At 46.5% G+C, this 71910-nt stretch overlaps 2 protein-coding genes across 2 annotated transcripts; one reads left to right on the top strand and one right to left on the bottom strand.

Annotated features, from left to right (window-relative positions):
* Positions 1-17173: 17173 nt before the first annotated feature.
* LOC125542903 (protein NDL1-like) lies at positions 17174-20273 on the top strand. Its single transcript, XM_048706130.2, has 11 exons — positions 17174-17447; positions 18091-18190; positions 18275-18372; positions 18475-18563; positions 18655-18715; positions 18794-18880; positions 18967-19044; positions 19131-19187; positions 19292-19347; positions 19442-19577; positions 19670-20273. The coding sequence occupies exons 1-11, from the start codon at positions 17388-17390 to the stop codon at positions 19889-19891; spliced, it is 1044 nt and encodes a 347-aa protein (XP_048562087.1). The 5' UTR covers positions 17174-17387; the 3' UTR covers positions 19892-20273.
* Positions 20274-20421: 148 nt separating this feature from the next.
* On the bottom strand, positions 20422-23100 carry LOC125546669 (chaperone protein ClpB1-like). Its single transcript, XM_087546407.1, has 6 exons — positions 22458-23100; positions 22254-22357; positions 21829-22169; positions 21454-21733; positions 21177-21371; positions 20422-21071 (listed from the first exon to the last, which is right to left on the bottom strand). The coding sequence occupies exons 1-6, from the start codon at positions 23098-23100 to the stop codon at positions 20895-20897; spliced, it is 1740 nt and encodes a 579-aa protein (XP_087402533.1). The 3' UTR covers positions 20422-20894.
* Positions 23101-71910: the final 48810 nt, after the last annotated feature.

Raw genomic sequence — 71910 nt, forward strand, 5'->3', positions numbered from 1 at the left:
GGGATCCATGTATGAGAACAAAGTGTGGACTTTGGTTGACTTGCCCGTTGATCGGCAAGCCATTGAAAATAAATGGATCTTCAAGAACAAGACGGACGTTGACGGTAATGTTACTGTTTATAAAGCTCGACTTGTTGCAAAAGGTTTTCGACAAGTTCAAGGGATTGACTACGATGAGACTTTCTCACCCGTAGCGATGCTTAAGTCTGTCCGAATCATGTTAGCAATTACCGCATTTTATGATTATGAAATTTGGCAAATGGATGTCAAAACTGCATTCCTGAATGGATTTCTGGAAGAAGAGTTGTATATGATGCAACCAGAAGGTTTTGTCGATCCAAAGGGAGCTAACAAAGTGTGCAAGCTCCAGCGATCCATTTATGGACTGGTGCAAGCCTCTCGGAGTTGGAATATACGCTTTGATAAGTTGATCAAAGCACATATAGTTTTATACAGACTTGCGGTGAAGCCTGTATTTACAAGAAAGTGAGTGGGAGCACTACAACATTTCTGATAAGTATATATGAATGACATATTGTTGATCGGAAATAATGTGGAATTATTCTGCAAAGCATAAAGGAGTGTTTGAAAGGAGTTTTTCAAAGAAAGACCTCAATGAAGCTGCTTACATATTGAGCATCAAGATCTATAGAGATAGATCAAGACGCTTGATAAGTTTTTTCAATGAGTACATACCTTGACAAGATTTCGAAGTAGTTCAAAATGGAACAGTCAAAGAAAGAGTTCTTGCCTGTGTTACAAGGTGTGAAATTGAGTAAGACTCAAAGCCCGACCACGGCAGAAGATAGAAAGAGAACGAAAGTCATTCCCTATGCCTCAGCCATAGGTTCTATAAAGTATGCCATGTTGTATACCAGATCTATTATATACCCTACACTGTTTTTGGCAAGGGAGTACAATAGTGATCTAGGAGTAGATCACTGGACAGCGGTCAAAATTATCCTTAGTGGAATAAGGATATGTTTCTCGATTATGGAGGTGACAAAAGGTTTGTCATAAAGAGTTACGTCGATTCAAACTTTGACATCGATCTGGATAACTCTAAGTCTCGATCTAGATACTTATTGAAAGTGGGAGCAATTAGCTAGAGTAGCTCCGTGCAGAGCATTGTTGACATAGAAATTTGCAAAATACATACGGATCTGAATATGGCAGACCCGTAGACTAAACTTCTCTCACAAGCAAAACATGATCACACCTTAGTACTCTTTGGGTGTTAATCACATAATGATGTGAACTAGATTATTGACTCTAGTAAACCCTTTGGGTGTTAATCACATGGCGATGTGAACTATGGGTGTTAATCACATGGTGATGTGAACTATTGGTGTTATATCACATGGCGATGTGAACTAGATTATTGACTCTAGTGCAAGTGGGAGACTGGAGGAAATATGCCATAGAGGCAATAATAAATTTATTATTTATTTCCTTATTTCATGATAAATGTTTATTATTCATGCTAGAATTGTATTAACCGGAAACATAATACATGTGTCAATACATAGACAAACATAGTGTCACTAGTATGCCTCTACTTGACTAGCTCGTTAATCAAAGATGGTTAAGTTTCCTAACCATAGACATGAGTTGTCATTTGATTAATGGGATCACATCATTAGCAGAATGATGTGATTGACTTGACCCATTCCGTTAGCTTAGCACTTGATCGTTTAGTTTGTTGCTATTGCTTTCTTCATGACTTATACATGTTCCTCTGACTATGAGATTATGCAACTCTCGTTTACCGAAGGAACACTTTGTGTGCTACCAAACGTCACAACGTAACTGGGTGATTATAAATGTGCTCTACAGGTGTCTCCAAAGGTAGTTGTTGGGTTGGCGTATTTCGAGATTATGATTTGTCACTCCGATTGTCGAAGAGGTATCTCTGGGCCCACTCGGTAATGCACATCACTATAAGCCTTGAAAGCATTGTAAATAATGAGTTAGTTACGGGATGATGTATTACGGAACGAGTAAAGAGACTTGCCAGTAACGAGATTGAACTAGGTATTGAGATACCCCCGATCGAATCTCGGGCAAGTAACATACCGATGACAAAGGGAACAACGTATGTTGTTATGTGGTTTGACCGATAAAGATCTTCGTAGAATATGTAGGAGCCAATATGAGCATCCAGGTTCCACTATTGGTTATTGACCGGAGACATGTCTCGGTCATGTCTACATAGTTCTCGAACCCGTAGGGTCCGCACGCTTAAAGTTCGATGACGGTTATATTATGAGTTTATGTGTTTTGATGTACCGAAGGTAGTTCGAAGTCCCGGATGTGATCACGGACATGACGAGGAGTCTCGAAACGGTCGAGACATGAGGATTGATATATTGGACGACTATATTCGGACACCGGAATGGTTCCGGGGGTTATTGGATATATACCGGAGTACCGGGGGGTTACCGGAACCCCCCGGAGGTTAATGGGCCTCATGGGCCCAATTGGTGGAAGAGGAGAGGCGGCCAAGGGGCAGCCGCGCGCCCCTCCCCTCCCAAGTCCGAATTGGACTAGGAAGGGGGGCGGCGCCTCCCCTTTCCTTTCTCCCTCTTTCTCCTTCCCTCTCCTCTCCTACTCCAACATGGAAAGGGGGAGTCCTACTCCCGGTGGGAGTATGACTCCTCATGGGGCGCGCCAAGGGTGGTCGGCCCCCTCCCCCTCCTCTACTCCTTTATATACGGGGAGGGAGGCACCCCCTAGAGACACAACAATTGATCTCTAGGATCTTTTAGCCGTGTGCGGTGCCCCCCTCCACCATAATCCACCTCGGTCATATCGTAGCGGTGCTTAGGCGAAGCCCTGCGTCGGTGGAACATCATCATCATCACCATGCTGTCATGCTGACGGGACTCTCCCTCAAAGCTCGGCTGGATCGGAGTTCGAGGGACGTCATCGAGTTGAACGTATGCAAAACTCGGAGGTGTCGTGCGTTCGGTGCTTGATCGGTCAGATCGTGAAGACGTACGACTACATCAACCGCGTTGTGCTAACGCTTCCGCTTTCAGTCTACGAGGGTACGTAGACACACTCTCCCCTCTCGTTGCTATGCATCACCATGATCTTGCGTGTGCGTAGGAATTTTTTTTAAATTACTACGTTCCCCAACAAGGGTCTCCTTGTCCTCATGTCGGCTTGGGTGGGCGCTTGTCCGTCGAGTTGCGTGAGGTTCATGGCTTCGCTGTGGCGGCCATGGATGCGGCTTCCTCCCACCCGAGAGGGTCGTGGCTTGGGGGTGGCTGTCTTTCCCTTCCTGAAGGGCTTTGTCCTCGTTGGTGTTCTTGTGGCTCGTGCTGGAGTGCTTCTTTCGTGTGTCTCTGCTAGGCGGTGCCCAGCGGCCTCTCCGGTGGCACATAGGCGTGGTGGCGCCGTCTCGACCTTGCATGCCCTTTCGACCATGCCCCACGACACAGGTGGTGTCGCGGCGTTGTTCGGTGCCTTTTGATTGCGTCGACGATGCAGTGTCTTGGTTTGGTCTACTAGGCGATGCCCTTCGACTACGCAGGTGGTGCATAGGTGCCGTGGCGTCGTCTCGGCCTCGCGTGTCCTTTCGAATGTACCCCACGGCACAGGCGGTGTCGCGGCGTTGTGCAGTCTCAGTGCGCAGTGTCTTTCGATTGCGTCGACGGTGCTGTGCCATGGCATTGTCTCGGCTGGCCCATGCCGTTCGATTACACTGGGTGATGCTTTTGTTTTTGTTGTGTGATGTTTCCCTCTTAGTTTCTTCATGTCATGTGTGCTATTGGTGTGAGGGGTTTTTTGCTTTATTTCTTCTCCTTGTGACCCCCCTGTGTCTCTGGTTCACTTAAACCCATCTTGCAAAGGCTGCAAAGCCCTGTAGGCAACAATGAATACAATTCAGGTGGGGGAGTCCTCTCCCTCCCCGGTGAAAATTCAAAAAAAAAATTCCACTCATGAAAATGGGTTATATATCATAAATAATATGCTACTATATTCATAGATATATTCACGGCTCTATATTATTGATTACCTCATGCACTACTCGTGCAACTCCAGCATGGTCAATCAAAACAAATATCAAATGCCCGTCAGATGTGTCCACGAGCAGAAATAAGGGCCGAGGCCATCCAGCCGCATACACCAGATGTCCGCCTCTGTTCCGATTTCCTTCATTTGACATACGTATATAGACCAATACCAATTTAATTACGTGTTTAATAATTTCAAACATATGCGATCACAACCAAAAAACTTTCTAGTCTGGTGTCCATGCCAAAGATTTTCTTCTTCAGCTCTCAGTCCTCTTGTTTATGCCAAAGACCTCACTTTTTGGATGGTCCGTTCTCCTCTGTTTGGCGAGCACTTTAACAAGCCCGCATAGTAGGCTAGCAAAATCTTCACCGGAACGGAATTCAACTTTGACATATTCACAAACAACATTTTGGAGTCCTATGAAGCGGTCTTGACCTCAAGCTTTTTGTCTTGCATCTCTATGAAGATGCCAATCTCTCAACCTTCTTTCCCTCGTTCACCTTATTCCGTGTGACACATGTCTCCTCCTTCGTCATGATGACCTTGAACTTGCTCGTCATCTTAGCCGCCGCCCCTTCTCGCTTCTTCCCCTCCTCCCACTTCCTCCCCCAGTTTCTAATCATCTTCTTGGTCGAAGCAAGCCCATCACGAGCTGGAACGGTTGGTGCACCGCCTTCTTCTACATCGAGCATGGCGGTCCTGACATAATTGACAATAGCGGCGAGCCACTTACTTTGGCCATCAACTTTAACCAGCAATACATGTATATGAAGTGCATCTTCTCCATCTTTGTGTATAACGTGCACGCATGTACAAGCTAGAAAAGGAAGATAATAGGTGATCAACAAGTTGCAACAAGCTACAAAACAATGAAATGGTCAACACATAGATTGAGCAACATGTCACAAACTTACGAGCTCTTGCATTGTCGCGCCACTTGGCAATTGTAGAAGCCAAAAAACTAGTTGACGTGCTTTTGAATGGTCTAGGATCGATTGGTGAGCGACTTCGCATCGTGTTGATGGATCACTTCCTTGTGGCAGGGATCGTAGCGCTTTTGCTCGTGAAACCAAACATGCATGTGATGCCAAAACGTCGAACCCCTTTGCTCCATGTCGTGAAACGTGGCATTACATGTCAACCATGCCTCACACAACAATTCATCGTCCTGAAGAGAAATTTAGTCCCCTTTGCCTCTTCTTTGGGCCGGCACCTGATGCCCACTGCTCGTCTGGATCCATGTCTGCCTGCTAGGTGTCCGACAGCTGGGTACACGTGTGTTGGGAATTTGGTTGCGGCTATTCCTCCTGCTAGGAGTCGTCCACTTGTTTGTCTTCATAACTGCCACTATCGTGGATAATGTGCATCATCGCCTAGTTGAATGCCTCATCCCACATAAGAAGTTCTATTTCGCACAAGAAATGCACTGGAAAGGAAGCATGGGCCGCAATTAAATTGGGTTGGAACTTCCGGGCAATCGTCAATGGAATTTTACAGAAGGAAAACGGTCGGCGGGCCTTGGCCCGTACTAAGAGGAGAATAATCTGCCACCAAAAAATAATAATCTAAAATGCCTTGGTTGAGCGCGGGGCGTCGACCCGTTGGTTGGGCAGTTGGGGTAGCTGCCAGCCCACCCGAGTTTGAGCCATGTCTTGGACGCGCGGTGCTCGCGAAGTTTCTTTTATAAAAAAAATGTCAACAAGGGTTAGCCCTTGAGTTGATCTCTTTTTTTAAAACAAATGCCTTGGTTTCCCCCTCAAACCAAACACACCGCAGTACAAATCAACCCGAGGGTTCACTCTGTGAACCAGGTAGCCTTGCACAATCCCAGGTTTGTATCGACCGTACACATTGAAGAACCAACGCTGAGCATGGCCCCTGAAGATCAAAGTTTTTTTTCAAGAGTACGCAAAATGCGTACCATATTTTTATAGAAGAGAGAAACAGTTGTTTACAAGATTCGTGAGTGATGCGAACATCGTCACGAGTACACCAACTCCTGCAAGAAAGTAAAAGCTAATCTCTCACAAATCTAGCTAGACCCACAACTCCTACTCCCGCACGTTTCCAAAGCTTGATGTCGTCGAAGATTTGATGAATGAGGTTTTCCGGTGTTCTGATCTGATCTAACCGATTGAACACCCTCGCATTCCTTTGCTTCCAAAGCTGCCAAGCTGTCGCGATGATGAAGGAGTCGAGCCCTCGCTTATCCGCGCCTTGAAATGTAGCCCGAGTCCTTCCCCACCAATCCATGAAAGTTGCATCATGGCTCGGTAAGTGCAAGTTGACTTGTAGGTAATCGAAGCATCCACGCCACACTTGCCTCGCAGAGACACATTGTGCCAAAATGTGGTCTGCATTATCCTCTTCTTGATTGCACGTGTAGCATGGGGATGGAGCGTCCTGCAGGCCGTGCCTAGCTCTCCGATCAGATGTCCACAGCCTGTTTTGGGAAACTAGCCAGGCAAAGATTTTGCATTTGAGGGGTGCCCAGCTACGCCATATCCTTTGGGCAGCAACATGCCATGTTAAACCCTGGCAAAGACGGTTGTAAGTGGATTTCATGGTGTAAACTCCTGAGGCGTCGCAAGGCCAAGTGAATTGGTCCTCCGAGACATCTCTGCCAACTGTTGCGATTGCCTGTTACAGGTGGATTAACTGCATGTGCGCCATGAATGAAAGCTCGTCTCTTATGTCGTGTAGCCACTCATCTTCCGTTAGGGCCTGCTGGACTGTTCTCTTGCTTTTTGTTCTGGCGTCCACCATGCTAGCGATCAAGGGGGCTATGTCGCCGACGGCGAACCCGTGTAACCATCTATCCGTCCAGAACAGGACCCTGCTACCTTCTCCTACCTTGATTAGCACCATGCTATAAAAGACTGCACTTGCCTCCCGATCCACCATGAGTTGCAGGCCTTGCCAAGGATGAGTGAAGTCAGCCCTCCTCGGCCACTCCCATCGCACTCTCATGGTTAGTCCTTGCAATTGCAGGTTCTTGACTCCCAGTCCGCCAAAGCAGGTTGGTCTGCAAATAGTTTGCCAAGCCACCATACATTGCCCACCGTTCACAGAATCTTTCCCTGCCCAGAAAAAAGCACGCATCCATTTGTCGATCTCATCGAAAACCCATTGGGGCGCGTCCATGACAAGTAGATGATGTACTGGCCGTGCCGAAAGCACACTCTTGACAAGCACAAGTCTGTCAGGCCTCTATATCAAGCCCCTTTGCCAAGATGGAATGAACTTCGTAGCCTGATCAAGCATGGGTTGCCAATCCACTCGAGTTAGCTGATGGACACTAAGCTGAAGGCCCAGGTATTTGCATGGCCATGATTCCATCCGGCAGTTCAAGAAGTGCTGAACTCTCTGTCCATCATCTTGCTGCCCTTGTATTAGTATGGCCGAAGTTTTACTGTAGTTAACTCGCAGTCCAGAAGCACGACCAAACACCTGAAGCATTTCTCTCACACAAGAAAGGTCCTGGGCTGTGGGACGGATGAAGAGAGCCACGTCATCGGCGTACAATGACAATCTCTGATTTGCCTTAATTCTGTTGAAGGAGGAGAGCACACCCTCTGTAGATGCCTTGCAGATGAGAGCGGACAAGACATCCATGGCAATGACGAAGAGTAAAGGGGAGCTGGGGTCTACTTGGCGCAATCCTTTGGCATGGGAAAATCTGCGACATTGAGCTCCATTGACGATGATCTTGGTAGTCGCCGATTGGAGAAGAATCGCAGTCCATCTCAAGAACTTGTGTCCGAATCCTTTCGCAGCGAGGACTTCAAACAGAAACGGCCACGAGATGGAGTCAAAAGCACGCGAGATGTCGAGCTTCAGAAACAAACCTGGGGCTTTTCTTGCATGGATCTTCCTGGCAACCTGCCTCACAAGGAGGAAGTTGTCGTGAAGGTTTCTTCCTTGGATAAACGCGGATTGATTAACATTGACCAGCTCTTGCATCCTTCTTCGAACTCTAGAAGCCATCATCTTAGAGAAGAGCTTCGAGAAGCTGTGTGGCAAGCTTATAGGGCGATAGTCTCCGATTTCTTCTGCATCACCTTTCTTCGGAATAAGGACCATGAGTGCTCTGTTTAGTTTTGCAAAGCCCCTACCATCGCAGACGTACAGTTTCATGATCGCGGCCATGATGTCTTGTTTTATAGTCGGCCAAGCTCGTTGATAGAACGCACCAGTAAATCCATCCGGGCCCGGAGCTCTGTCCGGGTGAAGCTCTTTGATAACACGCCAAACCTCATCTACTGTGAAGATCTCGTCAAGCTCGTGGAGGTCAGCTGGTTGAATGCCATGGAAATCAAGGTCTAGCGTAGTGTCTCTAGCATGTTCGGTCCCCATCAGCTCTTGGTACGCAGAGGAGAAGGCTTCATCAATCATCGCCTGCTCTGTGACAATCTCCTCACCGATTTTAATCTTGGGGATGAAATTTTTGGCCCTCCTTCCATTCGCAAAAGCTTGGAACAGCTTCGTGTTTGCATCCCCCTCTTTAACCCATCTCATTCTAGATCTTTGACGCTCGATGGTGCGCTCTAGGGATGCCATCCCCAACAGAGCCAATTTCAAGGCGCGTCTCAGCCAAAGCTCCTGATCCGTAAGGATTCTGCTCTCCTGTGCCTTGTCCAGTCTAAAGATGACCAGGGTAGCCACCGCCATGAGAAGCTTGATATTGCCCGTTGTCCTCTGTCCCCATGCTTGCAATGAGGCGGCAGCATTTCGGAAGAGTGTATCAAGCCTCTTGAAAGGGTCCACAATCAGATCACTACAAGTCCAAGCCTCCCTCACCGCATCATCAAAGCCCTCAAGTTTCAGCCAATAGTTTTCGAATCTGAAGCGTTTCTTGGGGCATCCCATAGCTCCGGTGGTCAGAAGTAGGGGGGAATGGTCCGAGACTCCGGAATACAAAGCTTACAAAATACAATCAGGGTGCTCCAGCTCCCAATCAACTGATAATAACACACGGTCAATCTTCGTCATGGTCGGAACCTCACGCTCGTTGGACCATGTGAACCTCCTGCCATGCATGTACATTTCTTTCAGTTCGTTGTTGTCCACAAAGCTTCTAAACTTGGCCATCATTCTTCTGTTAAGATTGGTGTTATTTTTTTCCGAGGCATGTAAAATCATGTTGAAATCTCCTAACAACAGACAAGGCCCCGGGCACATCGCTCTCCTAGCATGGAGCTCCTCTAGGAATGTAGTTTTGAGCACGTCCCCTTGCGGTCCATAGACCACAGATATCCACCAACTCGCTCCTGAACGGGTGTGGACCTGACCCGTGATGAGGTCTGCGTCACGCTGGAAATGATCAATCTCCAAGATGGTCGAATCCCAAGCTAGAAGGATGCCACCTCTAGTCTCCACCGCCGGCACATAAGCAAAACCGTCGAAGGACGGCCCTAAACATTGCAAGACACTATATCTATCTATTACATCCAATTTTGTCTCCTGAAGACACACTACATTCACTTTGATGGTGGCTACAAACTCTCTAACCGCGTCTTTCTTAGCCGGGCTGTTTAAACCCCTCACGAATTCCAGCAAAGTATAGATGGACTTGGATTCATAGGAACCGAAGAGCATCATCCCTCCTACTAAGCACACGCTTAGCGCACCACCACCGAGCTCCCGGCTCCCAAGTCTCCATTGATCGGCATTGACTTGCCGAACAGGGACGCAATGACGCGAATGTGTTGTTCCCGCAGCGGCGAGTCGAACATCCCCTTTAGGTCTTGTACCATCTGCTCATCCACTTGGAGATCATCGGGCGCCAATCCCAAAGCACGAAGCAAGACACTCTCCGCCGCTGAAGATCAAAGTTAAACCGGAGCTGTAGTAGTATCCCTTATTCAAGACGGCAGTGGCCCAGCGGTCACGGGAGTAGGTGACTCGGAACGCCTTAACTCAAGGTTTGTACTACCTCTGTACCTCTGCTGGTCAAGAATGGACAGACAATCCACTGGTGCCTCCCCGTTGGCCACCGGCGATTCACCCCGCTCCGTGCGCGCCAACGTGGACTCCAACCAATCATCAGACGAACGGGCCGGGCATGGCGCCATGCCCACCGCATCAGGAGGGCCATGGCGCCCTGCTCACGTACCAATTATTTCCCTAGTTAAAGCGACCCGGCCGGCCGTACTTGCCCTAGACAGGTAGGAGTACCAGCTACCACCCCCTACCGCCCACCGGCACAGCACGCGTGCTGGTGACCGGTGAGCTCCGTAGCGCAGCAGTGCCACACCGACGGCCGCCAGAGATTTGCAAAACCAGATTAGTTGGAGTCGTTCTCGTTCATCATGCCAACAAGTTGCTGGGCTCTCCGGGGATTAGTTTAGTTTACTGCTTGATTTCAGCCTAGCCCAGGTCCGTTAGTTAGTCGCTTGAACGCATGCCTCCGCGGCACCGGCCGGCTTGTTTTGTTTTGGTTAATTATAGTCTGGGAATGGGCTCGGCTCGAGTGTTTTAAATTAGGGTTTCCTTTTTGTTCTGATTAGAGAACGCCAGAGGGGGTCACTCGGGCGATGGACGGCCTTTGCTCGTCTTTGCCACCAAGTTGGATGCATCTGCCGCTGGTCAATCAACAGCTTGCTTTTGAAAAGCGCGACAGCTTGCTTAGCTGATTGGTTGATTTTTAAAACGCCAAGATGTAGTCTAGTCAATTGATAGAAAGTGCCACCCTCTTCGTATTGTTTTATAAGTAGTAGATGGTTAGTTTTAATTTTTGTGATGGAAAGTTAGAAACCCAGGGGATTAAACAAATTTTGCAGAAACCAACAAGAGAGTCATGCCAAATAGTAGATATATTCAACTGTTCTACGTATTTTCTGTAATTATGCTTCTTCTTCTTCTTCTTCTTTTCTGATGAGAATCTGGGTCTACCTTTACTTAGTGATGAACCATCTTCTTGCTACGTGGGCGGGCCTTCATCTTTTGTGAGGAGAGGAAGTACTCATCTTTCCCGGCCGCCCTCCAAATTACTCATGATACCTTTAGTTAGTATTTGCTCATGGTAAAATTTCCATGACTAGAGTAGTAAATTGTGCATTTCTTCATGCATCTTGGTACGACCATCAATATCATTGCCCAGGAGCGAATCAATCTGTGGTTGAGTTGGTTAGATGGACAGTGGTATCCCCAACCCATTAGGGTTCAAATCCTGGTGCTCGCAGTATTCCTGGATTTATTTCAGGATTTCCGGCGATGCGCTTTTAGTGGGAGGAGACGTTTCCGTCGACGACGAGGCGCCTACAATGACTTCGTAAATCTTAAGATGATATGCCGGCTTAGTCTTTCGAAGGTGCTCATAGGGATAGGATGTGCGTGCGTGCGTTCATAGGGGTGAATGTATGCGCGTGTATATAAGCGCTTGTGTCTGTACTGATACTTAAAAAAAAAATATCATTGCCCAGGATGAGTGGGCGACGTTGTTGACTACTCGCTCGTACGCGAAAGTGAAGTTTTTGGACCGTCACGAGCCAATCAAGGCGCCAATCGCTCGGCTCAGTTCGGGCTGATTGCATTGCCGCCATTGCCACGACGAAAGTTGCTCCATTCGGGTTGATTTCGTTGTCACAGGGAAGGGAAATATCCACGTCCACGGCTTGCTGTTCGGCCGTAGAGCGCCCGCCTAACCGCCAAAGAAACGACCGCTGATCGACCGGCCCATGCATCAACACGTACGTACGTTACGTACGAACCAAGAAATGAATGCCGATGGTAACTAAAATCATCAGACGACGGGCAAACTGTGGTCGACGACGATGCGGTTCCTCGTCGGCAGCACAGAGCCCCTTTCAGACCCAGCCTGACCTTAATGACGCCGGCCAAACAGCTGGCTCGCAAAGAATAATAGCCCTACGTGTTCCCATTTCGACTAGTAGCACTGAAAGTATATGTACCAGCACTACTGCACGAGTCAACTCGGAGCTGGCGTTCATCAAGAACCACTACGTTTTGCTCCTCCAGATCGGCAAGTAGATCTCACAGAGCTAGCTTGACTGACCACCGTGTGCTCGTGCGTTCGAGTATTTTCTCACCTGGATCGGCCGATCCCCATTAATGAACCAGCACAATTATATAAGTAACCGAGTTTCAAGCTAGCTCCTGCCACGATCGAGCCGATTAGTTTAGCTTGAGCAGTACAGCCGCGGCATTAAGGCAGAGATTACGCATCGATATAAGTATGCTCCTGGCATACTTCTGCATGCATGCAGGGGCAGTCTGGTCAATGCCACCAGCTAGCTCTAACACGCGCACCGACGAAAACCTGACGGAGACCCGGGAGCGATTGATCGCTGCTAGCCGCGTGTTTCCGGGCTCCGGGGGACGCCATCGTTTTCCAGGGTTCGTTGCGTTGCGTCGATTAGCTAGCTAGGCGTCGACGATGGCCGCGCACTTTTCCGCACGTTCCCCTCGCTTGTTTAGTTGTTTTCTATGGTTTCGGCAGGTCAAACTGCCACTTACTTGGCCGATGATTAAGATCTCGACCCTCCTCGAATCCGCAAAGTCGTTTTATTTCTTCGCCCTCACACCAGCAGGGCCCGTATCATAATCGATCCCTTGCGCGCTGCTGCTGGTAACATGTACTTCCTCTGTTCCGAATTATTTGTCGCAGTTATAGATATATCTAAATGTATTTTAATTCTAGATACATCTATTTCTGCGACGAGTAATTTGAAACGGAGGAAGTATGTACGTAGAGTGCTCAGTTTAATCTGATCGGGCGACGGAATCTTGCGGCCGTTTCACGTGGATCCCATTTATTGTCAGCTTATGGGCGCTAATTAGACCTCACAGCCTTCCATACCTGCTAATAATTGTGCCTATGCCACAGTGTAGATCTTCTTCCACATGCGTATGCAGTCCAGATATGTGTCCCATTCGTGGAAACGCATATTCCAAATCTGCGACGCCTCCTAATTTGGCTTGCGGGTTGAGATAGTATCTTTTTATTGCTTCGCCTTGCAAAAAGGATCGGAGGAGGTAGAAACCGAGCGGAAGAAGCTAAGAATCTGACGTTGCTTTTCTCTGTGAGTGCGAAAGAGATGGTTAATTAGGCCGGACGAAGAGTAGTGGCGGAGGAACGCTCTTCTGTTGGGAAAGTCAACCAGGCTGAAAGTACTTTTGTTGTTATATATGCAAGCATCTCAACCTGAATTTTGAAAACATTGACCTACGCGCAAACATGACTCGTTTCGGTCGCACCACAGGCTGGACATTAACTTAAAAGGTACACTAGAATTTTAAAATGCTCACCATATTTTCTACTACCTCCGTTTCAGTTTATAAGTCCTATGCGTATACCTAGGTTGTCAACTTTATCATCTTAATATAAACTATATAACACAAAAATTATACAGTTTGAAAATAGAGCATCTGAAGTTTATATATTTTTTGTAATATATGACTTGTATTAAGTTGGTCAAATTAACGACCTAAGGGCACGCACACGCCCTGTAAACTGAGAGAGAGGTAGTAGCTAGTTTTTCACCGGAAATGAACCACATATAAATACAAAAAAAATCCAGGTAAGAAGAAGATCAAGTAGTAATAAATTCATTGTCATCATCGGCTCTGTAATTTGGAGAACAAAATGCAAAAAAAAAAAAACAAGAGAGAGAGAAAGAAACCATACATGTATTGGTTGGCCAACGGCGATGACCTTTCCAAGCGATGTTGTCCTTTCCAGGGAAAAAAGAGGGTTCACAAACCATAAATTTACTGAATGAAGTACAAAGATATCAGGGAAATAACCATTTTCGGGGTACAAAAACAGTCAGATCAGGTACAAGTCCATTAAACTCCTTCACGTGAACGAGTCATAGGGGAAAGCATGGGGGTGCATTACTGACAGTCGGCCCCGCGCCCGCGTGGCCGACGCAGGGGAACCCCATGACGCGTCCGCCCGGCGGGGACCCGATCCCAGATGCTCCACGTCACATCCTCCTCTTGAATTGAAAACGGCGTCCAGCCCGGTCCAGCTCAACCGAGCGGCGCCGTCGGCGGGTGTCTCCACTCACCGGTTTGAGCTGAGGATGCACGGGGAAGTCTGGTACGAGACCACGACCCACCACCGCTTGTTCATGTACCTCGCTTCATGACATGTGGGCCAGTTTAAAATTTTGTTTTTTTACGGGAAAAAACGTACAGTAGCCAAGTTTGACAAACGCGTACCAGAACGAACTGCGTAAGTTTACCGAATGCCTGTGAGTTCAGGAACAATGAAATGTGATGTTAGATCTTTCTCAACATTCCGTCGCCTTGCTACTTTGAAGTTTGAACGGAAAATGGAACCATATAAGGACAAAAACTGGGGTGGTTGTGCGAAACTGCCGAACTTTAGGAACAATGAGATTGATGTAATAACTTTCTCAACATTCCATTGCCTTGCTTTCAATATATCAAAATCTTTTGCATTTTTTGTTGATTATAAAATTAAACCATGATATGAAAAATAATGTAAAAAGTGCACAAAATACGAAATTATTAGACACTAATCAACTAAACTGCCGCTATTACGATTGCCCACAACCGGCGGATGCTTGTAAATATATCCAAACATATCATATGACTGATAAACCATAATAAATGTACCTATTTTTCTTAACATGTTAGAAAATGTAGTTACACACGTCCGAGTTGTCAGAGAAACAAGATTGAAAACATATCACAGCCGACTAAATTTTAGATAATTATAACCAAACATGTCTAGTGCTTTAGATTTTCTTACTTGTATATGAACACATTTACAAATGACATCCAGAGGGTGGATCCTTGTAAATCACTCGGCTAGCATCACCCAATGGAAAGAATAAATTCCTCGCATTTTCCTGCACTACTAGTTATGTACGTGCAACGCACAATCCAAAATTTAAAATTTCTGTTTTTTTGTTAATCAACGTTTGCTTCTTCAGATTTACTTAATCAGTCTTGCAAGTGGTGAATATCAATATCTCCGGTGGTGGCACGGTTCGCGCCTTACATGGTCGTGGTCTAGGTATCATGTCGAGTGGTTTGGAAACATTCCAAATTAAGATGTTTGTATTTTGGATTGCTAATTACAGTGCTTTGATTGATTGATACAATGTTTATTTTTAGAATGCTAATTATGCTTATTTGATTCGATTGATACTATGTTTCTTTTTTGAAATGCTAATTACAGTGCGGTGATTGCTAATTATAGTGTGTTGATTGATTAATACAATGTTTATTGTGGAATACTAATTATGATGATTTGATTAATTGATTCGATGTTTCTTTTTTTGAGTGCTAATTCTATTTTGTTGATTGCTAATTATGATGCTTTAATTGGCACAATGTCATTGGAGCAATGTAGGCCATCAGGTCTAAGATAACAAAGGGATGATATTCCATGTTTCCGCCACAACTCACTTGTTTAATAATAGTGGAGATTTATTTCAGCCTTTTGGTCGATTTTTGTTCAGTGGGAGGAGATGTTCCAGTCAAGTACGAGGCGGATATAGTGACTTAATCAATCTCAAAATGTTTTGACGACTCGGTATCTCAGAGGTGCTCGTAGAGGTAGGTTGTGCATGCATTTATATGATGAGTGCATGTACGTGTATGTGAGCATATGCGATTGTGCTATGTTCGAAAAAAATTAAAGAAATATTTTAGCTTCAAGATAGAGTAAAAAGAGCGTAAACGAATGACAACCAAGCAAAACCGAATATGACGAACAACCAGGCATAAACCCATTATTTTTTAAAAACTCCAAGACCATGATAATTTTGGCAAAAAAACTTAGATCTATTATAATGAAAGTTCACTAGAAGCACAAAGCACTCTAAATACAATGCAAATTACATTAATGTCATCGAATGACCACTACTGTCACTAGAACAAACCAATGACACATTTTAGTCACCGCTCCTCTATCGAATGACCACTATTGTCTTGGTGCATATGCCCCTAAGGACCAGCGCCTTAGAGTCGTAGTCACCAACATTGAAACCCCGAACTGACCCGAAGCGCATATCGCCGGAACTCATTGACGCGTGCGCACGACGAGAAACCCCACCTCGCTGCCTCGAGAAGACCACATGAATAAGTGGTGGAGCTTCGTCTGTTCCGTCCTGTTGGACGAATTCGAGGTGGATTGGTGCCCAAAAGACCATCTCGGCGACTAAGCGCCACCATCATCAAGCGTCTCCTTTGTGAGGGTCACACCATCCTTGGCCCACCCTCCCGATGGTATGAAACACCATCGAGCAAAGGTAAAGTAGAGGAGAATCTATTCCATGCCAACGGCACCGCCATCGTCTCACCACCGCCGATCGACAACCCCTGACTATTCGTACCTTTACCTCCCCATCCACTCCCATCGTCGAGGCGGTAAATGAGGAGAGGGGGCCTGCGGTCAATGTCGTGGAGGTGGGTAGATAGGCCACCACCTTTTTTTGCCTTGGTAGCGATAGTAGGGAGGAAAAGACCCTTCATAGCTCCATAACCATTTGATCTTTGAAGCACTAGCTTGTATATCTCATAATGCTTAACTACGCCCGACAAATAATTCCATGGTAAACATGCTAAGCAATGCCATGTATAAATACATGTAAAATTTCATAATTAAGTTTTTTCGAATATTAGTAATTCCGAGTAATTTGAATACAATTACAGGACACATAATTCCAACAATAATGTATGAATCAAAATGAAATTCCAATCTATAAAAGTGAACTCTCAAATAGTACAAAACCTATAGGTAAACATCCATGAATGAGTTATGAAAAGCTCCATGAACCACAATCTCCAAACACACTAAGATTGTATGGCTCTCCAAACTAAAAGAACAAGCTTGCCAAACTATAAATAGTACACAAACTTTTGAACTGTACAAAAAAGAAGAAAAATAGACGACATCCCATTGACCATTGGACTGAAAAATAGGCCATGTACTGAAAATTCCCAATGTTTCCCACGAGGGCCGAAATGCGCGTGCCCGTAGCAGACCACCCATTTATCCACGCTTTCACAAGGCGGAGCGAAACAAAACGCTAGGGCCACACGCAGTGCAGACGCGGGACCCCGCAACGCCTGCCGACATGTGGGCCCGTCAAAACGAGCCAACAACGTGTGGATCTAAAAACTAGTCTCCGGCTTGTCACGTTCCAGTCACCCACCGGTAAGCTCACCGCCGTCGGTGGCGAGTTTATTTCTGGGCAGCGGCCCCTTCGCGTATATATGCACGCAATAGACGCCAAGGGGGGGAAGGAGGAGAGGAGACAGGGCGAGAGAGCCGGAAGAGAGGAAGAGGCGAGCGACGACGAGGAGGAAGAGGGAGAGGTTGTTGGTGGGCTGTTGGGAGGAAGCTTCTGGAAGCCGCCATGGGGGACTCGAGCGGGTCGGTGTCCATCGACGTGGAGCGGATCTACTTCGGCGGCAAGGTCCGTGCTCGCATTCCGGTTCTTGATTGGTTGATTGATTCCCCCCCCCTCGGTTCGACGGCGGGGGCATTCTTGCGGGGAGGATTGATTTGTGTAGGGCGGGCTCCGTGGGGTTCCCGTTTGCTCTTTTTGTTTGGTCTGTTAGGGTGGTTGGGCAGGCAGAGGAGCTTGTTCTTGCTGATTTCTGCCCCTTTATTCTTATTAGTATCCCCACCTGTTCTTAATTAGTTGCAAATTGAGGATGCTATGCCAGATTGTTAGTATGCCTCCTCCATGGGGGAAACAGCAATTTTTTATTAAGGATTAGAGATATTAGCTGCTGCGTGGCTTGTTATTTATTCTTGGTTATGTTGTGGTTGCAATGCTGCTCATGAGTAGGAGCAACAGGAAATCAGGCTTAGAATTTGGTACTATTTCATTTTAAATGTATAGTTGCAACGGCCCCTGGTTTACGATTAGAAGCATATGAAGCAACGTCAGGAAGCGTGCTCATGCTATTTCTGTGTGTTAAGCAACGTATGGTGTCTGTTTTTACCAAGGGAGAAGTATTTCTGGACTCTGGTCAATTGGGGATGGTCTAAATTGGAATAGCTTGTTTACAGCTGTTACTAAATTTGTGTCCTTTTGCCATGTGATTCATCAGGAGCATCCTGTGAGAACAAGATACGGCTCTGTATCCGTCTCCGTGTACGGCGACGAAGACAAGCCAGCGCTCATAACGTACCCGGACGTAGCTCTAAATTGTGAGTGCGGTCGTTTTCTTTGTGGTTGGTGTTATAAATTTTGCTATAACAAGGTAGCTCATGCGTTGTATTCCTGTTTGGTAGACATGTCCTGCTTCCAAGGATTGTTCTTCTGCCCAGAGGCTGCGTCCCTGTTGCTTCACAATTTTTGTATTTACCATATCACTCCGCAAGGCCATGAGGTCAGTCATCATCATCTGTTCCTCCATATTTTACATGATCATCTACTCCTATTACCTCCGGTTCTTACATGTTTGTCTTTCATGGCATCTGCTGTCTTACAGTTGGGAGCAGCTCCAATTCCATCGGATGTACCTGAGCTATCTGTTGATAATCTCGCGGATCAGGTCGCGGATGTTCTTGATTTCTTCGGGTAAAATATCTGATAATTGGCTTACTTTTTTTCCGTATTCTTTTGGTGCCTAAAGGAGTCCTCTGATGTTATTGTGGCATTGCTCTTGCAGTTTAGGGTCTGTGATGTGCATGGGTGTCACCGCCGGTGCTTACGTGCTTACCCTCTTTGCAGTAAGTTTTTTGCATGATTAGTCCTTCAAAGCTTGCTATTTGATTTTGGCTAACAATTTGTTTTATATGTTATCCCAGGCAAAGTACAGGGAAAGGGTTCTTGGCCTGATGTTGGTTTCACCTCTATGCAAAGCCCCATCTTGGAGTGAGTGGTTGTATAACAAGGTAATGATTGCTACTTCAGTTTCAGCCATGAATTTATCAGTGCCTTATTTCTTTATGTATACTAACCTCATATTCTGATCTTTCAGGTATTGTTAAACTTACTTTATTATTGTGGCACTAGTGGACTAGTGAACGAATGCTTCCTTCAGCGGTATTTTAGCACGGTATATTTCGTCCTCCATAAGCTTCTTCTGTTTGCACCATTGTACCTATTTAAGTCCCACTGAACATCTCTTTTTGCTCTATACAGGAAGTTCGTGGAAGTGGACAAGAACCTGAATCGGAAATTGTTCAGGCCTGTAGAAGTGTAAGTATTTTCTCCCCTTTGCAGCTTTCTAGTGTTTTTCTAGAATGTCAATTATCTCTACAGTTTCAACATCTGACTGAGGTCATGATTACCTTTTTATGCAGTTACTTGATCAGAGGCAGGGTGTTAATGTATGTCGATACCTTAAAGCAATAAACGAGTAAGTAAACAATATCTTTGCTAGGCATTGCCTGTAAATGCCAAACAAATTTGGATCTGAACTCATCCAGTTCATCAACCTCTCCATCTATCAGGAGACATGACTTAACTGAAGCACTGAAGAAGCTCCGGTGCCGGACGCTGATTTTCGTGGGAGAGAACTCGCAGTTCCATGCCGACGCTGTCCACATGACCACAAAACTAGACCGGAGATACTGCGCTCTAGTCGAGGTACCACACATTTCAACAATTCATGTGATCACTTGAGAACCATACCCAGAGCAAGGCAGGTTCTGAGCAGTGTTTTTGTGGGCAAATCGCAGGTTCAGGCATGCGGGTCGCTGGTCACCGAGGAGCAGCCACACGCAATGCTGATCCCGATGGAGTACTTCTTGATGGGATACGGGATGTACAGACCGTCCCAGCTCGAGAGCAGCCCCCGGAGCACCCTGAACCCGTTCTGCATATCGCCGGAGCTGCTGTCGCCCGAGAGCATGGGGGTGAAGCTGAAGCCCATCAAGACCCGGACCTCCCTCATTGTCTAAACAGCATGTGGGGGGAGATCTTGGATGGCCTGACGACACAGCTCGCAAAAAAGCGAAGACTGCTTGGTCGAGCTGATCGGAGCACGGTCACCATCGCGAGACAAGTTTTGATACCTTCCGGTACCTTGGCACGGACGCATTGCATAGATCGAGATCGATACGCTAATGGCAGCATTTGCTGTAGTGGATTGCTGTAAGCCTGTAATCTACGTCTTCTGGGATAGGCAAGCAAGGGGAATAGGGTTGAGGTTGTAGGGGAGGAATACGGCTGTTTGTTTCTTTGTTCATATATGCTTTGTAGTAGTCCACATCACATGTGTATATGTCATCATCAGATCATTTCACACGGGAAAGCAATATATATATATATGGTAAAGCAGAATCCTGTCTGTTGTGGAGTCTCGGGTCGGGCACAGGCTTTGCCTTTGCTGAAAGTTTAGCCTGACTGGCTGTGATGTGCCCTGCTGGTGGCGAGCTATTGCTGTGTGTGTCATGGATTGGGTGATCCATTGGTGGTTGGTTCGTTGTGTGTGGGTGAGTGGTGGTTCTGCCATCGATGGCTCTGGTTCCTTGTCACTTTCCGCTGTACCAATTATATTGGACGCATCATCTCAAAAAAAATTTATATTGGACACATGCAAAGCATTGTGTGTGCACGCCATTCCACCAAGCTCAAAGCTAACATAAATGGAGCTCAGCAGCAGCATCAACATTGGACACATGCAAAGGTTGTGTGTACTTAGTGGAACAGAGAAGACCAACAAACACCGTCAAATAGATAATTATGCAACAATTGAATTTAGATTTGGAAGCATAATCTAATAGTACTAGGCATACACACATATAAGACACCTGTAGGAAGACTACGATGCTGTGATTGTCTCTGTGGTGTGTGCATGAAAAACAGAAAATAAGCCAAAGCTGCACATCTTTCTTCTTCTATATAAACCGCGACGAAGTTCAAGCCATCCTTGTCGTAGGGTTAATGAGAAGATCTCTTGCTTCACGGATCCGTCACATTTTTCTTTGCCAATTGGTATTTCAAGCCTTTCTTGTCACTGGTAGAGTCAATGGAGATTGTTGATCCTTCAACAGCTTCTCCATTGACCAGCATCTTGGAGATAGTTGTCATTATGTTCTTCTCTATCCACCTTTTTATGGGCCTTGCACCATACAACTGTGAAAGGCCAAGTAGTGTTGGTTATCAATAACATGCGGAAAATGGTTCATTATTTGAATAGGCTAGATTTTATGATTACTTTGAAAAGGGAAAAAAAATTAGTGGGTTGTGTGATTCTGACAAAATGACATCCAACGCAGCATCACTTAGAACAAGAGATATGCCCTTGCCGGCTACTATAGCAAAGGCACTCTTCATTTGGATATTCGCTATCTCTTTCAGTTGACGGTGTGAAAGCGGCTCAAATACTACAATCTCGCTTAATCTGTTGAGAAATTCAGGCTTGAAGCATTTTTGAACCTACACCAACAAATACATATCATAATGAATCAACGAGCAGCTGCTTACTAAATTCCAAGTGGACTATTTGTGATTCACAAACCTGTTTCATGAGAAGATTTCGCGAAGCAACCGTTGTCTTTTCTCCAACCACTCCTACATTTAGGTGCTCTGCCCCAACATTCGAAGTCATAATGATAATTGTATTCTTGAAATCCACATTATGCCCTTTACCATCAGTCAACACACCATCGTCAAGGAGCTGAAGAAAAACATTCAACACTGACGGATATGCCTTCTCCACCTCATCAAAAAGGACAACACTGTATGGGCGCCTCCTAACTTTCTCGGTCAGTTGTCCACCATTTTCATAACCATGATAGCTTTACGAAGAAAAAATAATTGTATAAGTAAACATAAAAACTGTGATATAATAATACGTTGCTTGAAATTAAGGTGTGTGTATTATAAATGAAACCTTGGGGGTGCTCCAACGAGACGTAGCACGGATTCGGGACTAACATACTCAGACATATCAAAGCGAAGCATCATCTTCTCACTACCAAATAGTTGTTCTGCAAGAGCTTTCGCAAGTTCAGTTTTTCCAACACCCGTCGTGCCCAAAAAGAGGAAGGAGCCTATCGGCTGACCAGCTTGGTGAAGGCCAATCCTGGAACGCAACACTGCTTCTGCAACTAAATTGACGGCCTCACCCTGCCCAACTATTCTCTCATGCAATCTGTCGGCTAAGTGAATTAATTTGACACTCTCCTCTTGATTAAGCGTAGCTATAGGAATTCCAGTCCATCCGCTCACAACCTTCAAATGAAAAACCTAGTTCAAACATAGTACTACATGACAAGCACACACTGTCGAAATAGTAAAAGTGACGTGCATGCCTACCTGTGCAACATGATTCGGCGCAACAACTGTATTTTCTCCTCCTAGCTCTAATGTCGTGCAGGCCTCGTCAATGAGATCAATTGCCTTATCAGGAAACCGATGACCTACACATACAGAACAATGATATCACAACTCGGCTCACAAGCAAATTTCGTCTGAAACAACTGTAATACTACAATAATGCAGCAAAATTACTATAATCACCTGCGATATAGCGGTCAGCGAGGTGTACGGCAGCGTCAATGGTAGCATCAAGAATTTCCAAGCCATAATGCTTCTGGTACCGGGGTTTAAGCCCCTGGAGGATGGCAATGGTGGAATGCGTGCTCGGCTCCTCAACGTGCACCTTTTGGAACCGCCGCTCGAGTGCAGGATCCTTCTCGATATACATGGAGTACTCATCGTCAGTAGTGGCGCCCAGACATCTTATATGGCCGCGAGCCAATGCTGGCTTCAGCATGTTGGCCGCGTCCATGTGGGTGCCCGTGGCCGCTCCGGCGCCGAGAAGCATGTGCATCTCGTCGACGAACAGGATCACCTTGCCGCGTGCAGCCGCCACCTTCTTGAGAAAGTCCGTCATGCGCTCCTCGAACATGCCAACATACATCGTACCAGACACCATCGCCATGAGGTTGAGCTCAATGACACGCGCTCCGGCGAGCTTGGACGGGACCTTCCCGGCGACGATGCGCTGCGCGAGGCCCTCGGCGATGGCCGTCTTGCCGACCCCGGCGTCTCCGACAAGCGCGGCGCAGTTCTTGGTCCGGCGACAGAGGATGCGGATGACGCGATCAATCTCGTCGTCACGCCCGATCACCGGATCGGCCTTGCCGGCCATGGCCGTCATGTCCCGGCCGTAGGTGCGCAGGCATGTGATGTACCGGAAGTACCTCCACGCCGCCCAGCACACGGCTCCCACGCAGAGCACTTCACGGGGCGACACTTCGATGACATGGCTAGACGACGTATCGTCAGGTACGCCGGAGGAGCCCGTAGTCCCTCTCTCCATGATCCTATCAAGCCATGACCAGGCCATGGTTGATTTTGGTCCTAGGCACGAGAGAGCTCGGCGAGTTTCGTCCGCCTCTAATTTCCAGCGTCCCCTCCTCTTCCTTTTTTCCTTTTTTGATTTGATGGACGTTCTTTCTTCCATCACCCTGTATATTTATAGGTACAACACACATACAAGGACCCTTCACAATAGTTTGGATCAAAGGTAAGTCTGCCGTTCATATGGAAAGTATTACTATAATTTGCTCATGCTAGTGTTCGGAACAGTTTCTGACTGCGCGTTCCATTTATAGATTTCCCCTCTCAAACGCGCTTGCTGCATCAATTGAACTCAACCCAACCCAAAACTTTGAACCGGAAAATAAATGAAGTTGTCAAAAGATGCTACCTGAAATCTCCATCAGCTTTAAACTCGGGCAAAAAATAAGGAAAAAAGAAATATAAAATAGCTACCCACCAGGATTTTACTAATCTAGAAGCCTCAACAAATTTTAGAAGCGGCTTATTTTTTAAGCTGGGGAGAGGCAACTTACTCCCTCTGTTTCTTGATATAAGGTGTATAGATTTTTAAGAATTTTTTTTAAATATAAGGTGTATTGCGTTGCACCACTTCTTTGAATAATTATTTTGGGGATTTGATTACATTTCTTTATATGAGGCAAGCTCCTCTATTTTCTCATGTCATTTAGTCAGATTTAATCTCGCCCAAAACTTGTAAAATTTTCCCTCCACGTGTGTTCTTTAATTTCCGCGCCAAAAACTATACATCTTATATTTAGGAATGCAGGGAGTATTTTTTAAGCCACCTAAAAGAACTGGCCCTTTGGCTGTTTTGATTTCCAACTTTTTTTAGGGGTAAAAACCAACTTTATTCATCAAAAGCCACATGAAGTGGGATACGATTCTGGTTATAAGGAACACCAAACCAGACGTGGCGACCATGAACTCTAGAAAGGGAAAATCTAGCTAAACTATGTGCTTCATAATTCACAGCACGACACTCGAAAGAAAACTTACATTAGACCATAACAGCTTTAAGGTTAATGTCACTTATTATTGCTCCGTATCTCCCTCTAGCACTTCGGTTGATATCTGACACTCCTTGCTGGAATGCACTTCGTCACGGAGTGTATGGGCTTTGTGTGATGAGGATGTTGACTTCCAACTACCAGCAACTAGGGGCGTATTTGGTAGCCTGCATGAGGCCCGGCCTGACTCGCACGGAACGGAAACGGGTCGATTGGTTGCCTGCTTTCACTGTTCGGCCCGCATGGCACGAACCTTAAAGCACTCTTGGGCCTGGCTCTCTGGGAACGCACGAATCGGCAGTTTCTCTAGGGTCAGGCCCGAGCGGTGCACGTGGGCGGCGCCGGCTGCACGCGCGCGGCCACGCTCGAGAAGCCGCGTTGCTTCCCGAAGCGCCGGCGGTTATTAGCCTCACCGCCCCTCACCGCTCCTTCTCCCCACTCTCCCCCAGTCTTCCAACTCTCACCGGCGGCGGCGAATCGGAGCAGAGCAAGAAGACCACCGGACTCCATCACCGGCGAGCGGATCATCAGTTGGCCCGCGGCAATGGCGGTAAGGACTTCTCTCTGTTCGACATGCAGAACTTTTTCCCGTTCGATCCGGCGATAGATTCGATCCACGAAGGAGGGGAATGGGGAATAGAGGTAGATAAGCATGTAGAGGTAGTTCATACTAGTTCATATGAGTTCATAGTACTTCAAACTAGTGCATACAAGATCGGAATAGAGGTAGATGCGGTCACCAGAAGGGGGATTGGGGGATATGGGGTACACAACAGACACCGGCTCACCGCGGCGGCCGTCACCGGCGTGCGGAGCAGCGGGTCGAGCCGCTGGCCTTCATCATCGTGCGGGCCGACGGGTCGTCGTCGTCATCCTCGGCGGAGTCGAGGTCGATTTGCCAGGTACGACGACCTGGCTCCGGCACCATCGCTGGCATCTGCACCGCTTCTTCCTCCTCCTTAGGCTCCCCATCGATGACCGCCGGCGGCGCGATAGCCGTCTCCCAGTACACTGCGACACGACGGTCATTAGGAGCCCAGTAGTTCTTGTACTTGCACCACTTCTTCCTTTGTTTACCGTCGTCGGAGACGGCCTGATTCATGGCCCATCGAATGATGTCAACTGCCATCGCGCCCTTCTCTGGGTCAGGAATCAGCTTCTTTAGCTCTTCTGCAATGGCCTTCATGAGCACTGCATTAGATTCCTTCTGCATGTCAGGCATGGAGCCGAAGTTCGAGCACACCTCCATGGTGTTTTCGAACTTGGTGCAGTCACCAGCCGACCACCCGAGGAAGAAGGCCCTCCAGCCAATACCCCAAGGGAAGGGGTTGGCGTTGGCGTTGGAGCTGGAGCTATAGTTCATGGCGATGGGGAGGAGGAAGGTTGACAGTGAGAGAAGAGAGGGGGTAGGTAAGTAATGTTGGGCAGGGTGAGTAAATATAGGGGCGATGGAGAGGAGGAGAAGAGTGACAGTCATGCCGTTTTAACTACATGCTCTTCAATAAGCCATGAACTCTGTGCTATGCCTGATTTCATGAATTGTGTGCAGATCGAGGAGAGCAATGAGGTGCTCCCGGCCGTTGACAACAAGGGCAAGCAGCCCCTTCACCCAATGCCCGACGAGGTTGTGTTGCCGCCCACCGCCGAGGAAGACCCGAAGATGTCTGAGGGTGGCGACGACGAGGGCATGGAGGAGCCCCTCAGCAACAAGCGCCACAACTACGACCACTACCATCAGGAGGATGGCCTGACTCACTTCTGCAAGGTCATCCTTGCACCGAAGCTTGAGTGTATCCCCATGCCCCTGGACTTCACCAAGCACTTCGTCGCGGTGCCGACGGAGTTCAAGCTCAGAAACTACACCGGCTGCTCCTGGAAGGTGACGGTGAAGCTGATGAACGGCAGGGTGACCCTGGATCAGGGTTGGGCCTCCTACGCAGCCGTTCATCAGATCAAGATCGGCTACATGGTGATGTTCAACCTCCTCACTCCCGACACCCTCAAGGTCATCATCTTCGACGACGATGGCATTGAGGTCGTCATCAAGTGCGGGAAGCACGACGAAGCCTTCGCCGCCAAGGAGTAGGGCCGGGGCCTCCCTAAGTACTATCAAGTCTGCTTTGAATTGTTTATGTTTATGGTTTATGCCTAGAGCTGTTATGAAGTGTGGTACTGCTTATCTGAAATATGCTCTTAAGTAGTTGATCCTCTGTTTATACTCTACTCTGCTTATGATGTGTGCTACATGGTTGTGCCGAAGTGTGCTGGTAACCTCACCAACTAGCCAAAGAGGTTACCACACACCAGACGTTGCATACAACCAAACACCATGTCTTGGGTTTGTCCACTAACATGTAGGCAACCAAACACCAGGCAGTGTGCTTTTGCCCATGTAGGCAAGAGGGCATGCAGGCAACCAAACAACATGTAGATGGTGCATTTGAGGCTGTATTTGCATAGCCAGGCTGAGTTGAGAAGGCTGTGCAATGCAACTACTGTTAGATACGGCAACCAAACACGCCCTAGAGTTATTCATAGGTGTGTCCAGGGCTCATTCCAGAATAAGCCCACCCCCTTGTGTGTTTTTTTAAGCAAGTAAATTGACTTTGTTCATCTATCAAGTTTCAATTTTTTTTCTCAAAGAAAAATATCAAGCATTTGTTTTGTTAAAAAAAACTTTGTCCGTTGGTGTGTTGGGTTGCTTTTGCCCGTCATTCATCAAGCTTTGGTCACGAGGGTCATTTAGGCTGGGCTTTAGTGCGTTGGCTTGTTTTCAGGTTATTTGTTTTCAGGTTGTTGCTTTCTATTCAGCTCAGGCACGTACTGCTCGCTTTTGTTCGTTTGTTTTTTCGTCGCTCATTTTTTTGCTGATACTTGTTTGTTGTCTTGGTAAAAAATTATTTTTCTGTTAATTTTCAATTTTTAGTGAAATAATTTTTTTTGCAAATTTTAAAAAGATTACAAATTAGAAAGGAATTAGCAAATTTTAAAAATGTCCATGAATTCAAAAAAGTGAGCGAATACATTGTTTTTTCATGAAATTAGAAAAATTCCAACAATTTGGAAAAAGATGATGAATTAAAAAAAAGAACTTGAAAAAGCATTCATGATTTTACAAAAGTCATAATTTTAAGAAAATATTCATGCCTTTTTATGAAGAAGATGAAAACAAAAATCATGAATATTATTTAAAACCCAGATATGCAACAACCGACAACCCTCCTCCCACCCCTAATTGCAGACTCATTGCGGGCATGCAGATGCGTGTAGAAAGTGGGCTTGCAACTAGGACAAAAATGGGTCGAACCTAGACGCGTGTCATGGATGAACTTGCAACAGGGGTGAGAATGGATTGGGGGAATTGTGTATCAAAAGTAAAGTTGCAACTTGGACTAATTGGTCGGGCTACAGTTGCGTATCAAGGGCGAACATGCAACTGGGGCAAAAAAATAAGGTCCCACGGTTGCATGTCATGGGTGTAGTTGGACCTGCAACTAGGATAAAAAGGGTTGGACCCTAGTTGCATATCGAGGACGGACAAGCAACTAGGACAAGAAAAAAGGCGAGTCTCCTAATTGCATGTCGGCGTGGAGTTGCAACTAGGAGAAAAATGGCCGGCACTCAGTTGTGTGTCGAGGGAGGACTTGCAAACGGAACAAAAATGGGTTGGGCCCAGTTGTGTATCGAGGGTGGGATTGAAACTGAAAAAAGGCTCCTCTCCAATTGCATGTTGTGGGTGAAGTCGCAACTAGCGACAAAAATGCCCTCTCAGTTACCTGTTGAGAGTGGACTTGCAATTTAGACAAAAAATCGAGGGAGGACCTGCAACTGGGAAAAAAGATCACCCCCCTTTGCATGTCGGGGGTGAGGTTGCAATGGGGCAAAATGGGTTGGGCCCTGCGTTATGTGTCGAGGTTGGACTTGCAACTAGGACAAAAATGGGGTTTGAGACTAGTTGTGTTTCGAGATTGGACTTTCAACTAGGACAAAAAAGGTAGGCCCCATAGCTGTATTGAAGATGGATTTGCAACTAGGACAAAACTGGGCCCAGTTACCTGTTGAGAGTGGACTTGCAGCTTGAACAAAAAAGGTAGGCCCACAATTACATGTCAGGGGTGTGATTTAGAAATTTCAGTATTGATATTACCAAGGACTGTTTGAAAAACATTAGTTTCATCTACAAAACCGACGATATTGTTAATTCCACGGCAAGAAATTCAATTTTGTCTTGTAGCCACCTTTGCTATCCAAATTCACAATGAATGATCATTTTTATCACACGCACATTCATGATAGATCACAACAGATGAAGACATGAACTATCACATAGTGTGGAGAGGGAGTTTTTGAATGACCGCTCCTGCGACCGCGCCAGCGTCCCACCTACTACCGCTAGCCAACACCACGCCACCCGCTGCCGCCGCCACTGCCGCCGGAGTAGATCGCGCCCCTCCCCATGCCTCGCACCACCAGATCAACATGCTCGCCGCCCCCGCCGGGCTCGACGGTGCCGCGGATGCCCCTGCCCTCCATCTACCCATCGTTCCTAGAGATGCTTCGGTCAATTGCTTCGGTGTCGCCGAAGAAGCTGCATGCAACCAGGGCTCAAAGGTGGAGGGAGTAGGCGATGCGGATCCGCGACGATGCGCTTTCCTGGATCATGTGTGCAGGAGCTGAAGGAGATGGATCGGATTGCGGCAGCAGAGCCAGATCCGTCAGCGAAGTGGCTCCTCCCGCGGAGAGTGCAAACCTACCAGGTCAAGGTGGATCTCGAGCTCCTCAATCTGGCGCGCAGGATCTATTTCGAGGGCACCTGGGAGGAGAAGAGGCGGATGCCGCATCCAACTGCAATGCCAGATGCGTACGTCATTTGGGGGAAGCAGGAAGCCAGATGTGAGGATCCAAGGCGCAGCGCAAGATGGGAATGCATCTTAGGGCATCTTCCTACAGGCGAGCCGGAGGATTCGGAGGAGGTAGATCCATGGCCATATCTCTCCCCAACTCCTGCGTCGTTTTGAGCGATGAAGACAAATTTTGCAGTAACATCGGTCTGACACAGGGGTGTCATGGGTTGGGAAGACGACATCGGCAGAACAGTGAAGCTTTGGATTACATATTTTGGGCTGGATTGAGCTGGGATTGGGAGGAGAGTGACATGATATCCCACCCAGGTCCTAGCTCGACGTACCACCTCCACCATGAATGTGAGCACGGAGCAAAGGAATTTGAGCAGGGACAGCGAAGAGAGGCTGATCAGAGAACAAGTCCAGGAGCTGTCAATGAAGATGAGAATCCCAAAAAGGGGTTCGAATTTAGTTCAGAAGATAGTGACGCGGATAATGGATTGTGCATCAAAGCGCGAAGTGGGGATGATTGCCCCAAATCGCACCACCCAGCCGAGGGAAGTGATTGTTGGTGTCAAAACCGGAAGATCTCGGGTAGAGGGTCCCGAACTGTGCGTCTAAGGATCAAGGGTAACAGGAGGCAGAGGACACGATGTTTACCCAGGTTCGGGCCCTCTTGATGGAGGTAATACCCTACGTCCTGCTTGATAGACTTTGATGAGTATAGGGGTTACAAGAGTTGATCTACTTCGAGATCGTAATGGCTAAACCCTAGATGTCTATCATGTATGATTATGATTGCCTCTATGGACTAAACCCTCCGGTTTATATAGACACCAGAGGGGCCTAGGGTTGTACATAGTTGGTTTACAGAGAAAGAAATCTTCATATCCGCAAGCCAAGCTTGCCATCCACACAAAGGAGAGTCCCATCCGGACACGGGGGAAAGTCTTCTATCTCATATCTTCAAGGCCCATAAGTCCGGCCTATGTCACATAGCCTGGACGCAAGAGGACCCCCTAATACAAGACTCCCTCAGTAGCCCCGAACTAGTCTTCAATGACGATGTGTATGGCGTGCAAATTGTCTTCGGCATTGCAAGGCGGGTTCCTCCTCCGCAGACTTCAAAGCATCTGAACCAAAGGACTATATTCGGCTATTACATCTTCGGTCTTGATGAGTTCCTCGAACAGTTCGGCTTTACATTAAATGTTATATCCTCCGGCTTCTGCTCCATCATCGCTCTGGCTCCCACGTGTCAGACGAATACGAAGGGTCCAAGTATTTTTACACATAACACCCGGGCCATGTAGGGAAGACGTCTATTGAAGGAGATCGAATCTCAGATGCCATTCCATACCAAGCGAAAAACCCTTTGAGCTTGCCACAAGAAACCACGCAAGCATGGTCAGCGCTCCTAGTTCTTCTTCCCTCCCCCACAGTCCTCAAAAAGGCGATTGGGAGAGCTGTTCTGTATCACATGCCCAGCTGACCAAGCTCCAGGTGCAGGGATATCCCCCCTGCGGATCTAGTCCCCGTTCAGGCGGGATTAACTTATTTTACTGGTGAAGCCCTAGCAGAAAATTTCCCTAATCCTTCAGAAGGCGAGCGAGTGTGCTTTGTTTCCTTTCTATTAAGAGGCGTTGGGTTTCCAATCCACCCCTTCCTCCGAGGCCTCCTGGAGTACTATGGCCTCCAACTGCACAATCTCACGCCGGGCTCCATTCTGCACATCGCGGGCTTTGTTGCTCTTTGCGAGCTGTTCCTAGGCTACGAGGCCCATTTTGAGTTATGGATGAAGCTTTTCTACCTTGTCCTTCGCTCCCAAAAGGGATCCATATTCGAGGTGGGCGGTGCCGAAGTATGGCGCATAGCCGGGACATGATACCTATCCGGCACTCCGAAGAAGGCATCCGAAGAGTGGCCCTCGGAGTGGTTTTATATTGAAGATGCCGTTCTCCCAGACCCAATCCGACGAGGCCTACCCGCGTTTTCCAATGCTTCGTTAAATAAGTGCCATAGCTGGCGCCCCCGAAGCCTCGAGGAGGATCACGGAGATTAAGAGGCTAATGGACAAGATAAAGACACTCGCCCAGTTCGGACTGTCCATTATTGAGGTAATGGTGATTTCAATAACGCGGGGCGTTCAACCACTCCAATCCAGAGGGCTCCCCATGTGGCATTACAACGAGGAAGACGACGCATCATGATGCAGGCGTAAGGGTCCAGACAACTTCGCCGCCTTGGCCGCCATGCTGGCTGATCTTTTTAAGGGGGAGAAGGAAGAGTTCAGTCGCCTTAAGTGCCGAGAGGGCTTTTCCATGTACAACCCTCCCAGCTGGGTAAGCCTTCGCTCAGTAATTTTACTCAATACTCCTCCTGAATCGTACCCATTTGAACTTAATCCAACCATTTTTTAACAGAAATGGAGGAAAGTCGCCGCGGGGATCTATAGCCCCGCCCGCAGTTGGAGGACCATATTCGGGACCTGGATCCCGGATTCGAAGATGATCTGGATATATCCGTAGAGCTCAAGGAGGGGGATTTTCTATCAAGTGAGTTGCAATGGCACGGAAGTGGCTATTATAGCTGATTACCATGGCCTTCTTCCCTCTTCCCACGTAAGTACCCAGGAGACATCTCCTCCAAAAGAGTTTTCTTATTGCACCTCACCTGCCGCATTGTCTCGTGCTTTCAAAGGGGCGGCGCTCGTCTCGCCACACCGTATCGGAAGTGTCCCTTAAGGAGGAGATGCCTGCATGGGTCGGGTCTTCGAAAAGAAAGGCAGACGGCGATAGTGCCAAGCTCCCACCCTCAAAAAGGTATGCTTATTTTTTAATGCTCTCATGGCAGAGGTACCGAATTTTGACATTTCCTGCTGCGTGGCATTTTCAAGAAAAGCATACGCCAGACTGTGTCCGGGGACCTTGCGATCATGCATCACCCATCCGAACCCTGGATCCCGCCCAAAGGGCTGGGGTTGGTACAGGAGAAATGCCGGATTGTCCTATCCCTGAGGATTCGGATGATGTATCACTTACCAACTCCGAAGTGGAGAGTGCAATGAACCATCGACGCCGGAGAGCGGCTATGCGCGACCCAACCTTTACTTAAGAAGCATTTAATGATTTTAGCTCAGTGGATGCATACATCCGAGCTACTCGGGATGAGCTCGCTGGAGACACTCAACAGCTTTCCAAGGACATGCGGGTAAGATCATGTGTCAGTAGCCCCCGAGACTTAAAGCAGTTGACGCAACTGATTTAAGGATCGCTACATAATCAGGTACTCATGGAGAAGAACAACATGCTTTCTCAGGAGCTGGAAAAAAGCCAGACCCAGCTAATTGCTATTACCGCCGAACTGGCGAAGTCCAAGGAGGCACCAACTGGTAATGTCCGCAGAAGTCTGGAAAATATAATCATGTGCCAGTAATGTTTATTCAAATAAAAACTTTTGTATTTACAATGGCAGGATTGTCGGATCAACTGGAAGAGAAACTGAAGGCCGCGCAGGTGGCTAAACAACATGGAGAAAGCCAAGAGGCCACTGGTGAGCGTGTACTGACACGGACCAAGGATGAGAAGAACAAGCTACAGGACGCTAACACCCAGCTAGGCGAAGAGCTGAAAGACGTGCGATCCCAATTGGCAGACGCCTTGAAGGATAACCGAAAGCTGAAAGGCGGCATATTCAGTATGCCTTTTAACTTATTTGCAGCTCGCTAATGCGAATCCTAACAATTTTATTTCTGTAGGTGTGCTGACTGGGTGGCCCGAAGAAGAGGTGTCTAGATTTCAAGGCGACCTGCTGCAAGAGCTGTCTAAGGTGCATGAGCAAGCTCGGAAGGCAATGAGAAACATCGCTAAGGCTTTATGGCCAGCCGATTCTCCTCTAGGAAGTATGGAGGAACTCGTTAATTCATTCAAGGGAGCTCGGTGCCGCTTTGTGCTATGGAAGATATCGGCCTGCCGAGAAGGTGCTCGGGAAGCCTGGGCCATGGTGAAAACACGGTACACCAGACTTGATCCAAATCATATGGCGCGGGTCAGACCTCGAGGATCCGACGGACAGGAAATTCCGGTAAAACACGGTACACCAGACTAGATCCAAATCATATGGCGCGGGTCGGACCTCGAGGATCTGATGGACAGGAAATTCCGGTTAGCCTGGTGTACGACCAAGTGAGGATGGCCGCCAAGTTTTCACAACAGGATTGTAAACTAGACAACCTGTTAGAGGGTCTAGAGGAAGAAGTTTTTGAGTCCAAGTAGCGATGTACTTTTTTTGACAAACTTGTCTCCAGCCGGATTTGTAAAACGATTGTCATGGCAGACTTTCTGCTTCGATCTCCAAAAACCCTAGGTTTGGAGTGTTTCCGAATACTATACCGTAGGTAAACACCAAAGTATGTTCGGAAACCAGGCAGTCCGATCATAGTTGCTTGAACAGACAAGTTGTATTCGGGGAGTTATGTTATATTACATTTGATTGTAAGAAACATCTTCTAGAGAGAATAGTTCCGTTAAGGGTTCCTTTCCCTGGGCCATCATGCTTTTTTTGGTGCATACCGAAGCTGTGATGCTAAAAATCACAGTACACATTATAGTCTGGGGGATTTTATTGCAATGAGGGCAGTTTGTGTTTTGCTCGCCGACCAATTATTCTCTTAAGAATGCTATCTTTCGGCTTCACCCGTCTGAGGTACATGTCTAGATAACCCGGCTGTAACAATCGCAGAGGTGCTCCCTTTATGCCCTAGCCGAACAAGCGGGAACGTAGAGCATAAGCACAGGAGCCAGGCAACCCAGCTTGGCAAAAACTTAAGTCATAAAGGTGCATATAATGGTGAAGAGAAGACATATATGAGTAGACGACACATATATACTGTGAGCTTGATGCTAAAAAAAATAATAAGCTTCTTGTGAAAAGAAGCCCCCAGGTATTGTGGGGTATATACTTCTAAGGATGTATACCCCTCAGGTGTGCGGTTTATCCGAACACGAGCCAGAAGTCGTATAAAAACAAAAAGAAGAAAAAAAGAATGGAAAAATGTAATGAACAGTGAGTTTGGACTTAGGCATAGAATCTTCGGAGTCTGACGGTGTTCCATGGGTTCGGCTCTAAGCGATTGTCTGATGCATTACGAAGGCGATAGGCTCCTCCAGTGAGAACTTCATCTATAATGAAGGGACCCTCCCATTTGGGCTTGAGCTTGTCCTTTTTCTTCTCTGGTAGGCGTAGAACGAGTTCACCAACATTGTAAGTCTTCGCCCGCACTTCTCTGCTTTGGTATCTTCGAGCTTGCTGTTGGTAGAATGCTGAGCGAGCTTTTGCGACATCACGCTCCTCCTCCAGGCCATCTAAGTCATCTTGCCGATCGAGCTCGGCTTGTTTCTCCTCGTACATGCGGACTCAAGGTGAGCCGTGGATAATATCGCAGGGCAAGACGGCCTCTACGCCGTACACCATGAAGAACAGTGTGTATCCGGTCGTGCGATTGGGCGTGGTCCGCAACCCCCAGAGTACGGAGTCAAGCTCCTCAACCCAGTGTTTATCTGACTCCTGTAAGGATCGCACTAGTCTGGGTTTAATGCCGCTCATTATCAGGCCATTAGCCCGTTCGGCTTGACCGTTTGTTTGAGGGTGATAGACGGAGGCATAATCGAGCTTGATGCCCAGATTAGCGCACCAGGTGTTTACTTCGCCGGCTGTGAAGTTGAGCCGTTATCGGTGATGATGCTGTGTGGGACACCATAACGGTGTACGACACCTGATATGAAATCTATCACTGGTCCGACTTTAGCCGTTTTAACTGGCTTGGCCTCTATCCACTTGGTGAATTTATCCACCATGACCAACATATATTTTTTCTTATGGCTTCCCCCTTTAAGGGGTCCGACCATGTCAAGCCCCCAGACCGCAAAAGGCCAAGTAATGGGGATTGTTTGTAGGGCGGTAGGCGGTATATGGCTTTGATTGGCGAAAATCTGGCATCCTACACAACGCTGGACAAGGTCTTGCGCATCTGCTCGGGCCATAGGCCAGAGAAATCCAGTTCGGAAGGCTTTACTTACAAGGGCCCGAGCTGCGGCATGATGACCGCCAAGACCAGCATGGATTTCGGCCAAGAGCTGCCGCCCCTCTTCTTCGGAGATACACCTTTGAAGGACTCCAATAGTACTTTTCTTGTAGAGCTCTCCTTCATGAACCTTGTAGGCTTCCGAGCATCAGACGATGCATCGAGCCTCATTTTGGTCCTCGGGGAGCTCTCGCCTATTGAGGTAGGACAGGAAGGGTTCGGTCCATGGGGCGATTACCGCCATGATTACATGAGCCGATGGCATTGGTTCGATGGCCGGGCCCCTGATGATATCGGGATTGTATTCGGAATTCGGGGGTGTGATCAGATCCGGACTCATGTTGCTGCTCTCGTCCTGCCATACCACGGATGGCTTGAAGAGCCTTTCCACGAAGGTGTTAGGTGGGACAGGATCACGCTTATCTCCCATGCGAGCAAGGATGTTCGCTGCCTAATTTCTCTCTCGGGCCACGCGATGAAACTCAAGCCCCTCGAACCGAGCTGATATTTTGAGTACGACATTGCGGTAAGCCGCCATCTTCGGATCTTTGGCATCAAAGTCTCCATTTATTTGGGATATTTCGAGGTTTGGATCCCCGCACACCTCGAGGCGTTGTATGCCCATAGAGACAGGCATCCGAAGACCATGCAATAGGGCCTCATATTCGGCTGCATTGTTAGAGTCTGTATACAGTATTTGGAGCACATAACGGACTGTTTCTCCTGTGGGGGATATTAAGACGACACCATCCCCAAGTCCGGCTAGCATTTTAGAGCCATCGAAGTGCATCACCTAGTTGGAATACATGTCGTACTCCTTAGGGAGTTCGGCCTCTGTCCATTCGGCAAAGAAGTCAGCCAACACCCGAGATTTAATGGCTCGGCGTGGTTTGTACATTATTTCAAATGGTAGGAGCTCAACGGCCCATTTGGCAATCCGGCCGGTGGCGTCCCGGTTGTTTATAATATCATTGAGTGGTACTTCTGAAGCCACTGTGATCGAGCACTCTTGAAAGTAGTGTCGTAGCTTGCGGGATGCCATAAAGACCGCATATGCTATCTTCTGATAATGTGGGTACTGGGATTTGCATGGTGTGAGGATCGTCGATACGTAGTATACTGGCTTTTGGAGTGGGAATTTATGCCCCTCCTCTTCTCGTTCGATGACGAGCACCGCACTCACCACCTGGTGAGTTACAGATATGTAGAGCAATATTGGTTCGCCAACATTTGGTGCGGCCAGGATGGGGTTGCTTGCTAGTAAAGTTTTTATTTCCTCCAGTCCGGCTGTTGCAGTGTCCGTCCACGCAAAGTGGTCGGTGCGTCAGAGTAGGCGATACAATGTCAATGCCTTTTCTCCTAATCTGGAGATAAAACTGCTCAAAGCTGCCATGCACCCGACTAGTTTTTGGACCTGCTTGAGGTCAGTTGGTGTTGCCAATTGTGACAGGGCTCGGATTTTGGCTGGGTTTGCTTCAATTCCTCTATTGGAGACAATAAACCCTAGCAGTTTGCCGGTGGGAATGCCAAAAACACACTTTTTCGGATTGAGCCTTATGTCATATGTTCGGAGGTTGTCGAATGTAAGGCGTAAGTCGTCCACCAATGATTCAACATGATTGGTTTTGATGACCATGTCATCTACATATGCCTCCACAGTCTTGCCGATTTGCTTTTCCAGGCACGTTTGAATCATGCGTTGGTAAGTGGCGTCGGTGTTCTTGAGCCCAAAAGGCCTGGTGTTGAAGCAGAAATGCCCATACGGGGTGATGAATGTCGTTGCGGCCTGATCGGATTCCCTCATCTTAATTTGATGGTATCCGGAGTATGCGTTGAGGAAACACAGTGAATCGTGTCCCGCGGTTGCATCAATAATCTGGTCGATGCGATGTAGTGGGAAGGGGTCCTTGGGGCAGACCTTATTAAGGTCTTTGAAGTCGACACACAGGTGCCAGGATTTATCCTTCTTCGGTACCATGACCAGGTTGGCTAGCCAGTCCGGATGTTTGATCTCTCTGATAAACCCGGCTTCGAGTAACTTGGCTAGCTCCTCCCCCATAGCCTGTTGTTTGGGTTCGGAAAATCCCCGCAGCGTTTGCTTGACTGGCTTGTATCCCTTCAGTATATTGAGACTATGTTCGGCCAGTCCACGCAACATTCCTGGCATATCAGAAGGGTGTCAGGCGAAGATGTCCCAGTTCTCACGCAGGAACGCGCGTAATGCGGCGTCGACCATCGGGTCCAGCTGTGCCCCAATGGAAGCTGTCTTCTTGGGGTCCGTCGGGTGAACTTGGAATTTAACTATTTCGTCTGCTGGTTTGAAGGAAGTTGACTTGGGTCTATTTTCGAGGATTACGTCATCCCTATCCACCGTGGAACGTAAGGTGGTTAATTCTTCGGCCGCGAGGGCCTCCGATAGTGCCTCGAGGGCCAGGGAGGCAGTTTTGTTTTCGGCGTGAAGTGTTAGGTCCGGATCACTGGTGATAGTGATAACTCCATTGGCCCCGGGCATCTTGAGCTTCATGTACCCGTAATGGGGTATAGCTTGAAAGCGTGTGAATGCGTCTCGCCCCAGCAGGGCGTGATACCCGCTGTTAAAAGGTGCCACATGGAAGAGTAACTCTTCAGACCTATAGTTCTCCGGCGTGCCGAATACCACGTCGAGTTTGATTTTCCCCGATCATCTTGCTTCCCGACTGGGTATGATGCCTCGAAAAGTTGTATTACTCTACTCAATGCGACTCCTATCCATTTGCATTTCATTGAGAGTGTCCTCATAGATGAGGTTTAGTCCGCTGCCACCGTCCATTAGCACTTTAGTGAGCTGAAAGCCATCCACGATTGGGTTTAGAACCAGAGCGGCTGGTGCCCGGACTGAGCGGGATCTTGATTCGTCATCGGCATTGAAAGTAATCGCCGTATCGTTCCAAGGATTTATTGCTGCTACTTGGCAGACTTCAGCAAGGTCGCGGAGCGCCCATTTGCGCCGATTATTTGATGAGAAGGTCTCAAAGACTGTGAATACTTTGGGATCGTCATCCTCCGAAGAGTACTTCTCTATGGGTAGTGTTGGTGAGGATACCCTCACCGCTCTTGGCCACTTGCCGAAGTATCCAACATGCCCGTAGACTGTGCGTTGGTTCGATATTCGGCGTCATGTGTATTTGACATGGCCTATCGAGTCGTTCCTCGAGGACAGTTCTATGTCCTGTAAAAGGCTTAATTTTCTTGTCCACGGGATGATGATAAGGTGCCCCACGAGGGTGGATCCTTTTTGCCCATCCGGGAGATGGCTTAAAGGCCTGCGGTTCCCAGCGGGTTGTCTGAGTTTTCCAGGCGCTTTCCATTGCGCAGTACTTCTGTACTATGTGTGTCAAATCTGCAAAGTGCAGTATACAATGGCGATTGAGGGCATTAAGGATTCCCTCATCCGTATAGTTGTTGCAAAATACTGAAATTGCGTTGTTGTCGCAGCAGTCCTTTATCTTGTTTTTAACAAGGAGGAATCTGGCCCAAAAGTGATGGACCGTCTCCCGAGGCTGCTGCCGCACGTACATTAGGTTGCATATGTCCGGAGGGCCGGAATTGCTTGGAGAATATTGCTTGTGGTGGGTGGGTGGGCTTAAATTCGCACCCTGGCCCACTATGGAATCCGGAGTTTGAAGAATTTCCGAGGTTACCAGCCTAGGCTCCGGAGTCTCCGGTGAATTCTCAGGCTTAACGTCCGATTTTGTGTTCGGAGGACAGGGAGTGTCCTCTCGAGGGTGGGTATCTGGCTCTCCAGGTTCGGAAATCCGAACATAGTGTGTTCTCAACGTAGGAGAACAGTTGTTGTCGGCTTGTTCCTCCACAACCGCTACCTAATGGGTGATCGGTGGAGATTTAATTTCTCTCCAATCGGGTTTAAGCCCGATCCGATCATAGTCAGTTGAGACCCCCAGGGCGACGATGCGATCTAGCAGCTCTTTCAAAGACGATAGATCTGCTGGATCCATCTTATCGGAGTATTCGGGGCTAACACGGAGAGGGTTTTCGGCGACTTGGGGGGTGCCTTTGGCTTAATGGCCGAACGAGCACCCATGGTGAAGCCGCCAAGCCGGAGGGTTTGCCCTGAAACTAGGGCTCCTCCGGAAGTGATACTGTCCTTGACGACAAGGTGAGCCATCGATCCTTCTATCGACGCCACAGAGGAACTCTCAATGAAAGCACCAATGTCGGTGTCAAAACCGGCAGATCTCGGGTAGGGGGTCCCGAACTGTGCGTCTAAGGATTGAGGGTAACAGGAAGCAGGGACACGATGTTTACCCAGGTTCGGGGCCTGTTGATGGAGGTAATACCCTACGTCCTGCTTGATTGACTTTGATGAGTATAGGGGTTACAAGAGTTGATCTACCTCGAGATCGTAATGGCTAAACCCTAGATGTCTAGCCTGTATGATTATGATTGCCTCTATGGACTAAACCCTCCGGTTTATATAGACACCAGAGGGGCCTAGGGTTGTACAGAGTCGGTTTACAGAGAAAGGAATCTTCATATCCGCACGCCAAGCTTGCCATCCACGCAAAGGAGAGTCCCATCCGGACACGGGGGAAAGTCTTCTATCTTGTATCTTCAAGGCCCATGAGTCTGGCCCATGTCACATAGCCCGGACGCCCGAGGACCCCCTAATACAGGACTCCCTCAGTGATCGCCTGGGCATTCGCGGTGAGAGAGTCACAGATCCAGGACAAAAGACTGTGCTGGGAAGCATTCTGGAGATTCCAAACCCCGGAGAGCAGATCACTGATGTTGAGGGTGTCGGAGGATGCGGGATGCAACCCATGGGACTGAAGCCCAGGGTGGGAGATGCCCTGTTGATATGGGAGCTATCAGGCGGCTTTAGATTTATGCGGAGGGAGAGATCTTTCAAACTCCAGAGCGGCAATGGGGATGACAAGACAGCCAGCCTGCAAAAAAGCGTGACAGGTGTTAGCAGTGACGAGGAAGAAGCTAGGTACAGTCAGCTGTGGGTGGGTATAAATCCCACCCCAGAGGAGAAGAGGCTAGGTTTCCCACTTCCACCGCAAGCCACCCCGATCTTGCTGAGAACGACCATGTCCTAGCCACCATGGCGGATGGCGGGCGCGGTCATGGCCGTGGTAAGGGCAAATGAGGAAGGGGGACAGCTCGGGCTCGAGCAGCTGGCCTCAAGAGCAGATGATGCACCCTAGGATGGGGCCGCCACAGCAGCAGCCATTCTTTGGCTACGGATTCGAGGGGCCACCACCACCATGGCCTTTCCCCGGCCAATTCCCGAGCAATTTTCCCCAGCAGTGGAACAGTGGGGGGGCAATAGTAGTGGTTCCCTCCCCCCTCTGCCTCCGCGGGGGTAGGTTGGAGGAGGTGCTGGTGAAACTGGGGAAAGCAGAGGTGGTAACTTACAGCAATCGAAGTCTCAGGGGAGGAATCAACAAAAGAAGAAGCAGGAGGGGATGAAACCTTAGGTGAATTTCGGTTTGATGTCGTATGCGTCTGTAATTTGCTACAATTGTGGGGAGCCAGGTCACAACAAGGATAAATGCACCAAGGCTCAATGTTGTTTCATATGTAAGATGGTCAACCACAAAGTTGGAGATTGCCCAGTAAGGAGGAAGCCACACTCTTCTGCAAAGTTTGTGGGAAGTGCTGCTCAGGTCCTAGAATTCTACCACCTAGATGTCCCAAATGTGAATGCCCAACACTTGGGAGGTCTGAAAAATGTAGGGATAGTGTTTGTGGAACAAGTAGAGGTCTCAAAAGAGGAATTGGCTAAGGAGTTTGCTAGCATCTACAAGACAAAACTGGCCTTGGCCGATCAACACTCTGGATGAATGGACTTATTTAGTTAAGTTTCTCTCAGAGAATGATGTAGATCAAGCTGCTGGTTATCCATGCTTTTGGATTTCCAAGGAGAACACTATAGTCAATGTGGAAACTTGGCTGGGAGATGTGACATCTGAAGAGGATCTACAAGAGATCTGGATAAAACTAAGGAAGCTTAATCCAAAATGGTGTGAGTGGACTCTGCTGGATCAGATTACCTTAACCTTTGGGGTGTTGCTTGATGTAGACTGGCAACACAACTTTCAGAGCTTTTGTGAGACAGTTAGGGTCAAAATTTCTTGCAAAGACTTCAGAAGAATCCCACATGAAAGGGTGTTTGGCATTCAAGGGAAGCTTTATAGGATCATGGTAGAGGTTGAACGACCACTGGCTGATGAGGTAGTGGAGATACAAAAACCGCAAGCCACCAATACACAGGGCCCTAGGTCCAAAGAAAGAGAAGACAGTGGACCATCAAGAGATGTTGGGTCATAGAAAGGTTCAAAAAGTGGTTCTAACAAAGGATCCAATGCTGGCTCTGGCTCTGGGGGGGGGTATTCCCAAAAACTCTACCCAGAACCTGAACAGTGAAAATAAGGAACCTCCAACCCCTACATCTCTCCTGAAAACCCAAGCTCCTGAGAATCTATAATAGGCCAGGGAGAATATCCTAGACTCTTGGTTGGGGAAGGACACAAATATTGAAGATTGGGTTACTGAGAGAAATGGAAGATTGGGATGAGGCTGATGTTGATACTGTGGAAGATTGGGAAGGGATGCAAAAAGACTTGCAGCACAACACATCTGAAGAGCAAAGCGTGTCTGACGTTCAACCCATACCTGAAGAGCAATATGAAGCTGATTTTCCTCTCCTCCAGAAAAAGGCACCACTAAGAGCTGGGGGCCCATCCAAGCCCCTAGAGCATGTGCCAGGCTGGTTGGAGACACAAGGACCATCCTTCAAAAAGCTCAACAACTTAAAGAAGCACAAGATATGAAGACTCGGAAGAATCAAGGTATGCATTCCCCCCTTTCCCTGTTCAACAACCCTGAGTTTGTTTCTATAACTGCTAGAATAGGTGTAGATGTAGATTTTAGAAGCAATGATCTGGTTAGCTCTCCCTTGGAGAATACCCTGAGTGCTGACAGAACTATTGGTTCTGAGTTAGTTCTCTTTACTCCCCCTAGATTAGTAAATGATGGTGAGCACAACCTTAATTCTGAGGATTTATGGTTATTCGTCTGTAAAAATAAACGGGCAAGCACCCTAAGACCAAAAAATACCATGAATAGCATCTTTTGGAATGTAAGAGGGATATCTGCCCCTGGGAGGAAAACTCTTATTGTAGACACTATCAACAAAACCCACCCTTCCATCCTGGGCTTCCAAGAAACTAAGAAAGAGAACTTTTCCGACTCTTACTTCAAATACGTAGTGGGAAGTAGTGAAACTGCGTTAGGTCGACTAGAGGGGGGTGAATAGGCGATTTTTATGAATTCTTCACCGAGGAATTTCATAGTGAGGAAATTCCTTAGCGAAGACCTACTTGTAGTGGAATAAGTACTCAGGTGCAAACATAACAGAGTAGTAGCACAGTCATAATGATGAAATGAAAATGAGCATAGAGTACAGAAAGCGTAAACACAGGATAAGCAGGCTGAAGACAAACTAACTGAAGAAATTGAGCTAAGGAAATTGAGAAAGTCTTCAGTCAAAGTCTTCAAACAGTAACGATCAGGTACAACAACAAAGAATGAGGAAATGAAAGGGTTGAGGAAATAGAACCAATTAGCTCGGTGAAGACAATGATTTGGTAGACCAGTTCCAACAGTTTTGACAGTTGTACATCTAGTTGGAGCGGCTAGGTATTTAAACCTGAGGACACATAGTCCTCACTGTATTCTCCTTGAGCTAAGGTCACACAGACCTCGCCCAATCACTCGTGGTAAGTCTTCAGGTGACTTCTAAACCTTCACAAACTTGATCACCTGGCGATCCACAATTTCCTCTAGGATGCTCTAGACCATGACGCCTAACCGTCTGGAGGATGCACAGTCCTCAAAGGTAACAAGCGTCGGTTCCACATAGGAACAATCTCTTCAGTGATGCTCAATCACTTTGGGTTTGTAGGTGTTTGGTTTGGGGTTTTGGGTTTTTCCTCACTTGATGATTTTCGCTCAAAGTCCTCGGAGGATGGGATGCTCTCAATGACAAGTGTCAGTTTCTCGCGGAGCAGCCAACTAGCTAGTGGTTGTAGGGGCGGCTATTTATAGCCTAGGGAGTATCCCGACATGATAAGACATAAATTCCCTTCAATGACATGACAGTTAGGTGGGTAGATATTTTGGGACAGCTGGCGCGTAGCACAACAACGGTCAGAAATTTGGCTATCAAATTCCTCAGGGCTATCATGTTCCTCACTTGTAGGCAATCCGCACTAGCGAATTCCTAACTCCTCAGTCAGAACAAATTCCTCAGAGATGTAACACCCCGGATGTAATTTACCTTATCTGTATCCGAACTCTTGCCGTTTCCGGCACTAAGTTATTTTATTTCATCGTTGTCGGGTTTTTGTCTCCGTGTGTTGTTGTCTTTGTCATGCATCTCATATCATGTCATCATGTGCATTGCATTTGCATACGTGTTACTCTCATGCATCCAAGCTTTTTCCCCGTTGTCCGTTTTGCATTCCGGCACTCCTATGTCCTCCGGTGGTCCTTTCTGCCTATTTTCATGTGTGGGGGTTAAACGTTTTCGGATTGGACCGAGACTTGTCATGCGGCCTTGGTTTACTACCGGTAGACCGCCTGTCAAGTTTCGTGCCATTTGGACTTCGTTTGATACTCCAACGGTTAACCGAGGGACCGAAAAGGCCTCGTGTGTGTTGCAGCCCATCACCCTTTCAAAGTGGCCCAAAACCCACCTAAAACCCCTCCATCATCTCGGTCGTTCGATCACGATCGCGTGGCCGCAAACCGCACCTCATTTGGAGCCTCCTAGCTCCCTCTACCTCTATATAAAGGCCTCCTCCCGAAATTTTCGGATCTCTCCACCCCTAACCCTAGAAAACCCGCTCCTCCGCCGGCCGGACGTGTCCGTTTCCGGCCGGACAACGTCCGCCGCCGCCCGCAGCCTATCCCGAGCCGACACGTGTCCTCGCCGGGACTCCCACCGCCGCGGCCCGCCGCGGCCCGCGCGGGGCCCTCCCCGGCACGAGCCGCCGCTGGCCCGAGACGCTGCGCCCCGACGCCTCTTCCTCCCCGCGCGCCTTCGTCCCGTCGGCCGGCGCCGCCGCACCGCCGCAGACCTTTCGCCGGCGAGCCCGCGCCACCTACCACTCCGGCGAGCCCGTGCCGCAGATCACGCCGGCGACCGCGCCCGACACCGCCGGCGCCACCCCCATCCTTCTCCGGCCCAGATCCGGCCTTCTCCGGTCTCCCCCGCGACCTCACCACCTCGCCGGAGTAGAAGCTCCGGACGGCCATCCTCGAACGCCGCGACGCTACAGTGCTTGATCCGATCTGGATCCGGACGAACCCTAATTCCTCGGTTGACTTTTCCCTCTTCTCCTGATATTTTTTGCATTCTTTGACATGCCATAACCCTCTCATCGTAGCTCCGATTTGTGCGTGTAGCTGATCAAAGTGTTCGTCTCGACGAGTACATCATTTCATCTCAATGCATCTTTTTCATTTGAGCTCATCTTGATGCCCGAAATGCTGTTGGAAGAGGGCTATGTGATGAATTTGTCAGATATGTTTCAGCAAATGGCCTTTTGTCATTTTTGCCATGATTAATGTGTGCATGCTATGATCCTGAGCTCTACATGTGTTTTGTTATATGACATGCCATCTTTGTAGAGGTGCTTGCCATGTATTTTTGTGATATTCGTGGTGACTAGCACAAGCTTGCAAAGTAGCGTAATCGGTAATGCTGATTTCAGGGACTTAGAATTTCACAAAGTCCTTGTCCTGATTTTGTTGTTATGCATATGTTCATGTTGTTTCCTAGTGATCCGTGCCTCTTTTGAGGATGATCAGCAAGGATGTTTTGTTAACATTGTGGTGCTCTATCCATCCATGTCTTTGTTTGCATTTATGGAGCACCCTAGCTTGAGTCAACCGAGCTCTACTTTTGCTATAAAATAATCCTGGCAGATTGTTGACATGTTTAGCGATTTTGCCGAGGATGTTGCTATTGATCCGTGCATGCTATGTTGTTGTTCTCTCCATGTCTAGCTTCTATGTCATGTATTCTTGATGGGTGTATGCTTAGTTTGTCATGCCATGCTCTGTAGTGAGTGCATCGAGCTCGTAAACATGCCTACTTGCTAATCTGTTTTGCATGCTCCAGTTTTTCACTAAGTCTGAATCTGTTTATGTTTTTGCCATGTTCACATGCTTGCAATGGTATTTTCTGATCCCTTTTGACTCAAGGTCACTAAGGGACTTTTGTTAAGTGCTTTGAGTAGCTTTATGCCATGCCTTGCTTTGCCATGTTAAGTTCCTGTCGCATGTAGTTTTCATGCTCTAAAGATTGCTTCCTGATGATAAATTCCAGGCTTGTGTTAATTTCACTAAGCCTGAAACATGTCATCATTTGCTCTTTTGCCATGCTTGTTTGAATCTGTTAATGGATGAATTAGCCGTAGCTCAGTGTTCATCTTTTGTCAAGAATCATGAGTCGATCCCTGTCATGTATTTTGTTGTCAGGTTTGAGTGTTGTAGCATATTTATCTTGATGCATTTAGTTGGTCACTTGCTGATTATCGTAGACCGGTGCCATATTTGTTTTGCTTGCCATTTCCAAACCGTGCATCCGATTCCGGTGATCTTCATATCGATTTCAACCGAAATCACCTCACATTTCCAGTGGCACTCTTGGATTTCCAAGTTGAAGCCAGGTTCAATCATTCCTTGTCAAATCTTGCATATGCATCACATACCGCATCCCGCATATCATACCATGTTTGCATCATGTTGTTTGAGCATTGCACGTGGTTGATTGTGTTCCGTTTTCTTGTTGTTCTTGTTTGGGTAGAGCCGGGAGACGAGTTCGTGAACAAGGATCCCGTTGAGTTCGCTTAGGAGGATCAAGTCAACTCTGAGAACTTTGCAGGCAAGATGACCATACCCTTGAAATCACTTCTATCTTTGCTTGCTAGATGCTCGCTCTTTTGCTATGCCTATGCTACGATACCTACCACTTGCTTATCATGCCTCCCAAATTGCCATGTCAAACCTCTAACCCACCATGTCCTAGCAAACCGTTGTTTGGCTATGTTACCGCTTTGCTCAGCCCCTCTTATAGCGTTGCTAGTTGCAGGTGAAGATTGGAGATCGTTACTTGTTGGAACATTGTTTATTGTTGGGATATCACTATATTATCTTGTTTATCTTAATGCACCTATATACTTGGTAAAGGGTGGAAGGCTCGGCCTTATGCCTAGTGTTTTGTTCCACTCTTGCCGCCCTAGTTTCCGCCATATCGGTGTTATGTTCCCGGATTTGCGTTCCTTACACGGCTGGGTTATAATGGGAACCCCTTGATAGTTCGCCTTGAATAAAACTCTTCCAGCAATGCCCAACATTGGTTTTACCATTCGCCACCTAGCCTTTTTCCCTTGGGTTTCGCGGACTCAAGGGTCATCTTTATTTTAACCCCCCCGGGCCAGTGCTTCTCTAAGTGTTGGTCCAACTGAGCGATGTCCGGGGCTACCAGGGGCAACTCTGGGCTGGCCTACCCGACGTCTGGCTCATCTGAGTGTGCCCTGAGAATGAGATATGTGCAGCTCCTATCGGGATTTGTCGGCACATTCGGGCGGTGTTGCTGGATTTGTCCTACCATTGTCGAGGATGTCTTGTAACCAGGATGCCGAGTCTGATCGGATTGTCTTGGGAGAAGGATTATCCTTCGTTGACCGTGAGAGCTTGTGATGGGCTAAGTTGGGACTCCCCTGCAGGGATTTGAACTTTCGAAAGTCGTGCTCGTGGTTATGGGCAGATGGGAATTTGTTAATGTCCGGTTGTAGATAACATGAAACTTAATTTAATTAAAATGCACCAACTGCGTGTTTAACTGTGATGGTCTCTTCTCGACGGATCCGGGAAGTGAACACGGTGTTGGAGTAATGCTTGACGTAGGTTGTTCTAGGATCACTTCTTGATCATAGTTGTTCGACCGTGCTTTTGCCTTCTCTTCTCACTCTCATTTGCGTATGTTAGCCACCATATATGCTAGTCGCTTGCTGCAGCTCCACATCATACCTTGCCTTACCTAAAAGCTTAAATAGTCTTGATCGCGAGGGTGTGAGATTGCTGAGTCCCCGTGACTCACAGATTCCTTCCAAAACCAGATGCAGGGACCGATGATACCGTTCCAGATGACATGACCGAGCTCAAGTGGGAGTTCGATGAAGACTCTCGTCGTTACTATGTGTCTTTCCCAGATGATCAGTAGTGGTGCCCAATTGGGGCGATCGGGGACCGTGTCGCATGTGGGGGTTGATCTTTATTTTGGTACCGTAGTTGGACCATGAGTGTATTGGATGAATGTAATGTTATTCATGTATTTGTGTGACGTGGCGAGTGTAAGCCAACTATGTATCGTTTCCCCTTTTATTTATTTACATGGGTTGTTGTGAAGATTACCTTACTTGTGACATTGCTTTCAATGCGGTTATGCCTCTAAGTCGTGCTTCGACACATAGGAGATATAGCCGCATCGATGGCGTTACAAGTTGGTAATCAGAGCCTTCCCCGACCTTAGGAGCCCCCCTGCTTGATCGAATCGCTGGCATTGTTGAGTCTAGAAAAATGTTTTGAGTCATTTAGGATTATATATATCGGAGAGTTAGGAATTCTTTTTTACTCCCCAATCCCTTCATCGCTCTGGTGAGGCATCCTGACGTAGAGTTTTGACTCTTCTCTTCTCAAATTTCACTAAATTTTTTTAGGATCACGCGGGTATCTTGGTATCGTTCCGATCGATTTGTGACGAGAACATTGTTCTTGGTGCCTCCTATCATTTAGGGGTTGTGGCAGTGTCCCGGGGAGTTGAGCTCCGAGGTGTTGTCGTCATAACTTTATCGTTGAGATTCTGGAATACCTGAGTTTCACCGACATCGAAAATCTCTTTTATGCAGTTGTTGGTGAGATAACCTCGACGCCACCCAGTACTGCGGCGGGAGTTCGGGAGTATTGCCATAACTCGTATAAGGGATGCTTTTCGAAGGTTGAGGTAAATGATTTCTGAAGGTTTCTCGGTTATGTGTTGAAGGATGGATACAACTGGATGTAGGATTTGCTAGATTTGGGTGAGATATCATGCTTCCCCTGTATCCCCAACACCTGATTGCATAACCGGAAAGGTTCGGGAGTTTCATAGGTGGGAATTCTTGTAGCTCTAGTTCTTCTTCCGCGGATATTTGGATTGGGATTGGGTAATCCTCACCAAGTATTCGTTCTTGTTCGTACCTTGTTGTTTTTCTTCTACCTCAATTCTAAGTGGCTTCTCAATTTATGGAAATGTGACCATTTCAATTGGAATGCATTCGTTCATTTTGTTCGGATGTGAAGACTTTATGTTGCAATTTCAACCCATTTGATTCAGCTTCAATATTTGTCTGTCAAGATGCTAACAGATGTCAACCTCTTCAGGATGGCTCCTCCAATGCGCACGACGCCAAATCCTGATCCGCCTCCACCACCTCCACCTCCGGAGGAATGGCAAGCTGTGATGGCCGCTACCAATGCAAACACGCAGCTGATCTTGCAACTTCTTCAAGAGCGCAACCAAGGGAACCAGGGTCATGGCAACAATCAGAATCAGTTCGCTACACTCAACCAATTCCTTGCTAACCAGCCAAAGACCTTCAGCAATTGTGTTGAGGCAACAGACGCTGATGATTGGCTCGTGGACATATGCAAGCATTTTGAGTGCGGTAACGTCAGGCCTGAGGACTTTGTCAAGTTCTCCTCCTTCCAACTCAAAGACCAAGCTGCAGAATGGTTTCAGCAGTACAAAGATTCCAGAGGAGGCCATGTGATTACCTGGGATGAATTCCGTCAAGACTTCAAAGCTCATCATATTCCTCAGAGTGTGGTTGAGAGCAAGCGTGAGGAATTCCGCAACCTGAAGCAAGGCACTATGTCTGTTTACCAGTACAACATCATGTTCCAGAAGCTCGCCCGTTTTGCTAAGCAAGACGTCCCTGACGAGAAGAGCATGATATACCAGTTCAGGGGTGGTCTCAGAGAAGAACTCCAGCTAGCTCTCGTTCTCTTTGAGCCGAAGAAGTATGATGAGTTTTACAACATGGCAATGAAGCAAGAGACTGCTCAACTAAAGTGCGATGCTTCCAAGAAGCGAGTCAGAGATGCAACTCCTTCTTCCTCAACTCAAGTGGCTAAGCAACAAAAGTATTGGCTGCCTCCTCCCCCGTTCCGTCAGCCTTATCAGCAGAAGAGCAAAGGTGGCAGTGGATCTTCCCACCCACCCAACCTAGGCTTTCAGAACAAGACTTCGTCTCAAGCTCCAAGATCAAGTGATCCGTATCACCGTCCACTTTCAGAGGTCACGTGCAACAAGTGCCAACATAAGGGTCACTATGCCAACAAATGCTTCAATCAGAGGCGTCTTCCTCCTCCTCCTGTGAGATCTGCAAGTACAGCTGTGGTCAAGCATAACCCCAAGTCTGCTAAGGTCAACTTGATGAATGCAGCTCAGGCAGAGGACTCGTCATATGTCATCATGGGTAACCTTCCTGTTAATGATATTCCTGCAAAAGTTCTTTTTGACATTGGTGCATCGCATTGTTTCATCTCGAGACCATTTGTTTCTAAGCATGAGTTGCCTTTACAAGAATTGCCTAGGCAGTTGTCAGTTGTTTCTCCGGGTAAATTCATGAATGCAAGCGCTATGGCCCCGGATGTTACTATCACGTTGGGCGACTATAAGTTTCTATCCTCTCCAGTGGTCCTTGGTAACTCGGATATTGATCTTATTCTTGGAATGGACTGGCTTTCTAAGCACAAGGCTCAGCTTGATTGTGCTGCTAGGCAGATTCAATTGACTCATTCGTCTGAGGATGTAATTGTCTTTGCCGCTCGTGATGATATCGTCCGTCTGTTTTCTCTCAATGAGAAGGGTGAGCTGGATGCCACTCTCAAATTCTAGTCGTTTGCGAATATCAAGATGTCTTTCCAGAAGAGCTTCCAGGAATGCCTCTGCACCGGCCAGTTGAATTTGTCATCAATCTTGAGCCTGGTACGGAACCTGTTTGCAAATGTCCTTACAAGTTTGGACCTGAAGAGTTGAGGGAGCTGAAGAAGCAACTCGATATTCAAGAGCGAATGGGTCTCATCTGACCTAGTTCTTCGTCGTGGGGTTGTGGAGTTCTTTTTGTGAAGAAGAAGGATGGAACGGACCAACTCTGTGTCGACTACCGTCCATTGAACAAGAAGACTATAAAGAACAAGTACCCACTTCCCAACATCAACGAGCTATTTGAACAACTCAAAGGTGCTCAAGTATTCTCCAAGCTTGATCTCCGTATGGGCTATCACCAGATTCGAATTCGTGAGCAAGATATCCCCAAGACGGCATTCAGAACAAGCTATGGTTCATATGAATACACTGTCATGTCTTTCGGCCTCGTCAACGCTCCTCCGACATTCTCTCGCATGATGAACTTCATCTTCAACCCCTACACAAATGACTTCGTCTTGGTCTACCTCGATGACATTTTGGTCTTTTCCAAGAACAAGGAAGATCATGCCAAACACTTGCGTTTAGTGCTGGATAAGCTCAGGGAACATCAGTTCTATGCCAAGTTTTCAAAGTGCGAGTTTTGGCTCGATGAGGTTCTCTATCTTGGGCATATCATCTCTGCCAAGGGCATAGCGGTGAATCCTGAGAAGGTGTGTGCAATTGTGAGTTGGGAACCACCTCAGAACATGAAGCAACTCCGCAGATTCCTTGGTCTCGTAAGCTATTGTCGAAGGTTCGTTGAGAACTTCTCAAAGATCGCGAAGCCTCTTTCAAACCTTCTCCAGAAGCACGTGAAGTACGTTTGGTCACCTGAATGTGACATCGCTTTCAACACCCTGAAAGAGAAATTAGTCACTGCTCCAGTTATGACTCCTCCTGATGAATCCAAACCGTTCGAGGTCTTTTGTGATGCCTCTCTTCAAGGTCTTGGTGCAGTGTTGATGCAAGAGAAGAAAGTTGTGGCTTATACTTCTCGCCAGTTGAAGCCCAATGAAAAGAACTACCCCACTCAAGACCTCGAGTTGGCGGCAGTTGTGCATGCTCTGTTGACTTGGAGACATCTCTTATTGGGAAGAAAAGTGGACATCTTCACTGACCACAAGAGTCTCAAGTACATCTTCACTCAGCCTAATCTCAACCTCAGGCAGACTCGTTGGGTTGAAATGATTCAAGAGTATAATCCGAGTATCGAATATACTCCAAGCAAGGCCAATGTAATTGCTGACGCATTGAGCAGGAAGGCTTACTGCAACAGTTTGATTCTCAAGCCTTACCAACCCGAGCTTTGTGAAGCTTTCTGCAAACTCAACCTGCAAGTTGTTCCCCAAGGATTTCTGGAAAACCTTCAAGTCTCTCCTACTTTGGAAGATCAGATTCGTGAGGCTCAACTTCTTGATGCTATGGTGAAGAAGGTGAAAATTGGGATTGCCAAGAGTCAACCCAAGTACAAGTGCTATCGTCTTGATGACAAGGATACTCTATTCTTCGAGGATCGCATTGTTGTGCCTAAAGGTGACCTTCGTAAAGTCATTATGAACGAGGCTCACAATTCACTCCTCTCCATCCACCCTGGGAGTACAAAGATGTACCAGGACCTCAAGCAGGCGTTTTGGTGGACTCGAATGAAGCGTGAGATTGCTCAGTTCGTGAATGAATGTGATGTCTGCAGAAGAGTGAAGGCAGAACACCAACGACCAGCTGGTCTCCTCCAACCTCTTGCCATTCTAGAATGGAAGTTTGACCACATTGAGATGGACTTCGCGACTGGATTTCCAAAGTCCAAGTGTGGCAATGATGCTATCTTCGTTGTCATCGACAAACTCACTAAAGTGGCTCATTTCCTTCCTATCAAAGAGTCTATCACAGCAGCTCAATTGGCGTAGCTTTATACCTCTCGGATTGTCTCTCTGCACGGTATCCCACCATTGATTTCTTCAGATCGTAGCAGCATCTTCACCTCAAAGTTTTGGGATTCTTTTCAGAAGGCCATGGGCACCAACATCCGTTTCAACACAGCTTTTCATCCTCAAACTAGCGGCCAAGTCGAGCGTGTCAATCAGATTCTTGAAGATATGCTCAGGGCTTGCGTTATCTCTTTCGGTATGAAATGGGAAGATTGTCTTCCATATGCCGAGTTCTCCTACAACAACAGCTTTCAAGCGAGTTCGGGCAAGGCCCCATTTGAAATTCTCTATGGCAGGAAGTGCCGTACTCCTCTTAACTGGTCAGAGACTGGTGAACGTCAACTTCTTGGAAATGACTTGATTATAGAGGCAGAAGAGATGTGCAAAGTCATTCGTGATAACCTCAAAGCTGCGCAATCGCGCCAGAAGTGCTACTATGATAGTAAGCATCGTGATTTGGCTTTCGAGATCGGATACCATGTTTACCTCCGCGTCTCTCCAATGAAAGGTACTCGTCGCTTCGGTATCAAAGGGAAGCTTGCCCCTAGATACGTGGGTCCTTTCAAGATCGTCAGCAAGAGAGGCGATCTCGCCTATCAACTCGAGCTTCCCTTCAACTTTGCAAACGTGCACGACGTGTTCCATGTCTCTCAGCTCCGCAAGTGCTTCAAGACCCCTGACCGCACCGTCAAGTTCGAAGACATTGATCTCCAAGAAGACCTTTCTTATCATGAGCACCCCGTTGCTATCCTTGAAGAAACTGAGCGCAAGACTCGCAACAAGTCAATCAAATTCCTTAAAGTCAAATGGTCACATCATTCCGACCGTGAAGCCACCTGGGAATGCGAGGATCACCTCCGTTCTGAGTACCCATAGTTTTTCTAGTCCTAGATCTCGGGATGAGATCCTTTCGTAGTGGTGGAGTGTTGTAACACCCCGTATGTAATTAACCCATCTGTATCCCAACTCTTGTCGTTTCCGGCACTAAGTTATTTTATTTCATCATTGTCGGGTTTTTGTCTCCGTGTGTTGTTGTCTTTGTCATGCATCTCATATCATGTCATCATGTGCATTGCATTTGCATACGTGTTCGTCTCATGCATCCGAGCTTTTTCCCCGTTGTCCGTTTTGCATTCCGGCACTCCTATGCCCTCCGGTGGTCCTTTCTACCTCTTTTCGTGTGTGGGGGTTAAACGTTTTTGGATTGGACCGAGACTTGTCATGCGGCCTTGGTTTACTACCGGTAGACCGCCTGTCAAGTTTCGTGCCATTTGGACTTCGTTTGATACTCCAACGGTTAACCGAGGGACCGAAAAGGCCTCATGTGTGTTGCAGCCCATCACCCTTTCAAAGTGGCCCAAAACCCACCTAAAACCCCTCCATCATCTCGGTCGTTCGATCACGATCGCGTGGCCGCAAACCACACCTCATTTGGAGCCTCCTAGCTCCCTCTACCTCCATATAAAGGCCTCCTCCAGAAATTTTCGGATCTCTCCACCCCTAACCCTAGAAAACCCGCTCCTCCGCCGGCCGGACGTGTCCGTTTCCGGCCGGACAACGTCCGCCGCCGCCCGCAGCCTATCCCGAGGCGACACGGGTCCTCGCCGGGACTCCCACCGCCGCGGCCCGCCGCAGCCCGCGCGGGGCCCTCCCCGGTCCGAGCCGCCGCCGGCCCGAGACGCCGCACCCCGACGCCTCTTCCTTCCCGCGCGCCTTCGTCCCGCCGGCCGGCGCCGCCGCGGACCCTTCGCCGGCGAGCCCGCGCCACCTACCACTCCGGCGAGCCCGCGCCGCAGATCACGCCGGCGACCGCGCCCGACACCGCCGGCGCCACCCCCGTCCTTCTCCGGCCCAGATCCGGCCTTCTCCGGTCTCCCCCGCGACCTCACCACCTCACCGGAGTTGAAGCTCCGGCCGGCCATCCTCGAATGCCGCGACGCTACAGTGCTCGATCCGATCTGGATCCGGACGAACCCTAATTCCTCGGTTGACTTTTCCCTCTTCTCCTGATATTTTTTGCATTCTTTGACATGCCATAACTCTCTCATCGTAGCTCCGATTCGTGCGTGTAGCTGATCAAAATGTTCATCTTGACGAGTACATCATTTCATCTCAATGCATCTTTTTCATTTGAGCTCATCTTGATGCCCGAAATGCTGTTGGAAGAGGGCTATGTGATGAATTTGTCAGATCTGTTTCAGCAAATGGCCTTTTGTCATTTTTGCCATGATTAATGTGTGCATGCTATGATCCTGAGCTCTACATGTGTTTTGTTATATGACATGTCATCTTTATAGAGGTGTTTGCCATGTATTTTTGTGATATTTGTGGTGAATAGCACAAGCTTGCAAAGTAGTGTAATCGGTAATGCTGATTTCAGGGACTTAGAATTTCACCAAGTCCTTGTCCTGATTTTGTTGTTATGCCATATGTTCATATTGTGTCCTAGTGATCCGTGCCTCTTTTGAGGATGACCAGCAAGGATGTTTTGTTAACATTGTGGTGCTCTATCCATCCATGTCTTTGTTTGCATTTATGGAGCACCCTAGCTTGAGTCAATCAAGCTCTACTTTTGCTATAAAATAATCCTGGCAGATTGTTGACATGTTTAGCGATTTTGCCGAGGATGTTGCTATTAATCCGTGCATGCTATGTTGTTGTTCTTGCCATGTCTAGCTTCTATGTCATGTATTCTTGATGGGTGTATGCTTAGTTTGTCATGCCATGCTCTGTAGTGAGTGCATCGAGCTCGTAAACATGCCTACTTGCTAATCTGTTTTGCATGCTCTAGTTTTTCACTAAGTCTGAATCTGTTTATGTTTTTGCCATGTTCACATGCTTGCAATGGTATTTTCTGATCCCTTTTGACTCAAGGTCACTAAGGGACTTTTGTTAAGTGCTTTGAGTAGCTTTATGCCATGCCTTGCTTTGCCATGTTAAGTTCCTGTCGCATGTAGTTTTCATGCTCTAAAGATTGCTTCCTGATGATAAATTCCAGGCTTGTGTTAATTTCACTAAGTATGAAACCTGTTATCATTTGCTCTTTTGCCATGCTTGTTTGAATCTGTTAATGGATGAATTAGCCGTAGCTCAGTGTTCATCTTTTGTCAAGAATCATGATCTGGTCCCTGTCATGTATTTTGTTGTCAAGTTTGAGTGTTGTACCATATTTATCTTGATGCATTTAGTTGGTCACTTGCTGATTATCGCAGACCGGTGCCATATTTGTTTTGCTTGCCATTTCCAAACCGTGCATCCGATTCTGGTGATCTTCATATCGATTTCAACCGAAATCACCTCACCTTTCCATTGGCACTCTTGGATTTCCAAGTTGAGGCAAGGTTCAATCATTCCTTGTCAAATCTTGCATATGCATCACATACCGCATCCCGCATATCATACCATGTTTGCATCATGTTGTTTGAGCATTGCACGTGGTTGATTGTGTTCCGTTTGCTTGTTGTTCTTGTTTGGGTAGAGCCAGGAGACGAGTTCGTGAACGAGGATCCCATTGAGTTCGCTTACGAGGATCAAGTCAACTCTGAGAACTTTGCAGGCAAGATGACCATACCCTCGAAATCACTTCTATCTTTGCTTGCTAGATGCTCGCTCTTTTGCTATGCCTATGCTACGATACCTACCACTTGCTTATCATGCCTCCCAAATTGCCATGTCAAACCTCTAACCCACCATGTCCTAGCAAACCGTTGTTTGGCTATGTTACCGCTTTGCTTAGCCCCTCTTATAGCGTTGCTAGTTGCAGGTGAGGATTGGAGATCGTTCCTTGTTGGAACATTGTTTATTGTTGGGATATCACTATATTATCTTGTTTATCTTAATGCACCTATATACTTGGTAAAGGGTGGAAGGCTCGGCCTTATGCCTAGTGTTTTGTTCCACTCTTGCCGCCCTAGTTTCCGTCATATCGGTGTTATGTTCCCGGATTTGCGTTCCTTACACAGTTGGGTTATAATGGGAACCCCTTGACAGTTCGCCTTGAATAAAACTCTTCCAGCAATGCCCAACATTAGTTTTACCATTCGCCACCTAGCCTTTTTCCCTTGGGTTTCGCGGACTCAAGGGTCATCTTTATTTTAACCCCCCCGGGCCAGTGCTTCTCTAAGTGTTGGTCCAACTGAGCGATGTCCGGGGCTACCAGGGGCAACTCTGGGCTGGCCTACCCGACGTCTGGCTCATCTGAGTGTGCCCTGAGAACGAGATATGTGCAGCTCCTATCGGGATTTGTCGACACATTCGGGCGGTGTTGCTGGATTTGTCTTACCATTGTCGAGGATGTCTTGTAACCGGGATGCCGAGTCTGATCAGATTGTCTTGGGAGAAGGATTATCCTTCGTTGACCATGAGAGCTTGTGATGGGCTAAGTTGGGACTGCCCTGCAGGGATTTGAACTTTCGAAAGCCGTGCCCGCGGTTATGGACAGATGGGAATTTGTAAATGCCCGGTTGTAGATAACATGAAACTTAATTTAATTAAAATGCACCAACCGCGTGTGTAACCGTGATGGTCTCTTCTCGGCGGAGTCCGGGAAGTGAACACGGTGTTGGAGTAATGCTTGACGTAGGTTGTTCTAGGATCACTTCTTGATCATAGTTGTTCGACCGTGCTTTTGCCTTCTCTTCTCGCTCTCATTTGCGTATGTTAGCCACCATATATGCTAGTCGCTTGCTGCAGCTCCACATCATACCTTGCCTTACCTAAAAGCTTAAATAGTCTTGATCGCGAGGGTGTGAGATTGCTGAGTCCCCGTGACTCACAGATTCCTTCCAAAACCAGATGTAGGGACCGATGATACCGTTCCAGATGACATGACCGAGCTCAAGTGGGAGTTCGATGAAGACTCTCGTCGTTACTATGTGTCTTTCCCAGATGATCAGTAGTGGTGCCTAGTTGGGGCGATCGGGGACCGTGTCGCATGTGGGGGTTGATCTTTATTTTGGTAGTGTAGTCGGACCATGAGTGTATTGGATGAATGTAATGTTATTCATGTATTTGTGTGACGTGGCGAGTGTAAGCCAACTATGTATCGTTTCCCCTTTTATTTATTTACATGGGTTGTTGTGAAGATTACCTTACTTGCGACATTGTTTTCAATGCGGTTATGCCTCTAAGTCATGCTTCGACACGTAGGAGATATAGCCGCATCGAGGGCGTTACAAGAGACGAGGAGATCTTCATCTCTGTCAGTGAAGAAATTGACTGAACTGTATGAGATTTCAAATGGCTTCACTCGAAGGGATTGGTAGGTGTAGGATTTTGAGATGAGCATCACCTGGAAACTTTTCCTTATTTTTACCTCGACCCCCTTTAACAGTACGTTGTTTCCTATGACTCAAGAAAGAGAAAATGAAACTACACAAACAAAAGTCTTCACGCTTCATGTTCCTCGCATGAATATCAAGTCTTCACGGTCACACCAATTTCTTCACTTTCAAAGTCTTCAGAAAGTCTTCAGAAATCCAAAGTCTTCAGTTGAAGACATTCCTTTTTAGGGGTCGACTTTCTCTGTAAATATCAAACTCCTCATAGACTTATAGACCTGTGTACACTCACAAACACATTAGTCCCTTAACCTATAAGTCTATAATACACCAAAATCACTAAGGGGCACTAGATGCACTTACAATCTCCTCCTTTTTGGTGATTGATGACAATATAGATTAAGTTTTCAATGGGGATAACCATATGAAGTGTAAATACTGATATTGAGGAATTTGTTTGCAAGATATAGAAGAAACTCCCCCTGAAGATGTGCATAGTGAGGAATTTGCTTTTGAAGCAATGCACATTTGAAGAGTAGAATCATGGAGATCTCCCCCTACATCTTGTAATTCATACACGCATTTAACATATGATATGAAGAATTTGAAATGCATGATAAAATATTCTTACTGGTGTAATTCAGCATGCGTGCATTATCATACATGAGGAAATAGCATGCAGAAGAACATAGCAAAAAGTATCAGGCCACCATCGGACTTAAGTTTACAACTCGATCCAACAAATCTTCAGAAGAACGAGAGTTGTAACTTAGCAAAAAAAATGCCCATATAGATAGACCCGCTTGAAGACTAACTCAAATTTCTCCCCCTTTGTCATCGAATAACCAAAAGGGACGAAAAATGAGGACTAACGCCCCTCAAGAATATCATCACTGAGTCGATGTAGGAGCGCCAACATTGTTGGGGTCGGTTTTTGAAGTAGGTCCTGCTACAGTGTCTTCCAAATCTCATGTTCATCAGTCTCGCGCGATGAAGAATAAGAGTTGGCCACCAAGTGAGGAACTTTGACCTTCTTGAATTTCTTCAAAGGTGGCTGAGACCAGTCAAAGTCCTGCTTGTAGCCCATCTTCTTGAGGTCATCTTCACCGTAGAGATGAGACAGAACAACCCAGGTGCGATCAAAAACTTCATGGAGGTAGTAATGGTTCTTCTTCACTGAATTCTAAGTGATGGTAATGTTCTGAAGAATTGAATCAAACTATCTTTTTACCAACTTGTGGTTGCGATTGACCTTCTGGTGAAGACTGAGGAGAAGCTCACGATCAGTCAGCACCCTTGAAGCTGTGCCTTGAGGATTTTGCTTTGAAGCATTGGTGGCAGAGTTATGAGTGGCAGAGTCATCATTGGTGGAGTAAGATGCAGCTTTGCGGAACTGACCATCCAATGGACGAATGCCTTCATCGATAATAGCAGTTGCCTTTCCCTTCTCATCAGATGAGGAAATAGGTCGTTTGAAGACTTCAATGGGCGGCAAGTAACTGAGATGATTCTAAAAGTCAGCCTTGTAATTGATTGAAGATCTGAGGAATCTCATAATCCAAGGGGCATAAGGCTTCAACTCAAAAGGTGACAGTGCAACGTTTGCCATAGTCCTCATGAAGAAATCATGATAGTTGATTGGAACACCATGAATGATGTTGAATAGCAAATTATTCATGATGCCAATGACTTCTTCTTCATTAGAGTCGTGGCCTTTGATTGGACTCAATGTATTTGCCAGAATGCGATAGATGGTCCGAGGCACATACAACAATTCCTTCACAAGGAATTTGGTCCCGGGGGCTTGACCAGGCTTCAGCGGCTTCATCAACACTTGCATATAGTGATCCGATAGCTCAGGTTCATGGTGGATGAGTTGTGCACCTTCAAGGGGAGGACTAACAGGCAAGGCATGAAGCAATTTAGAGGCCGGTGCTTTGAAGTGAGTGTTTTCTGTCATCCAATCCAGCACCCATGAATTGACATCTTCAGCATTGCCGGTGATGTGCAGTGTGGTGTAGAACTAAAGAATTAGTTCCTCATTCTAGTCTACGATGTCGGTGCAGAAGTTTAGAGGCCCAGCATCATGAAGAACACTGAGGGCTGGGGTAAAGCACGACAGTGATTCCATGTCTACATGAGGAATATGCTCATGGTCAAAAATCTTGTCCTTGTCAAAAAGCAGTGAAGATTAGAAGTTGGCTTGACTGGCTGTCCAGAAACGCTTCCTTCGAAGATGAGCAGAGTCATATGGAGTGTAATCAGTGAAGAACACATGCTCGTGAAAGAAGTCATCAGCCTTGAATTTTTGCTTTTTGGAGAAGGGAATTTTCGGCTTGGGCTGAGGAGTATCAGTCAATGCCTTCACATTTTCAGGAATCACCGTCTTAGGAGCCGCAGGCTGAGGAATTTCAGTGCCAATATCTTCAGTGCTAGCCCAGGTCTCCATCTCTTCAGCAGCATGAGCATCAGCACTAGTGGCTGGAATTTCTTTAGGTATGGTAAGAAGTGAAGCTTGAGGTTCTTCAGAGCCCATAGGAATTTCTTCAGTCTGGACGGGGGACTGAGGAATATGTTGTAGTGGGGTGAATAGTGGTGAATTGGGGTGTTGACTTTCCCAAAATTCATCGTTCAGAACTGGAGTGGTGCACCCAATATCCACGTCTTCTTCTTCATTCATTTCCTCAACGCCCGCCTCTTCAGCTGTGAACTGAGGCATTGGTGATGATATCACTGGAGTGGATGTGAGATTGTCCACCTCAATTTCTTCGTCCAACCACTCTGACAAAGCAGCAGAAGGAACATCTTCATCAGATCCTCTTGGGATCTCATAATCCTCACCAAAGGGAACGAGGTCCTTTGATGGCATGCTTGAAACAGGAATAGCATCAATGGGATTATCAAAAGAACTTGTCAGAGTCTTGGTATTCTTTGGTGCTGAAGACTCTGAGGTGGCGGATGCTTTCCTCTTCTTCACAGCTGCTCTCTCCACAGCTTTGGTTTTCCTCACTTCTGATGCAGAAGGAAGAGTGGGACTTGGCGTTGGTGCAGGAGGAGCAGAGGAAATCGGTTCATTTTCTTCAGGCACAACTGATGCAGTTGTCCTGATTGGTTCAGTTTCTTGAGGCACATCGTTTGACTCTTCAGCTGGCCTGGCTTGTTCTTCAGGCGCAACACTAGTGGCACTACAACAAGAACCCCCCTTTAGCAACACATTGATGCGTTGTCATTTGTCCATATAAGCGTTGCTAAGGTCTACACCAACGGATTAATATGTGTTGTCGTAGGTGGCATTGGAAGGGTCTACAACAACATATATAGATCCGTTGGTAATCTGAAGAATAATGTGTTGCAAGGGAACAATTGATTTATGCAACGGTTATATGCGTTTTTGTTTGCACAATAGAGTAACCTCCATGTATAATCATTTATCATTTATAACCGCAGGTAGTTTGAAAAGCAGTACAAGGCACAACTTCAATAAAAGTTGAGAGAGTAGAAATGAAACTAATATATTGATTCAATTGCACAATCCGTTACATTGCAATGCAAGTATCATCAATTAGGAGTACATCACTTTCTTCAAAAATACATTTTATATACTATGAATTTCTAAACATTCATAGAATTGACTTTGACTCTCCTCCAAGTAATAAGCATCAACATATAGGGGTTGTTTTCTTGCGCCCATGCCAGCCCTACCAAAGCTAGGCTCGCCAAATATTTGCCAGACAAATTCACCGCCGCCATCTCACCAAGAGTTCTTATAGTGGTTGTTTGTCTTGCGCCCATGCTAGCCCTACCAAAGGTAGGCTCTCCAAATATTTGGCAGACAAATTCGCCGTCGCCGTCACTGTCTCGCCAAGAGTTTGAGCAGAAAACTCAACGCGGGACCAAAATGTTGCCGTACATACAAACACTGGTCAATGCACTTCACCATAATTTGGCACGACAACTCTCGGCTCTTGAAACAAATAGACCCATATTCTCCAAGGATCCAAGTAACCATGTACAGTATTATTGAACTTCTCAACCTACAATGAAAAAAAATACTATTTAGGCATATATTTGAAATTTGAAGTTTTAAAATATACAAGCCAGGTGTTGTACCTAAAGGATCCATATAAATACCAGTGTGCATGAAAAGATCGTTGGGAGAAAAATACAAGCTTATGTATGTCCGACAAATAACATAGTACATACTAGCTCCGTCCCGAATTACTTGTCTTGGATTTTACTACATACGAATGTATCTAGATACATTTTGGTGTTAGATCCATCTGTATCTAGACAAATTTAAGACAAGTAATTTGGGACGGAGATAATAATAAAAAAGCAAGCATCTCTGACAATTCTGGTGTGTATGTTCACTATGAACAACCATCAACATGAATGTACTACTAAAAATTATCCAAAGATTATATTATATTAACAATTAGATGAATTCAGCAACAAACTATTAGATAAAATATCAACTGCACATAGTTGAATAATTCTATTTTCGAAAGGTCTCTGCACTAATTAGTTTTGCGCCCGCATACTAATCATTCTTGGTATGGTGTATTAGGAGAAACAAACTCAATGCCAAAGCTAAAAAATCATTAAATTATCTACCTCACGCAAAACTTTGTACTTACCTGAGAACTACAATGTTACATCTTAGAATTTCCCAATCCATGAATCAAGATTCTTAAAACCTGTAGAAATGTCAGCATGACAAAGAAAGGCATCATCAGATTCAGGCTTCTCTAGGAAAAAGTAAGAGAGTTCTGTTCTAGAGAAGGTGGGATCATAGATGTTTACAGAAATAAAAATAAATTAATATGCCTTTATTTTATTCTTCAAAATAAACCTAGTATAAAAGATGATTACATATTTAAGAAATGCATCAGTGACCAATGTAATGGCTGAACAATCGAGATAATATCATAACTAAGTAATGGCTAAACAATTTTTTATCGGTGCGTACCCAGTTTTAAGAAATGCTAACCGTGCACCTTTGCTGCCAATATGGCATATCATATAATCAAGAAATTTGATCTTTGTCACCACGTAGCCCTCTAATCATGTATCATTTGTCCTGTCATTGAATAACTGGTCATCAATACCTATAAGAATGTACAAAATATGGGACTAGACAAAATTTATGACTGTACAAATAGATATATATTGGCACACTTAACTAGCAAAGACCCGCTGGGATAGTTAGTGTAAAAATTAAGGATATGGAATAAATAAGAATGTTGCGGCATGAGCAGAAGAAAATGAAACTGAAACCTTAGTGGTCTTCTGAACCAGGGGAGGGTGTATCAAGAAATGAATGGGTTGCCCCACTTTCACCGACATTGAGTAAGTTGTACATGTCCATCTGCCCCTGAAAATGCATGCCGCCAATCAAGTAAATCTCTTGCACAATCAGGCAAGGCAAGCTAAATATTTTGCCACAATATTATCTATTTGCGCATCTAGTTTGAAACCTGAGCTGTAGGAGTATTTAGAGACTAACGACTGTTAGCTGACATTTTGCAGGCACTGAAAATGCAAGGGAAAAATCACATGATATACAGGTGGAAAATATATTTAGATGAAGTCAACACAAATCTTATTGGTGACCTGGTAAGTTTGCCTACTAACCTCCCTGTCATGGAGTAGTGCAACCCCAGCACGTAGTGATTTGCAGAGCTTGGAGATTTCATGGTATGACAACCTGAAGCCAATGTCGAGGCAGCTTGGAGCTCCTCCACATCCTCCAGAACATAGATGATGATGTCAATAGAGTTTGTCATATGTTCAATGCATGTTTTATCTTGAAAATAGAAGGGTAAAAGCATTAGCAGCTGAATCATACCTGCATTACGGGCCTAAAAGGTAATTTGTTTCAGATTCAACGTACAGTCCGGATTAACCATCAACAGAAGGTAGCTGGGGAGGCGCAGCACCGTCATGCCTGAGCGGGAGCATCAAGCGCACACACGTGAGTTAGTGGGCCTACAGACCATAGGCGAGGGAACCACACCGGACACCGTTGTTGCGATTATGGCTAAGAATGAATCACTTGCATATATTACATGAAGGTATGGTTACAAGCCTTGATGTGCAGCACGATTCATCCATGTGTGGTCCGAATCAACCAATAGGGTACCAGTACATTATCGTTGTTGCTGGTTTGCACTGAAGGTGAACATGTATTACAACCAAAACCTAGGATAGCAGTAGTTTGAAGTTGCAAATAAGTTTTTCCACAACTTGGTCTTAAATAATCTTTAATAAACAATTAAAGTACATGCCAGTAGTAGCTATGTTGGAACATCTATCATATTGATTACAGCAAAAATATAAGGATTCAGAGGAATCGAGCATGTCCCTGCAGAAGTCAAGATGTGTGTTGTTATCGACGATGCGATGTTGCTGGCTCCACCTCCTCCTCCCTCTCTCCGTCGCCGGCGGCTATGGGATCCATTTCTCCCAGAGTCAAGTGGTGCGCTCGTGAGTTGGGGGACCTTGTGGCGACCGGTGGAAGTCCATGCGGCGGGGTTACGGCAGCATCTGTGGCATCGAGGTGGATCCTCCGGGGCGCCGGCGGTGGTGCCTGCTTGCATCGGAGAGGTGGAGACGGTGTCCGGTAGTGCAGGGAGCTTCTGCTCTCGTGTGGGCTTGGATCCAGATCTGACTACTCCAGTTCGGCGACGGCGGCTGCTCAGCGCAGGCATGGCGGCCTACTGTAGGCCTGCAGCCATCGTGGAGGCTGGGGGGTCGCGGTGGGGTCGACTAGTGGTGACGCTAGTAGGTGGTCGTCAAAAGAATTTGGAGGTGGCGGCGGGCCGGCGGCAGAGTCGTGGTGATGGAAGTTGGGGCGAGAGGGAGATGGTGGATAGAAAGTTTCGCTCCTTCTTTTTACTTGGCGCGTGATTTTTTTGTTGTTGAGTTCTTCCCGCGTGATATTTTGACAGACAAGGTATAGGTGGAGGTGGGTACCGGGAGGTTACTAGTGCGGGAAGTGTGGGAGACTGAACAAACAACACATGTTATCATTTCGTTGGTACATATGTGTTGGTATAGGGGGGTCTTTGTTGTAGTGTGGTTGCCCTGGCAATTTCATCAGCGGCTGGAATAGCTTCATCATCCCAGGTACTTTCAGTTTCTCCAGCAGCCTGATTTTCATCAGTGGTGCTGGCATGACCTTCAGTTTGCTGAGCAGATGCTTCAGCTTGAGGAGATTCATGTTGCGTTGGAGCAACAACATTTGAGGTGAATCCTTCAGTCAGTCTCACAAATCTGACTTTGTCTCCAAGCCAATCTGTATGGTAGACATTGAATTCATCACTGAGACTTTTGATCTCAGACTTTATGGCAACAAGTCATCAGTTGTCATGCTGACAACATTTTTCTTCAAGAAACGCTCCTTCTTATAATGAGCTTTCTTCAACTTCCTGGCATATTCAAATTTCCATTTTTCTTCACTGATGAAGGCGGTCAGCATGTGACTTTGGCCAGGAGTGAGCTTCAAGTGAGGCATATGTGTGTTTGGGTCCTTGTGCCAGAGATCAATACAGTAAAGGGTCAACTTGGGATCCAGCATCAATGCCACATTTGTGCTTTTGGCTCTAGCGGCCCTTTGTTGTCTGTCTCTGATGATTTCAGCGATTTCATCATCATCAGCTTCGTCATCAGTAGATGACACATGGAAGGCGACCTGCTTCTTATGAGGACTTGGTCTAGTGCCTCGTCCAGCAGTGGCCTTTGTCTTCAGCAGAGTGGGGCCAGTTGAGGATTGCGGAGGAGCTGAAAAACTTGCAGCGGCTCCTGAGGCAATTGAGATGCCTTTGCTCCTTTGACATGAGGCGAGATGTGCAGGTGTTGAGGACTTTGCCGGAGGACCTGAGGACTTTGGAGGAGCTGGAGCAGTATGAGGAATTTGCTATGAGGGCATTGCAGAGCTGGACCGTTAGGGCATTGCTGAGGTGCTTGGCCGTGAGGGCATTGAAGCAGAGGCACTGGGCTTGTGTGCGGGCTTCTTTGGCATAACCTTCTTGGGCTTGCTAGCATAGGCCTCAGCAGTGGTAGCAGCAGCAATAGAGTATTCATTGAATTTCCTCACTGCTTCTTTAGCCATTTTGGCTAGGTTCGCTTGCCGTCTTGCCCATTCATCAGGATAGTCCTCACCACGCTTGAGGCTGGTGGGATCAGCTTCTTGGCCAGGTGCCAGTGGAGGTCTTGGACAAGGAGGGTGAAGAGCGAATTTCTACATGTACTTTGGAGTAACATACCTGTACTCCCCCCATTCCCGTGCCCATCTCCTCTCTATCCTTTGTATGCGCACCTTGCGCCGATTCTCGTTCTCCTTGCCATGTTTGGCCTCATCACGAGTACAATATTCTTCATAAATGTCCTCGGGGATCTCAAATGGTGTGTTGACTTCCAGTCTCTTGCCTCCCTTCTGATGTTTCTTCCCGTCAGCCATTTTCTTCAGCTGTGGATTTTGCAAGGTATGCAACTTTTCTTAGAGGAATGGTGCAAATGAGTTAAGTTGATGAGAACCTAGTGATTCGGTAGCGGACATGAGTACCTGTGAACAGAGTATAGGTGCGAAAAATTTGAAGAGGTCATATGCATTCTCAGAAGTTTTTGCAAAAAGAAGAAGTTTGAGGAATTTGACCAGATGTGTCTTGAGGAATTTCACTAAGCGTTCTTTGATTTAGGTTCCAGAGTTGTATAGATTGAGAATCCACACAATTGAGGAATCTTGAAGAAAAATGTTGCTTAGAGAAACAGATCAAGAACAGACGTTCGTGTGAGGTGTTTAGAGTGTGAAGATTGAAGAATAAACACCTTTTGAAGATTTGTGGAAAGCATCAAAATCAACAAGGGCGGCAAAAGTAACTTTTAATTACCCTTGACAAAGAACATGATGAACTGGGAATAGTAGATTGGAAGTTCGTCTGTCCGGATCTTCCACGCCCTAACTTGGTGGAGGAAGACAGCTACGGTGGCGGCGGAGTGAAGAAATCCACGGCTGGCGCGAGTATGACGGCGACGAGGTCGAGGCAATGAAGCTCTTCCTCACCGGCGATAATGGAAGTAGCGGCGGCGCTAGGTTTGAGATCTTGAGCGAGGGAGTGAGGTCGAGCAGAGTAAAAATAGTCTGAAGAGGGTGAGAGGTATATATAGCCATGGTGAAAAACTGCTCTTCCGAGGAAAACGGATGAACGTGCCCCTGACCCTTCTCATCCTAGCGACATGTGTCACCCAAGTACAGAGCGGTGGCGATCGTGTGATATCGTGGGTGAATAGATAAGTCTTATCGTGGGATGTGGAACGGTTTAGGCGGCAAAAAGGCGAAAATTTAGATAAGAAAGTTTTAATGTTTCGTTCGCAAATTCTTCAGCTGACGAGGACACAGTGAAGATTTTGAACGGGTTTCAAATAGAATGCAAATGAAGAATTTGTGAACAGACTGGGTTGAATATAGCATAGAGGGGGAAGGGTCTGATCACATTCACTTAGCAGAAAAGGCAACTTGAAGAAATAGCAATAAGTGAATGCTGTAGAGGACATAAACTCATATATATATATATATAGTCAAAGAAGAAACATGATGGAGAGAGTGAAGACATAGCAAAGTTGAAGAACTCGAACAACTGAGGAATTCCAAAACTGAAGAAATACTCAAATTGAAGATTTTCAACTTTTGTTCGTGGCGTAACCCACCATATAAGAATGCTGATTTCAGACGTCGTGTACAATTGTCGTAGGGCTCTGAGAATCAAATTCTTCGTTAATTTCTTCACACTTAGAGGGTTAGTCTTCATTGATTGAAGAAAACCGTTACTTCATGTGTTGCACACCTAAGTCATCAATTTTGCATAAGTGTTAGGATGTGTGTCCTCTTCAAAGGACATTCAAAGATTCTAAGATATTTAGCTCACACCGCAACTTGCTAAATCTATTCTCATCCAAGGGCTTTGTGAAGATATCTGCTAGCTGTTCTTCAATCTTCATGTGCTCAATAGAGATGTCGCCCTTCAACACATGATCACGAAGAAAATGATGACGAATCTGAATGTGCTTTGTCTTCGAGTGCTGAACTGGGTTATGAGAAATCTTGATGGCACTCTCATTGTCACAATAGAGTGGAACATTCTTCACATTGATGCCGTACTCCTTGAGGGTTTGCTTCATCCATAGCAATTGAGCACAACACGAACCAGCAGCAATGTACTCAGCTTCAGCAGTAGAGAGTGATACGCAATTCTGTTTCTTTGAGGACCAACAGACCAAGGATCGTCCAAGGAAATGGCATGTGCCTGATGTTGACTTACGGTCCACACGATCACCAACATAGTGAGAGTCTGAATATCCAATGAGATCAAAAGCCGAGCCCTTGGGATACCATAATCCAAGTGTTGGAGTGTGAGCTAGATATCGAAGAATATGCTTCACAACCTTATGGTGTGATTCCTTCGGTGTAGCTTGAAAGCGGTAACACATGCAAACACTAAGCATAATATCTGGTCTAGATGCACATAAATATAATAACGAGCCAATCATGGAGCGGTATACCTTTTGATCGAAGTCAATACCATTTTCATCAGTGCATAGATGACCATTGGTGGGCATAGGTATTTTGACGCCTTTGCAATCTTGCATGCCGAATTTCCTTAATACATCCTTGAGGTATTTATCCTGAGATATGAAGATGCCGTTTCGTTGTTGATGAATCTAAATACCTAAGAAGAATTTCAATTCTCCCATCATAGACATTTGATATTCTTCACTCATCATATAGGCAAATTCATCACTGTAACGTTGGTCAGTACAACCAAAGATGATATCATGAACATATATTTGGCATACGAATAATTCATCATCATAAGCTTTGGTGAAAAGAGTTGGGTCAAGTGAACCAGGTTTGAAGCCTTTCTTCATGAGGAATTCCTTCAAAGTATCATACCATGCCCGAGGGGCCTACTTGAGGCCATAGAGGGCCTTATTGAGTCTGAAGAGTTTGTCAGGATGCTTTGGATCCTCAAAACCTGGGGGTTGAGCAACATATACTTCTTCCTCAAGCTTACCATTGAGGAATGCACTTTTCACATCCATTTTATATAAGATGATATTATGATGGTTAGCATAAGCAAGTAATATGCGAATAGCCTCAAGTCTAGCAACAGGTGCAAAAGTTTCATCGAAATCAATTCCTTCAACATGTGTGTAGCATTGAGCTACAAGCCATGCCTTATTCCTCACCACAAGGCCATTTTCATCTTGCTTGTTGCGGTAGATCCATTTGATGTCGATGATATTGTGCTTGCGAGGGTCTGGTCATTTGACAAGTTCCCACACATTGTTGAGCTCGAAGTGATGTAATTCTTCTTGCATAGCTTGAATCCACTCAGGCTCTAGAAATGATTCATATACCTTAGTGGGCTCTGTAATAGAGACGAGATCAAAGTGCCCACAAAAGTTAGACAAATGTGAAGCTTTTGAGCGTGTGAGAGGACCTGGTGCTTTGATGTCGTTGATGATTCTCTCAATTTGTACTTCATTAGCAATGCGAGGATGAGCTGGTTGACGACGAGGAATTTGCTCAGCATATCCTTCAGAGCCATTTTCTTCAGGTGCTCCAGCATGATGTTCTTCATGTTCTAGAATGACTTCTTCAACAGATTCTTCGGTAGGAATGACATCCTCTGTAGCCTTGAACTTAATGGATTCCTCAAGTGGTATTTCATCTAGCACAGGAGGTAGGTGCTCTCTTTGCGAGCCATTAGTCTCATCGAACTACACATCTACAGTTTCAACAACCTTGTGGTGATAGGTGTTGAAGACTCTCTAGGTGTGCGAGTCCTTTCCATAACCAAGCATAAAACCTTCATGTGCTTTCGGTGCAAATTTAGAATTGTGATGAGTATCTCTAATCCAACATTTAGCACCGAAGACTTTAAAATAACTCACATTGGGTTTCTTGTCCGTGAGGAGTTCATATGAGGTCTTTATGAAGAATTTGTGAAGATATACCCTGTTGATGATGTGGCGCGCAGTATCAATTGCCTCAGGCCAGAAGCGAGGAGGTGTCTTGTACTCATCAAGCATAGTGCGAGCCATCTCAACAAGAGTCATGTTCTTGCGCTCCACGACGCCATTCTGCTGAGGAGTATAAGGAGCAAATAACTCATGAGTAATACCAAGTTCATCAAGATAATCATCAAGACCAGTATTCTTGTACTCAGTTCCATTGTCACTTCTAATGTGCTTGATATTCACACCAAAGTTTGTTGAAGCCCTCGAGGAAAATCATTTGAAGACTTCCTGCACTTCAGTTTTGTAAGTGATGATATGCACCCATGTATAATGAGAGTAGTCATCAACAATGACAAAGCCATATAAAGATGCAACATTAGTAAATGTGGCATAATGAGTAGGGCCAAAGAGATCCATGTGAAGCAATTCAAATGGACGAGTGGTAGTCATGATGGTCTTTGAGGGATGCTTGGCCTTGGTCATCTTTCCAGCTTCACAAGCTCTGCATAGATGGACCTTGAGAAATTTGACACCCTCGATGCCAATGACATGCTTCTTCTTTGCGAGCGTGTGCAAGTTCCTCATGCCAGCATGACCAAGTCGTCGATGCCATAGCCAGCCTTCTGAAGCTTTTGCAAGTAAGCATGTAGCAGGTTGTGGTCTTGTAGAGAAATCAACAGTATACAAATCTCCTCTCCTAAAGCCTTCGAAGACTTTGGAATTGTCAGCCTCTATGACCACAACACAACGATACTTGCCAAAGGCAATAACCATATCAAGATCACAAATCATTGAGGCAGACATGAGGTTGAACCCTAAGGACTCGACAAGCATGACTTTGTCCATGTGTCGATCCTTTGAGATTGCAACCTTACCTAGACCCAATACCTTGCTTTTGCCTTTGTCAGTGTAGGTGATATGCTTCAGATGCGATGGAGATAAAGCAGTGTCCATCAATAAGCTCCTGTCACCAGTCATGTGATTTGTACATCCACTGTCGAGGACCCACTCAGTGGCTTTGGGTTGATCATCCTGCAGATGAATTAGTGTAACTTACGGACTCATATACTTCATCAGTGAAGAATATGACATCAAATTCATCAAATCACTTTCATCAAGCAAGAGAACATGTAAAGCAGTATGAGGACGTGAGAAATAAAAATTCATTTCTTCATGATTAGCTTGTGTCCTTTCAAGCATTTTCAGGTCTCCAACAAATTCTTTAGACGTTTAAGTTCGTTTGGAGACCTGGCCCTGCATAAGAGATTAGTTCTTTTTCTTCACCACCCACATCTGGAGGGGTGGCAAAGAGTTCATCATTCTGCGACCTCCATAAGAGAAAGGTGGCATTGAAGCCAATCCACTTTGTTTCACATAAGAGGGGTTAGGGTAAGCATATGAATAAGCAAAAAAATTCTTTGAGGACTTATGAACATAATGATTTGAGGAATACTGCACATATTTATAACCCTTAGTCTTTCCCTACAGAGCAGAAGTGTTAGCACGATGATGTTCATATGAGGACTTTGATCCATATGAGGAATGTGGTCCATATGAGGACTTGGATCCATATGAAGACTTTGGTCCATATGAAGAATTTGATCTGGGGTTTCTATTCTTCAGAGGTGGTGTCATGATGACATTCACGTGGAGACTTTCAAGGCACCTTTTGGGAACCCAGATTTTCTTTTTAGGAGGACCGTTCCTGCAGTTAGTGCCAACATATCTAGCAAATACTTCACCATTCTGATTTTTGAACAGCTTATAGTTGGAGTCAAATGACTCATCACAAGAATATGAAGATTCACATGTAAAGCCAGATAAACTAGATGGATCCACTGAAGGTCCCTTTGCAGCAACCCATGAGGTTTTGGGATACTGCTCAGGCTTCCAGTAGGTCTCATCAGCATTGAGTTTCCTCCCAAAGGCAATACCCTCTTTCCTAGGGTTCCTATTGAGGATCTGCTTTTTAAGAACATCACAAAGTTCTTGATGCCCTTTGAGGCTGTTGTACATGTCTGTCACATACAATTCCTTCAGCCCTGCATGGTCAGTGATACTAGCAGCATCCTCAGATGAGGAATTAGTGATAGCAGAGACAGTTGAAGAATTTGCAGCAATAGAAGCATTTGAACTTTCAGGTGAAGAATTAGCAGATTCACGTTCAATGCACTTCAAACATGGAGGATTAAATTCTTCCTTAGCAGTACTGATTTGTTGAGCAAGTAATGAATCACGCTCCTTCTGAAGATCTTCATAACTCCCTCTTAGTTGCCCAAGGTCTTGCTTTCTTTGAAGAAATTCATAAGAAAGCATCTCATGATCAGATAAGAGAGTGTTATGATGACTCTGAAGATTATCAAACTTAGTCTGAAG

Source organism: Triticum urartu, chromosome 3A (assembly GCF_056163025.1).
Source record: "Triticum urartu cultivar PI428250 chromosome 3A, HENAU_Tu73, whole genome shotgun sequence".
Classification (NCBI taxonomy): Eukaryota; Viridiplantae; Streptophyta; class Magnoliopsida; order Poales; family Poaceae; genus Triticum; species Triticum urartu.

Bases quoted from the DNA above. Each gene is read 5' to 3' on its own strand.
- LOC125546669 (XM_087546407.1), bottom strand. From the start codon at position 23,100: ATGACGGCCATGGCCGGCAAGGCCGATCCGGTGATCGGGCGTGACGAC. The intron at 22,358-22,457 runs GTGATTATAGTA...CTGTATGTGTAG, and splicing joins CGCTGACCGCTATATCGCAG to GTCATCGGTTTCCTGATAAG. The intron at 21,372-21,453 runs GTTTGTGAATCA...TTGTTGGTGTAG, and splicing joins GAAATCTTCTCATGAAACAG to GTTCAAAAATGCTTCAAGCC.
- LOC125542903 (XM_048706130.2), top strand. From the start codon at position 17,388: ATGGGGGACTCGAGCGGGTCGGTGTCCATCGACGTGGAGCGGATCTAC. The intron at 18,373-18,474 runs GTCAGTCATCAT...GCTGTCTTACAG, and splicing joins TCACTCCGCAAGGCCATGAG to TTGGGAGCAGCTCCAATTCC. The intron at 19,578-19,669 runs GTACCACACATT...GGCAAATCGCAG, and splicing joins GATACTGCGCTCTAGTCGAG to GTTCAGGCATGCGGGTCGCT.